At 57.0% G+C, this 68,390-nt stretch overlaps 2 protein-coding genes across 2 annotated transcripts in view; one reads left to right on the top strand and one right to left on the bottom strand.

The window, feature by feature from the left end:
* Positions 1-7,765: 7,765 nt before the first annotated feature.
* ALDH1A2 (aldehyde dehydrogenase 1 family member A2) lies at positions 7,766-40,686 on the top strand. Its single transcript, XM_056865685.1, has 13 exons — positions 7,766-7,882; positions 21,843-21,947; positions 23,172-23,312; positions 26,220-26,349; positions 28,495-28,556; positions 29,049-29,177; positions 29,307-29,420; positions 35,107-35,209; positions 36,686-36,870; positions 37,270-37,434; positions 38,826-38,983; positions 39,736-39,810; positions 40,564-40,686. Exons 1-13 carry the CDS (start codon positions 7,766-7,768, stop codon positions 40,634-40,636), a joined length of 1,557 nt encoding a protein of 518 aa, XP_056721663.1. The 3' UTR covers positions 40,637-40,686.
* A 26,853-nt stretch (positions 40,687-67,539) lies between these two features.
* MYZAP (myocardial zonula adherens protein) overlaps positions 67,540-68,390 on the bottom strand; it is a 43,526-nt gene continuing 42,675 nt past the window's right edge. The window contains exons 14-15 of the mRNA XM_056866021.1: positions 68,209-68,390; positions 67,540-67,680 (exon numbers count right to left, since the gene is read on the bottom strand). The exon at positions 68,209-68,390 is cut by the window's right edge and continues 41 nt beyond it. Coding sequence (XP_056721999.1) covers positions 67,540-67,680; positions 68,209-68,390 — 323 coding nt within the window. The remainder of the gene's footprint in view (positions 67,681-68,208) is intronic.

Raw genomic sequence — 68,390 nt, 5'->3', positions numbered from 1 at the left:
TGGCCAGCAGGCCGCCAGCTGCCGCCCTGGGGGTCCGGGCTGGCAGATCAAGCTGGGTGGAGAGAGGCAGCCCCTCTGGAATCCTGGGCCAGCCGGTCCTACAGGTGCTTTGGGGGAAAGGCTTTTTGGGCTCGGGAGGCCTTTGAACTGGGCCCTGGGCAATGGAGAGGAGGTGAGCTGTGGATGGAGCCCTGGGCAGGGTTGTTCTCAGTTTCTCCCTAACTCTGGCTGCATTTCATAACCCTTCCCCTGCCAGAACAGCCTTCCAAAGCAGCCCCCTGTGGAGCCCCCATGTGGCAGCCTAGCCACACGTGTGCCTGGGACCCAGCCTGCTGTCTCTAGAAATGGCTGCAACTAAACTGTCGCACTCAGCCCTTTGCTCCAGAAAGAAGAAGAAGGAGGAGGAGGAGGAGGAATTTATCTGCCGACTTTCTCTCCCACTTAAGGAAGAATCAAACTAGCTTAGAATCACCTTCCCTCCCCCTCCCCACAACAGACACCCTATGATGTAGGTGGGGCTGAGAGAGCTCAAAGAGAGCTGTGACTAGCCCAAGGTCACCCAGCTGGCTTCGTGTGTAGGAGCAGGGAAACCAACCCGGTGCTCCAAATAAGCCTCCGCCGCTCATGTGGAGGAGTGGGAAATAAAACCCAGTTCTCCAGATCAGAGTCCACCACTCCGAACCACCGCTCTTAGCCACTACACCATGCTGGAGGTGGGATGATGGGGGGCCAGGGCAGCTGGTGCGGGCGGGGCGACCCCTGTGGCAACCCCACTTCCTGGACCTCTTGTCCCCCCCCCCCACTTTCCACAGAGAAATCTGGTGGCTGCAGCTGAGACACGGCGACCGGCTCCTAGCCTGTCTAAGCAGGTTTTATGGTTCAACACCAGGGCTGCGTGTTCATGTGAGATTAAATCCAGGATGACGGGTGCCATCTTCCACACCCACCTGTCATTCAACGGTTGAACATCTCGGCCCAGGAGTTATCCGAATCAGCCACCCTGGGCTGGGAGGAGGCAAGCGTGGAACTGCTCCTATGGCCCGACCAAGGCTGCCTGTCAGAAAGCACCAGTCGAGCGGGCCCCTCCCCAGCATGCGCAGTTGAGCCCCAACCCTGCAAAGAGGCCATTCTGCACTGGTATTTTAAGGGCACTGCTTTACTGTCTGTCGCCCTGGCTCGACAGGGAAAAATCCCTTACAAGACTTAATGGGAAAAGGTTTGTAGCATTTTGTCTCTTCCCAACAGCGTGAGGGCCAGTGTGGTGTAGTGGGTTAAGAGTGGTGGTTTGGACCAGTGGACTCTGATCTGGACGACCCCACTCCTCCAACATGAGCAGCGGAGGCTAATCTGGTGAACTGGATTTCCCCCCCACTCATCAACACAAAGCCAGCTGGGTGGACTTGGGCTAGTCACAGCTCTCTCAGCCCCACCTCCCTCACAGGGTGTCTGTTGTGGGGAGGGGAAGGGAAGGTGGTTGTAAGCCGGTTTGAGTTTCCCTTAAGTGGTAGAGAAAGTGGGCATATAAAAACCAACTCTTCTTCTTCTTCAACAGGGAGGGCATCTTATAGATCCTGCCTGGATTCTACGCAGGCTTTGCAAAGCTGAATGTTGGTTTGTGATTTCCACAGACATTCCAACTTTGATGGGAATGAATCTGCCAGGCATGGACAGGCAGAGAAAACAAAGGTGGGGGGGGGCCTTCCGGGCTTGTGTTTATGAGTCCCAATAAGCGTCCTGCAGAGCAAAGAAAGGGAGCTGGGTATGTTTAGCCTGAAGAGGAGAAGACTGAGAAGGGGATATGATCACCATCTTCAAGGACTTGAAGGGCTGTCATATAGAGGAAGGTGCCGAGTTGTTTTCTGTTGCCCCAGAAGGTCGGATCAGAACCAACGGGTTGAAATTAAATCAAAAGAGTTTCCGTCTAGACATTAGGAAGAAATTTCTGAGTTACAGCGGTTCCTCAGTGGAACAGGCTTCCTCGGGAGGTGGTGGGCTCTCCTTCCCTGGAGGTTTTTAAGCAGAGGTTAGATGGCCATCTGTCAGCAATGCTGATTCTGTGACCATAGGGAGGAAGAGAGGAAGGGCACCTTGGCCATCTTCTGGGCATGGAGTGGGGGAGTCACTGGGTGTGTGTGTCGGGGGGAGGTAGTTGTGAATTTCCTGCATTGGGCAGGGGGTTGGACTAGATGGTGGTCCCTTCCAACTCTATGATTCTATGACCAAGGCTCTTGGCATGGCACTCCTGCCCCAGCTCCTTCCTGGAACCCCGCTCGCTTCCCTTTACAGCTGCTGTTCTCCTGACAGTGCCGCTAAATAAAAGAAAGGCCATTGCTTGGCATGGGGAGAAGGCCAGGCGGTTGGCTGCCGTCCTCCGCACCGCTCAGAGGGCTGCCAGTCTTGGCCAGGGCAGCCAAGTTCTCCCAGGCACCCAGCCAAGAGGCCGGGCAGCTCAACCTGCCCTTTGTCAGGGTGGGTAAGCCTTGGACCGGGGGTCTCTGCCCTGTCCCCTCGCGTTGCTCTCTAGAGGCCCGGAGAGGCTGGCACCTCACCCCAAGCGCCTGGCCAGGCCCCTTGGCACGCCTGACCCAGGCAGGGGCCCAGGCTTGCTCTCCCTCCCCCCTTCAGGATGTGCGTGGAGAGGGGATGGTTCCCTGATGGATGTTTGGGGTGAGCAACCCGGGCGGCTTTGCCTCGCAAGCAAAAAATCTCCGTTCCCTTAACCCCGGCTCCATATTCATTAAGCCATAATGATCCTATTAATTGAATATGTAAGTCGGCCTAATTAGGCCCAAGACTTATTTCTTCAGTTTAAAGGGTAAAAATAAAAAATTTAAGCAGGCGCACGAGATGGAGCGTTTAGCGATGACGGATGGGGCCTGGGGAAGAGCTGTCTCCCGCTCGGAATTGGTTAATGGCATCCGTTCATTAGGCGACGTACATTAGCCGAAAGGTCAGTCCATTGTGGGGCTTGATGTCTTTCTCAGATAGTAAATTTTAAAGGGGGGGGAGGGAAGCGCCCGAAGGTAACTGATGGGGGAGGAGTGGCAGAGGGGGGCCGCCCCCTCCTCCCCTGCAAGCCACAGGTGTGCCGAACCCTCCGCTCTTTGCCAGGATCTTGCCCCAGCGTTTTGGGAAGGACCCCACGCCTCCTCTGTCAAAGCACAGGGCCACTGGGGAGGGGCCGTGGCTCAGTGGTAGAGCCTCCGCTTGGCATGCAGAAGGTCCCAGGTTCAATCCCCGGTATCTCCAGTTAAAGAGACTAGGCAAGTAGGTGATGTGATAAGACACCTCTGCCTGAGACCCTGGAGAGCCACTGCCAGTCCGAGTAGACAATACTGACTTTGATGGACCAAGGGAGGTCTAATTCAGTATAAGGCAGCTTCATATGTTCATATATGGCATGCAGAAGGTCCCAGGTTCAATCCCCGGCATCTCTAGTTAAAGGCACTAGGCAAAGTAGGTGGTGTGAATAGACCTCCGCCTGAGACCTTGGATAGCCGTTGCCGGTTGGAGTAGACAATACTGACTTTGATGGACCATGGGTCTGACTCAGTATAAAGCAGCTTCATGTGCACATGCAACCATCTGGCCTTCAGGGGCTGGCTAGACAGGGGTTTCTGGGACGGAGCTTGCCTCACACAGACTCGAGACTAGGGCCCTGCTTAATTGGATCCCAGGCCTAGCACTACTGGCTGCTGCAGGGTGACGCACCTGGGAAGAGGGGGCCCTGGACAGGGAGCAATCCCCAAATCCTGCCAGTGCTGGGGGGGGGAGTTGTTTGTGGAGCAGCTTTACGCAGACCCGCCCCTGTTTCGGAGGGCGCCTGCCTGCTTGTATCCGGTTCTGCACTTGCACCGAAAGGAGGTGTGGAGAAGCTTCCTTTGGGCAGAGGGAGCCCCGGGCGGGGCCACGCTCCTGGAGGCGAGGCGCCCGGGCTCATTTAGCAGGCCATAAATTGCCGCCGCTCTCCTGCATTGACCTGCTTTCAGATCCTTCGGCTCAGAGGCATTTAAAGGATTGATCCAATTAACCCAGGTGGGGGGTCGGGGGAGAAAACCGCTATAGTGGGTGATTTATTTGGGCACTAAAATTAAAACACAAGTATCTGAGGCGGGACATTTGCTGCCCTTGCGGCAAAGAAAAAGAGGGCCAAGGAATTAAGGAGGAAGGCTTGAGATGGGAGAGGCAGCCAGAATGGCCCTCTGGGGCTGAGTCAAGGGGCCGGCCGGCCCTGCTTCGGATGCCCAAAAGAGGCCAGCCAGGCCTACTTGGAAGCTCTACAGCCAGACACCACAGGGGTGCTGCTCATCCACCCATTTGTGTTCCCATCACTCAAAGGTACGCTGCTTCTGCACCTAGAGGCTCCATTTGTTGCCATGGCTAACTGCCGTCCAAAGACTGGCCCTCCAAAGTCGTCTTGGTCCTCCAGCCTTGGGGCCCCTCCATTCCATCCCTTCATAAGAGCATCAGAAGAGCCCTGCTGGATCGGAGCAGTGAGGGTCCGTCCAGTCCTGCCCCACAAACTGGAGGGCCAACCAAGGGGGCACGGAAGCCGAGGCCTTCCCCTGCTGTTGCCACCTCGGTTTGCTGCCTCTGGATATGGAAGCTCCCTTCAGTCCCACCGGTGCACCTCTCCTCCACGAATGTGGGGCACCCCCCCTTTTGAAGCCGTCCACTTCCTGTTACCCGCCCTGGCCCTGGAGTAGGGTTGCCAGGTCCCTCTTTGCCACCAGGCGGGAGGATTTTGGGGTGGAGCCTGAGGAAGGTGGGGTTTGGGGAGGGGAGAGACCAGTGCCATAGTCTCCAGGTGATCAGATCTCTATGGGCTGGAGATCCGTTGTAATAGCAGATCTCCAGCTAGTACCTGGAGATCGGCAACGCTACCCTGGAGGAAGGAGCGCAGTAGAGGGAGAGGCGGAGAAGGGACCTTCCGGGGGAGGTCTCTGGGGGTCGCGAGAGCAGCGCCTGGCATGCCAAGCCCCCCCCCCCGGATTCCTGGGCAGCTTGCTGGGCAGAAGAGCCGGCCCTTTGGTTTCCGAGGAGCTGCGCTGGCGCGGTCTCCAGCCCAGGCGCGCAGAAGGAGGCCGGGGGTCCCGGGGGCCGGGCGTGCGCCGCCTCCCCCCGAGCAGCAGGGAGGCTCGTGAAGTTTAATGGGCCGGCTGGCACCGCCGCCTCCTGCCGCTCCAGGGCCGGGAACGCGTGCGGGGTTGGCGGCCTTGGCTCCCCGAGCCCCGGGGGAAGGGGCCGGGCTCCCCTCCGCCTCCAGGGCGCGCTCCAGCCGCGCCTCTCCCGCGCCCCAGGCGCAGTTGGCGCGCCCTGGCCAGGAGGCGCTTGGCCAGCAGGTGGCAGCACGCGCCCGGGAGACGCCGGTGCCCAGGGCGGGGCGAGCCCAGGCCGGCGAGTCCCGCGGCCAATCAAGCGGGCCGGGGGCAACTCTGGCTGCCCCCTCTTGCCCACATCGAAAGACAGAGTTGGAAGGGACCACCAGGAGTCATCTAGTCCAACCCCCTGCACAATAGGAGATTCACAACTCCCTCCCACACCCCCAGTGACCCCCCTACTCCATGCCCAGAAGATGGCCAAGGTGCCCTCCCTCTCATCATCTGCCTAAGGTCATAGAATCAGAGTTGGAGGGGACCACCAGGAGTCATCTAGTCCAACCCCCTGCACAATGCAGGGAATTCACAACTACCTCCCCCCCCACACCCCCAGCGACCCCCCTACTCCATGCCCAGAAGACGGCCAAGGTGCCCCCTCCCCTCTCATCATCTGCCTAAGGTCATAGAATCAGAGTTGGAAGGGACCACCAGGAGTCATCTAGTCGAACCCCCTGCACAATAGGAGATTCACAACTCCCTCCCTCCCACACCCCCAGTGACCCCCCTACTCCATGCCCAGAAGATGGCCAAGGTGCCCTCCCTCTCATCATCTGCCTAAGGTCATAGAATCAGAGTTGGAGGGGACCACCAGGAGTCATCTAGTCCAACCCCCTGCACAATAAAAGATTCACAACTCACTCCCTCCCACACCCCCAGTGACCCCCCTACTCCATGCCCAGAAGATGGCCAAGGTGCCCCTCCCTTCTCATCATCTGCCTAAGGTCATAGAATCAGAGTTGGAAGGGACCATCAGGAGTCATCTAGTCCAACCCCCTGCACAATAGGAGATTCACAACTCCCTCCCTCCCACACCCCCAGCGACCCCCCTACTCCATGCCCAGAAGACGGCCAAGGTGCCCCTCCCTTCTCATGAACTGCCTAAGCTCATAGAATCAGCACTGCTGACGGATGGCCATCTCAGAGCCAAAGATTGGGGGGAGGGGAGTGGGGTCTCCTGTGCGTAACTGGGAGCGGGGGAGCCCCAGGAGAAGAGGCCGAATCAGCTGGAAGCAGGTAGAGCCTCCCCTGGTTGCTGGGTGGGGGGGAGAGAGGCGAGGGTGCGCAGCGCCAGGCTGGCAGAGACCATCCGGTGGTGGCCCCCAGGCTCTCTTCGTGGAACGGTGCAGGGTTGCAAAGGAGGGTGCCTTTTGCTCCCTGGGGCGCGATCCAGGAAGGCTGCTGTCCTCCGTGCGTTCACTTTGGGGTCAAGCAGCGCGCGTTGTTTCCAAGCAATGGAGGACACCCCAGGAGGGAGATGCTAGCCGCTAAATGGAGCCTCCCCCTCCAGTGGCAGTCAGCGGTGCGGGGCCAAATGGAGCAGGGCGTCTCTCCCGTGCCAGGCTCCTGCGTGCCAGGGCCTGCCTCTGCTTTGCTTGACATTAGCCTGACCCCGGCTCCTGGTCTGTGTTTTGCGGCAACCTGGTGAGGCAGGGGAACCGGCCGAGAGGGGCGCAGGGCCGCCCCGCCACGTTGGCACCGGGCGAAGTGGCTCTGCCGGGGCTCCTCGGGGGGCGGCCCCTCTGGGCGGCCGGGCCCACGGGGGCAGATTGGTCCTCCAGGCGGAGCCCGGGGAGGCCGCTTCCTCCGCAGGGCCTGGCCCCAGGGATCGCACCCGGCCCGGGTCCGGAGTCCGAGGCCCCTGCTGGGTGCGAAGCCCTTTCCCAGCCCCCTTGCCCGGGCCAGGCGGCGCTGCCGCAGGCGGCGGGCCTTTTCTCCTGGTGGGGCTTGCTGATGCCACTGGACCGCTGGGCCCAGGGCAGTGCCGAGGGGCTGGTCCGGGCCAGGCCTATGGGGGTCCGGGCCAAGGGGCTGGAAGGGGCCCCCGGCTCCTGCATGCGAAGGGCCGACCCCGGAGCCCCAGAGAAGCCGCGAGCCCCCGGGCCGGCCAAGGCAGACCCTCAACCACTGCCTGGCGGGGGGGGGCACGCCCGCCGGCTCCCTCCTTCCCCTTCTGCGCCGTCTGCTGGGGGCCCCGCTCTGAAGGACGGGGCGGCCTTGTGCTCCGGGAGTCTCTCCGTCCGCCGCCCAGCTCTGGCATCCCCGGGCTAGATCTCCCCGGGACGGACGGACGGCCGGACGGCCGGACTCGCCGCTGCCGCGTCTCCTCGGGGGCCCCGGGCGCTCCGATCGCCGGCAGCCCCGAGGGCGGCCAGCGGCTGGCAGGGCGGGGGCGGAGGCGCGGCCGGGCGGGGCGGGGCGGGGGGCGCGGGCGAGCCCCCGGCGGCGTCGGGGCGGGGGGCTGGCCCTGCCTCTGCGGCCCTCCCCCCGCGGCCAATGAGGAGGGAGCGCCCTGCCTTGACACCTGCCTATATACGGGGGACGCCCGCCCAGGCTGCGGCGCTCAAGCGGCCAGCAGCAGCTCGACGGCGGGGCCCACCGGCGCCACCATGGCTTCCAGCCAGCTCGAGCGGCCCGGCGGCCGGCCGGCCGACCCCGCCGCCCTGATGGCCTCCCTGCAGCTCCTGCCCTCGCCCGCCCTCAGCCTGGAGATCAAGCACACCCAGGTGGGTGGGGGGCGTGGGGGGCGTCGCAGGGCACGAGGGTCTCGCTGGCGGGGACGGGGCGTCCAACCAGCGGCACGGCCCCACGCCTGCCGGCCACGCGGGTCAGGATGCTCAGGCGAGGTGCTGCTCAGCGCCCGCTCCCTCCCTCCCTCCCTCCCTCAGCTGCGCCTCGTCGGGGGGGACCCCAAGGCAGCGGGCGCGGACCCGCAGGCGTCGGGAGCGGCGCGATCCGCACGGGCGCGCTGGAGGGGCGGCGTGCTGCGGTCCCGGCGGCGGCGGTGCCCGTCTCTTGCGCTCCTGCCGGCTGGCGCACCGGCTCTGCCCGCCCGCGCCTCTGCGCCTCCGCCGCGGTTCGCCCCTTCCAGGCGCGGGGAAAGGGGATTTTTGTTTTTGGGTCAAATAGACCCAGAACTAAAGAAAAGGGGGAGCCCATTAAAAGCCCCCCACACACACACCAATATCCCTGGCTGCCAACAGAGCGGTCGGCTGTCCGCTTTTGGATTCCGTCTTCCGACCTGATTCCCCTCTTGCGCCTGCTGCTGTTCCCCCGGACCAAATGAAAATCCAATTGCACGTTTTAGCCCCCGCCCCATGGGGAGCCCCAAGTGGACACCTGCGGGCCTTGGAGGGCCGCTCGCTTGCTGCAGGCGGCGGTGGGCACGATCCAGCCCGAGTCTGGCTCCGGGTCCTCCCTTCGCCTTATGGTGGGCGGGAGGCGGTTTGCGCCTTTCCAGCTGGCGAAGTGCCGGATCGGGGCCGCGGGGAGTTGTGTGCATCAGTTCACATCTGTCTTGAGAATTTTTCCCTGCCCCCCCAGCCCTCAGTGGGTCAGCCACACGTGATTCTATCCCCCCCCCCAAGGCGGTGATGTCTCGCTTGACCGAGGGGGGGCGAGGGGGGGAGGCAAATTGTTGTGGCTGCTTTTCAACGCCCCGCAGGCTCTTTTCAAGGGGAAAAGGGATGGAGTTGGGGGCGCAGGGGGGTCCCAAACCGCTCCTGAAAGGGCAATTCTGGGCATCAGCCCTAGGAAAAGACTTGCGGCACCCGCCATCTTCCAGGCTGGGTCTCCCCTTGGGGGGGGGGTCTCTGCCCTCCCCACCTGGGCCAGGCCCGCCGGCTGGCTCCTGGCTGGCTTGGGTCAGACCTTGCCGCGGTGATCCACGCAAAAGTCACCTCCAGATTAGACTACTGTAATTCGCTCTGCCTGGGGCTACCCTTGGAAACGCGTGGGGGTCCGCAGGTGGTCCAGGATTCAGCTGCCAGGTGGGGGCATCCCGGTGGGCTCATGTTGCTCCAATTTTCCGGCAGCTGCCCCTGGCGACCAAGTGGTCTCCGGATCCAATTCAAGGTGTTGGGGGTCCACCTGTCAAGCCCTGAACCACCTGGGACCCTGGTAACCCGGGGGCCGCCTCTCCTCCAGGTGCCTGGCCCCAGTTTGGCCAGGAGCGCTGCCACCAGGCCTTCTCGGCTGTGGCCCCGACGGCACCCCTGCAGCCCGGGCGCGTTTCAGTTTCCTCCGGGCGGGCCAGGCCGAATGGGGGGCCTCAGTTAGACTTTGAAGCGTCATCCACACGTGTGGGGTGTTTAATTCGTGGGGCGGCGCAAGCGACCGATGTTAGTCTTTCAGTGTGAATACTTTGTGTTTGTTAGCTGTTTTATACAGTTTTGAATGCATTCGTGCTATTTTCATGTCGCAAGTGGCCCCGAGACCCTTTGGTGAGGGGCCACGAGCCCAATCTGAGAGAGGCAGCGTGGTGAAATGGTGAAGAGCGGTGGTTTGGAGCGGTGGAGTCTGGTCTGGAGAGCCGGGTTGGTTTCCCCGCTCCTCCACACAAAGCCAGCTGGGTGACCTTGGGCCAGTCACAGCTCTCTCAGCCTCACCTCCCTCACAGGGTGTCTGTTGTGGGGAGGGGAGGGGATTGTAAGCCGCTTCGAGTCTCCCTTAAGCGGCAGAGAAAGTCGGCATAGAAAAACCCAACTCTTCTTTTTCTTCTCAAGAAACGCCAAGAAAAGCCGGGGTGGGGGCTGCCCGGCTCGCTGCCCGCCGCCCGGGAATCCCTTTGCCGGTGGGGGGGACGCGAGTCTCCGCCGGGCTCGCAGCCGGACGGTTGAGGGGAAGCGGACAAGGGGGGGGGAAGCCGCCCGAAGCCCCCCTCCCTCCCTCCCTCCGCCGGCGCGTCCCGAGGAGCGCCTGGCCCGCGGCTCTTGTGATCCGCCTGGGCGCGCCGGGAGAGGAGGCGGGGGGCGGCCGGCGCGACTCTCCTTTTCCTTTCTGCTTCCTGGCTGTTCAGCTTCCAGTTTCGTACAGTCAGGCGGGGCGTTTCAAATCTGCTTGCTCTTGAGCCCAAGCCCACCCTCTGGCACCCGGAGAGCGGCCCGTCTCGCCAACTCGACCCCCTGCCAGCATGCGGACATGGGTAACATGTGGGTAGTTAACTTTTGACGTGCGGGAATGGCTTTGACCATCCCGGGCCCTTGAAGAAGCCCCCCTGTGTCCCAAAGCACACTTGGGTTTTCTTTATATCCAGCAAAGAAACGTAGACATCCATCACACACCCTCATGTTCAATTGACATCAGCCTATGGGGACTTTTACCATTTCCCCAGGAAATTTATTTTATTTATGTATTTATTTATTTACACCCACCTTCCTCCAAAGAGGAGACCCAAAGCAGCTTTGCTCTTTCTCCTCTTCTCCGTTTTATCCCCACAACCACCCTGAGAGGTAAGTCAGGCTGAGAGTCACCCTGCAAACTTCCAGGGAGGAGTGGGGATTTGCACCCGGGACCCTCTAACCACCACACAGCCCCAGGAGGGCCTCCGTAGCGTTGGTCCTGGCCGAGCGTCCTTTTCCTCCTTCAGCACCAGGTCCCCAGGCCCTGGGGCAGCTGTTTCTCCCACTACGCTTCCAACCCCCAATTCCTTAAAAACCTCACAACCGAAAATGTTTGAAGAAGGCTTGAAAGTGGAGCCCACGTGGGAACGGGTCAAAGTGAGCAGGGCCAAGCCTTCTCCCCCGCCCTATTCCAAATGCCACCCTGTAGAGTCGCCATGGCGTGTGGGGCTCATGTTTTATGATCCGAGGCTCATCTCGTGCGCTTCCCTGGCAGCCGTTTCTGGGGGGAAAGGACCCTTGGCCTTCCTCCCCCAGCCTGTCCTGTCCTCCCTACAGGATTTATAGCTAGGAGTTATAGGATGCCCCTGGAATCCTCTCCGTCCGCCCTCTTCCAGGCCGTCTCCTGCTCTCTTTTTTTCTTTATGCTGAGACAATCCAGAACACTTCCCGGCTTCCCTGGGCGGCTTGTAGACACTCCCGGGCCTTTCCTCCTTTGCTTCTTTTTGTAATTAGGGCTGGAATTCTAATAGCGGATGAGATTGTAGTGCCAGGAAAGGGGTAACAGCAAGTGTTTTCTGAATCCTTTGGGGCAGTTGCGTCTGGATTCCTGGGTGCAGTTCTGGTCATCCTGGCTTGGGAAGGGCGGTATTGAGCTAGGAAAGGGAGAGACCAAAATGGTCAAAGGTTTGGAGCAGCTGCCCTCCAAGGAAAGGCTAAGGAAGGTGGGAGGCCATTATTTCTTCACACAACACATAGTTAAACTGTGGAACTCCCTGCCCCAGGATGTGGTGATGGCTGCCAACTAGGAAGACTTTAAGAGGGGGGCGGACATGTTCATAGAGGAGAGGGCTATCCATGGCTACTAGTCCAAATGGCTACTAGTCATGATGCACACCTATTCTCTCCAGGATCAGAGGAGCAGGCCTATTATCTTAGGTGCTGTGGAACACAGACAGGATGGTGCTGCTGAAGTCATCTTGTTTGAGGGCTTCCTAGAGGCCCCTGGTTGGCCACCGTGTGAACAGACCGCTGGACTTGATGGGCCTGGGTCTGATCCAGCAGGGCTTTTTGTATGTTCTTATGACATTCTGGAGGTTCACTGTATCTTAATTTCATTTACTCAGGATGTTTGTATGCTGCCTCGGCAGAGTCCTGGGAGGATCCAAAGGGTGTGAATTATGTTCTTCTCCCTCTCAGAAACTGGCTAGCCTGGTGATCAGGCTGGTTCCTCATGAGGCTGTTTTGCCAGGAACGGCTGTCGCTTTTTCATGTGACTATTTTGGAGGACCCAGAAGACTTCACAGCAGCACTGGCTGCCATCCAGTGTTTCCCATGTTGTCCTCCCATATTTTTTCCAGAGCTGGTTGGGAAGAGTTCTTTTGACTCCAAATGCATTTGCATTGCTAGCCTGTCCAGAGTAGACTAGCAAAGTGACAGTGCTGTAGATGGTTAGGAGGAGGGATGGGTTGGCCTGGTTGCTGATGCCCCCCCCTCCACTCCCTGCCGTTTTAATCATCCCTTCCCTAAGGACTTTGAAACAGTCTGGGGTTGCAGAGAAGAAACACGATCTAGAAATGTTTAATGACAGGGCTGATTATGCTAGTGATGGGGGCGATGTAAGCTTCTCAATGTTTTGTTATCTCTCGAGTTATAGTAAGATATAATAATAATATGAATGAATTGTTGTTAACTTTATGCTGCTCAAGGCCATTGGGTCAAACGAGTAGTTTCACTTAAGCAATAAAGTATTTTTTTTTTGTTATTTTTACTTGCAAGTAGAGATTGTTTTGGTCTTCAGTTAAATAGCATGATTGACAGATCCCTTGAAAAGCAGAATAGCGTTGACTCCCTAATCTGTATCTGTCTGTTACCTAAAGCTGTTTGAAATTGGCCAGAATGCCATAGGAGTATGCAGAATTATGCAAAGCTGCTTGGACTTGATTAGAACGCTGCCCATTTTATGTTCCAAGAAGGGGGTGGAGCTAGGATTTTTGGCAGCTCCCCCCCCCCCACCAGACTTTAAAGATCTACAGAATGCAACGAGAAAGCCCTCATCTGCCAACCCACTGGGGAACACGGCTGGCATAGAAGTGTGGCTTCCTTGGCAAATGCACCACCCACTCTCCCCTTGGCAGATGGGCTGGGCATGGCAGGGTTGGCACAGTACTTTCTTAAGTGCTGTGTGAAACCACAGTGGTACTTCTGCCGTCGCCTGCGATCCTCGTGTGGAAGGGACCTGATTCATCTGGAGCGTGCCCCTTGGAAAACCGGAGTCTGTCTCCTGACTTGGGAGGGTTGATTGACTTCATGGGCTGTGAATGAAGGCTGTTCCCCACCCTGAGGTTCCTCCTGAGTGGGGCACAGTGCCAGCAAAGCCCTTGTGGGGCTTGTTTTTATTAAGATGACCCCTGCAGTCTGATGGGCAACAAACTATGGGGGAGGGCCCCTTCTTGCTCCTTTGGCCTCTTCACATGGCCTCTCCTGGCCACGCTGTCCAGTTCCTCTGGGCAACCCAAAAAGGTGATTTTCTGCTGGCCTGGGCAATCGCTCCTGGCTTTTCCAGGGGGTGCGCTCAGAACCGCATGGTGCTCTCTGGGAAAGGACCGGCCAGAGGCGACTCTCTGCTTCGAAGGGAGCCCTGGTGAGAAGAGCCGCCAGGCGGTCTCTGTGCTCCTCCGCTCCTGCTGTGCAGCTGTGGGCCCTGGGGACGCTCCTTGCAGAGGAGGCTAGCTACAGCCCAAGCTCTGGCCGGGGAAAGGGGGCTGCCTCCTTCAGACGGTTCCCAGGGCAGGCAGGCAGCTGCACCGAGTGGAGGGGTCTCTGTGTCTTCTGAGTCCTTGTGGACACACACTGCATTCTTTCTCAGGGAGGGGGAGGCCAGGCAGGCTTCCTCAGGCAGAGGCTATCTGGGGGCGGTCCTGAACTAGTGTCCGGGCTCAAGCCTCTCTCTGCTAGGGGAGGGGCTGTGGCTCAGTGGTAGAGCATCTGCTTGGCATGTGGAAGGTCCCAGGTTCAATCCTCGGCGGTATCTCCAGTTAAAGGGACCAGGCAGGTAGGTGATGTGAAAGGCCTCTGCCTGAGACCCTGGAGAGCAGCTGCCAGTCCGAGTAGACAATACTGACTTTGATGGACCAAGGGGGGTCTGATTCAGCAGAAGGCGGCTTCATGTGTTCAACCCAGGGATTGGTATTTGTGGCCTTTGAGAGTGTGCCCAGTTCTGTGGTGGTGCAGTCAGCTGTGGTGGGTTTTGGACTGGGGCAGTGGGCTTTTCCACTTGGACGGCATACCCGGCAAGCTGCTTGGAAGCTTGCTGTCCTTCAATTTAGAACTGTGCGGCTGGACCGCTTCTCCAGCTCCCTTCTGGACCCACCCACGGGTGGCTCTTTCAGACAGGTAGGTTTAGGCTACCTGTCTTTCAGACAGGTAGGTTCAGAAGGGGCGGTCTTTCAGACAGGTAGGTTTAGGCTCAGGAGGGCTTTAAAGACCAGATTGAGGCGCTTGGATCGAACTTGGAAATCAACTGGCAGCCGATGCAGCTGTTTCAGAACGGGCCAAGTGTGTTCCTCTCGGCTGGCCCCTGACAATAGCCCAATTACCGCATTCTGGATTAGCTGCAGTTTCTGGGTCGCTGTCAAAGGTAGCTAGATGCTGAGCACATCACGATAACCCAGCAGCGAGGTTCCAGAAGCAGGGCTCTGCATGGTCCAAGAAAGTCCCAGAAAGAAAAGAGTTGGCGAAAAGGCACAGGGGGTGGCAAGCACTCTTGGCCACTGCGCCGACCTGCGTTACCAATGGCAAGGAGCAACCCCAAACTCTTTACCCGCTCTGCCACTGGCAAAGCCACTTTGTCCAAGAGAAGGTGGCCCAGTCCCTTGTGGACGCCAGTCGTCCCACCACTGACTGTAGCCTCTGTCTTATCTGGATTCAGCTTCAACTTGACCTGTGTGAGCCGCTGCCAGGCCTCCTTCACCCGAGGCACAAGGCAGGGGTGGCGTTTCCACCCCTGTCCTGTGTGATGGCTTCCAACTTGACAGATCTGTGGTCTGTTCAGGGCTACCAGACACCTTGGCTGAAGGGAATAATAGAATCATAGAGCTGGAAGGGACCCCCCAGGGTCATCTAGTCCAACCCCCTGCTCTCCTTTAAGTGGCTGCAGTAGGTTGTGGGGTGCCCTCTGTTGGGGGGGAGGGCACAGCCAGAGCAAGGCCGTTGCCACCATGCCCTCCCTCTGGCCTCCCTGGGACTTTTGGTTGGCAGCTGCTGCTGGCGGGCTTTGCTGAATCCTTGGTCTGAGCCAGCAGGAAATGGAGGAGCAAGGGCCGACTGCCCAGTTTGCTGCCTTGGGGAACCGGGCAAGGGGACGGGAGATCCTCTGTCCACAAGTCCTGCACAGTGTATTTTCTCACCTTCCGCCGCCCTTGGTAAGTTTGCTTTATGCCTGTCACCGCAGATGTCATGGGTGGTAAGAGGCAGCTGCTCGTGAGGAGGTAACCTGATCCTGATGGATCCAAAGGTGTCCTCTTTCTGAACCCCTATTAACGCTCTCCCGCTTGGCGCTGGCTGCTGGGGAGGGCGAGAGGCCTGGCGATGCAGGAACGCCAACCTGGGTGCCCCCAGTCCCTGGCGGCTTCGGCCTCTTGCAAATTTTAGGGCAGTTGTGTCCTTCATAGATGGGCTTGCAAATTCCGGAGGAAGACCCTTTTGGCAAAGAAAGTGTGTGGGTGGGTAGGGGGGGCTAATTGAAGCCACATGTGCACAGTTAGCTTCAGAAATGCCCCCTTCTTGGGCCGGAGTGAGTGTTGATAAGAGTTCCTCTTGTTTGTGCAGAAATGCCAAAAGTCATTGAGGCCATTTCATCCTTCCCGCAAGCCCCCTGTGCTGTTTTTACTCGGTTGTTAAGCCTCAGGATACAAAGAGCCGGCGTGGCCCTCCGTCAAGGAGAGCATTCAGAAGGTTAGCAGGGCGCTCGCCCGAGCAAAGCTTCCCAAAGCCACCCGGCTGTTCACTCGGGCCCAGCGGAGCCCTGGCCCTCGGCAGGTCAGCCCCTTGGCTGTTTGTCTCTGACCAAACGGATCTGGAGATCTTCACATCAAAACTGGGTCTTGCTGGGCTGAGATCAAACAGGCAGAAGTCAGGGACTGGGCCAGTGATTTATCATGCCAGGCTGGGCCATCCGTCCAAAGGGGCCGCGCACCACACGGCTGTCAGGCGGCCCATTTCTCATAACGGGCTTCCAGGCCAAAGGGGAGGGGGGCTTTCTCCCCTCCCCTGCTGGATACATCTTGATCAAGAGTGGGCCCTGCTTGAAAGCCTCTTCTCCCCCCCAAAAAAGGACAGAAATTGTGTAGGGAAAGGCAAGAAGGCTGCTTCTCCTGAAATACGAAGGGAGAGGGGCCTAATTCAGTTCAAGGTTATTGAAAACGGCCACGATCCTCTAGGAAATTCTCCTGTGCAAGCCCCACTGAAAAAAATGGGGGCCGGGCAGGAGTCCTCCCAGGGATCAGCTGCGGAGCTTTTCTTAACACGCAAGAGAGGACACTCTAGTAAAGCGTTCTTTTTAAGAAATACCACCCAGTGATGGGGATGCAGAAGAGGTCACAGAGGACCCAGGAGGGCCAGGAACACAGGAACGCATGAAGCTGCCTTCTACTGCATCAGACCCCCTTTAGTCCATCAAAGTCAGTATTGTCTAAGCCCAGCAGCGGCTCTCCAGGGTCTCAGGCAGGGGTCTTTCCCATCACCTACTTGCCTGGTCCCTTTAACTGGAGATGCCAGGGGTTGAACCTGGGATCTTCTGCATGCCCGGCAGATGCTCTACCACTGAGCCACGGCCCCTCCCCTCCTCACAGGATTGTTGTGAGGACAACGTGTCAGTTAGCAGGCAGGCCTTGATGGCCTCCCCTTGGCCAGAGCACATTCCCAGACTGGGATGCGAAGAGTCCTTTTGGAAGGGCTCTGCAGCCAGCTGCAGGGCCTGGCAGGCAGCACGGTCCCCTGGCCAGGAGTGTTTGGGTTTGCCTTGGGGCGGGACCGCAAAGCAGAGGAACACGCTGCGCCTTGGATGGGCCTGGCCTCCCCCCTTCTCCACACTGCAGCTCTTGACAAGCTTCCAAGTGAGAGGAAATGAAGTTCCTGAGATGGGAGAGGAGAGGACATTTCCGGAGGCACAGGTGCCCCGTCTCGGCGATGTTATGAAATATTTACCCGGGGCAGTGGTGCTCTGGGATGCTTTGCGTGCCTGCAAAATTGTCCCCCAAAGTGCCGTTATGCACACAGCTCCGCCAGCCTTGAGAGGGGTGCTGGGGGCCAAACAGCTGGGGTTCCTTCTGCATCTCTGGCATTCGGTGCCTCCGGCCTCCCAACCTGGGCCTTGCGAGAGACCTTGCCGGTATGAAAGAGGGAACCCGGGGATGGGGCCGAAGCCAGAAGCGGCTCCTAAATCAGTGGGGCTGGGAAATGCAGCAGGCCCCTCTCCTAGGGGAAGCTGTTATTATGTGGAAGTTAAAATCCTCTTCCTGTGCTGGGGCGGGGAGGGGAGCAGAAACCTGGAGCAGCCCGAGGACAAGAATGCAGTTTATTAAATCCTTGGGAAAATAATTCCCTCTCTGAGGAGGCTCCTCTTTGTCCAGCGGCCAAAGCGCTCCCTGGTCCGCCTGGGAGCTCACAGAACGTCCTGATGACGCCATCAGGAGGCTAGAAAGACTGAAGGAGGGATGGAAACCATCCCCACCGGTCCCCGTTCCTGGGCAGAACTCCAAACTGCCCAAGCAGCGTTTGGCGTCTGCCCCTCAAATAGGGTTGCCAGGTCCCCCTTCGCCACAGGCTGGAGGCTTTTGGGGCAGAGCCCGAGGAGGGTGGGGCTTGGAGAGGGGAGGGACTTCAACGCCATAGAGTCCAATTGCCAAAGCGGCCATTTTCTCCAGGGGAACTGATCTCTATCAGCTGTAGATCAGTTGGAATAGCAGGAGAACTTCTGCTATTACCTGGAGGTTGGCAACCCTACCTTCGAATTTCTTGCATTGCATTGCTGAGATTCAGGTGAGGTGGCGGCACCTGGAGAAATGCCCGGTGACTGTTGAGGGAGAGGGGTCCATTGTGTTTTTGCAAGTCTGCTCTGTCCAAAGCCACCCTCCTCCACACCCCCAGGAGTGCATTAGAAGGCTTTTGTACCCAAACCGGAACCAGTCAGTCCATGGTAAGAGCAGGACATGAAATGTTGGGTTCTGTGCCGTTGTGTGTGTGTGTACATGTGGGGGTACATAATACCTAATATTTTAACATGGCGATCGCTCCAAGGCTGCCTCTGGCATCTGAAAGGGTTCCTTCGGGCTCCCGAGGTTGGCAACCCTAATCGTGAGGGTAGCGGGGGACTCGGGAGATTCTCCCTGGCTCGGATAAAAAGTTACTTGGGGCTCCAGGCCTGCGGCAAATCCAGCGCAGGGGCCTCTCCAGACAACCAGCTTTCTCCATAGCTGTGATGGATAAACTGAGCTTCCTCGCATGGCTGGAATGGGATGTGGGGCTGCCATCAGGTCGTTCTTCTGGCGTTTCCTGGAGCCGTGGGTGGGTGACCGTGTTTCCCCATTTTTACCCTGTAATCACGGAATGGTATTCATTTGGGAAACCATACGCTCCCCTGCTCTGAGTTCTAGTTTGGGCCCACAACCCTACAAACAAAATGACTTTTAACTGTTCACAGTGCCGCATAGTTAACACATGATGCAGGGGGTAATCTCTCCCCCCCCCAAAAAAAAACCCTTCTCTTGCAAGCCACAAAATGTAACACCGGGGTTGTAACCAAAACAAATGACCTCAGCAACTCTTGGGAAACTGGAGTGGTTAATCAGTTACCTTCTTTGGGGGAAAAAAATACGCTTAAAGCTGAATTAAGTTGTAAAAACCCAGGGTCTGATTTACGGCCCCAGCCAGCCTTAATTAACATTGATTCCAGGGGCCTAGTAAATGTGGAATGCCCTTCATCCCGGGCGGGGAACAATGCCCACTCTGGGTGTCGTCCAATTTGCGGCATGATTTACCCTGAAGCCTGCCAGAATCCACCCCTCCCGGGGTTATCCCTTTTTCCATCTGACCCCGGGGATGAGTTATTTGCCATCCACCGATGGCAAATACTGCTGTCCAATATCCCTCTTGATTTAAAGTCACCTGCGACAAGGGTGGCTATAAATAAGGGGGAAGGAAAGCAGGGCCGAAGCCCCGGCCGGAGGCTCCGCAGGCTTGCCCGGTCCCCTCCACGGGGGTCCCCCCTGGTCCCACCCGGGGCCTGGCATTTTTATGAACCAGGTGTAACACGAGTCGGCCGGAACGGCGGTGCCTCCCTCTCGGACGGGCGGTGGGCAGCCAGCCGGGGAAAGGACGACCTGACACGGGCCTTTCGGGAGGGAGGGGTTTCCACCCGGGTGTTTGGCTTGCGGAGCCGCCAGCTGCTGGGCCTCAAGACTTGAACCCGTGCCAGAAGTTTTGGAAGAGATGCTTTTCTGCGGGCAGGAGTGTCCATACGCCACTTTTACTGCCAATTGGAAGGCGCTCAGTTTACAGTAATGAGCTTTGCTTTAGGCTGTGCTTTGTTTATAGCAAGTGGAACAGGAAGAAATGAACATTAACCAGTCACAGTAGCAGTTCCTGCCGCTGCCTTGAACCTCTCACTCGCACGGCTGTTTTGAAGCGCCATCCCCAGCAGTGGCTGGGTGCCGGATAAAGCCATTAGAGCTGCAGCCCAGCTGGAGTAGACCCAAGCAAGGGGGGGGGACGGCGGTGGCAGCGGCAAGGAGCGTAGCTTGTGCAAGGGGTCCTGAACAGCACTCTCTGAACGGCATCCGTGGAACTCCCTGCCACTGGAAGCTGTCGTGGCTATGAGCATTGGCACCTTTTGGAAAGGATTCACCAGTTAAGGTGCTGGACCCAGCTAACTGCCAGGCCCCTCACTGCGTAAAGCAACAAGCAAGCCCCATGGCTTTGTTCTGGGTCTTTGGGGGGGGAGGTCACCTCGCGTGCTCAGCTGACTGCTGCCAGGAAGCTCTCTCCTTGGTGGGGCGAACTACCCTCATGTCCTGGTGGCACCAGCCATGTCCCTGCCGGCTTGGGTTGCCAACCTCTAGGTACTAGCTGGAGATCTCCTGCTATTACAACTGATCTCCAGCCAATAGAGATCAGTTCGCCTGGAGAAAACGGCCCCTTTGGCAATTGGACTCTATGGCATTGAAGCCCCTCCCCTCCCCAAGCCCTGCCCTTTGCAGGCTCCACTCCAAAAACCTCCTGCTGGTGGCAAAGAGGGGCCTGGCAATCCTAGCTGGTATTCTGCTTGGGTTTCCCCCCAACAAGTCTGTTGAAAGTGCCGAGGTTTTGATTTCGGGTTTCAACGGACCCTTCTCGTTCTTCGATGCCACCTGCTTTGCCCGTCCGCGTCATCTTCTGTTGCCGAGCAGGTTTCTTTAGGCCCCTGGGTGATGTTGAGGTGTCTTGTTAGAAGGGGGGGGTGGCACCACTCAAGATGGCTGGTCGGGCTGCAGATGGGCCTGGCTTTCGGGGGCAGTCTGCCTGGCATCTGTTTCCGTGAGGTTTGTGCCAGCAGACGTCGTCCCACGGCAAGAAGTGTGTGGGGCTGGAGCGTGTGCCGCCAGGATTTTCCACTGCGGGCAATGAGGCGTCTTAGGCCGGCCCTGCGTGGAGGATAAACGCCATCCTCAATTCCACGCTGGGCCGTTCCATCTCAATCGACTCGCTCGCTCCGGGGAGAAGAGCAGCATCGGAGATGATTTCACATTGTCTGGGTGATTCCCATGACAAAACGGTTTATGTTCTGAGATGGGGGTGGCGGCGGGTGCCAATCCCCCCTCCTTTGCCTTCGTTCCAGATAGGTGTGTGAGTTTTAACGTTTCGGGTTTTGCAATTTCCCTTGTGTGGCTGCTAAGAATCCTAATTTCAGTTCCTGGCAATCCACTTAAGGTTTTAAATCCCATTTCTGCTGCTAAAGGGCTGTTGATTTGGAGTGACAGACGCGTCCGAGATTTCCATGCGAAACGGCTGCAGTGGGGGGTGGGGTGGGCGCGGGTGAAATCCTGCCCCAGAGCCTCTCCGCAGCAGGCACCTGCTCTGGGTGGCCGTTGTGGCTTGTGCAACTAAAACCTACCAATAATCCTGGAAACCAACAATAATTTTGTATAAAATACAGAGTTGTGTGCCTAAACACACACCTTTCTATTCCACTCATTCTAAGGGGCTGCTTTGCAAACCAACAGAAGAGTTGAAGTTCTTTCTTTGGAGGGCTTCTTAGTTGCGTGGGGAGGGGCTGTGGCTTAGTGGTGGAGCCTCTGCTTGGCATGCAGAAGGTCCCAGGTTCAATCCCTGGCAGCATCTCCAGTTCAAGGGACCAGGCAAGTGGGTGATGTGAAAGGCCTCTGCCTGAGACCCTGGAGAGCTGCTGCCAGTCTGAGTAGACAGGACTGACTTCGATGGACCGAGGGGGTCTGATTCAGTAGAAGGCAGCTTCATGTGTGTGTGTGTGACCCAGAGTGTACAAAGCAGGGGCTTGGCCACTGCAAACTAAAAATCACCCTGGCCATTTTTTCATGGCAATTAGCAGCGCATTCCAGGCTGAATTGCCCCGCATATTTTTTTGAATTTTGCATGCTGAACTATCATTCTGGCTGCGAAGCTGGTGCATACCTGCCTCACATTACTAAAGAGCCCATTTAACACGATCTTTGGTGTTTGCCTTGAAGAACCCTCCTCAAGGAACAATGCAAAACAACAGAGGCTCATTAGCTGTGCATATGCTAATGGCTATGCAAACAGGAACAAAGGAGCAGGCGAGCGGGGCGGGGAGTGGACAGTGAAAAGGCATTTTTGACGTCACATTTTTAAAAAGAGCTTTGAGCGAGCATCGCCCCTGAAACGTCTTTTGGGATGCTAGAGTTGGTACTTGGCCTTGGAAGGGAATGGGAGAGACAGCCAAGTCCATCCCCCTGGAGAAAGGGTTTCGGACAGGGCTTCTTCACCCAGCCGGCTCCGCCCTGTGGTCTAGCACAGCCAGGCCTCCTCCTCGTAAGGGCCGGGACTGTCCTCTTTGGGGGCAAGCTCCTTGATAGCAACCCCTTCTGTTTTGCAGATTTTTATCAACAACGAGTGGCAAAATTCGGAGAGCGGGAAAGTTTTCCCCGTGTACAACCCGGCCACGGGAGAGCAGATCTGTGAGGTGCAGGAGGCGGACAAGGTAACAGGGCTGGGGTAGGAGCGTCCAGGGAGGCTGGGACAGGGCTTTGTTCCCGGGGGGGGGGGGGAACGGCTTCGTTCTGTCGGTCTATCCAGTGCGTTGTTTGGCAATCCTGCCCCCCCTACAAGGAACTGGGGGCAGTGTATATGTTCTCCCCTTCTCCATTTTATCCTCACAACAATCCTGCGAAGTAGGTTTAGGCGGAGAGGGCCCAAGGGGAGGCTTCATGGCAGTGTGAAGACCTGCAGTCTCTCGGCTCTTGTTCAGATGCTACAACCACAGCGTTATGAGCTGAGCAAGATAAAATTTGAGGGTAGGCAGGCCAATGGGGGTGGTGTCCCTGGAGCGGGGCTGGGGCAGGAGCTGGTCCCAAGGGGCTGGAGGTGCTTCTGCCCCCAGCCACCCCACGGTCTCCCCCTCAGGCCGTTCCGCCTCCGAGCGGCTGCCGGCCGATCCCAGTTTTGCCTTTCAGCCGTGACCGGAAGGAGCCCGCGGATATGGCTGGGCTTAGCTCTGCTTTAACTGCAGAGGGAAGAGGAAGGTGACCTCAAGAAGGGGCAAGAGGGGAACCCCGGTCTCCCTTTCCGTCTCCCAGATGGGGATTGGTAGACAGGAACCAATCAGTCCCACCTAGGGTTGACAGGTTCCTCTTCACCACCGTGGGGCGGGATTTGGGGAAGGGAGGGACTTCAATGCCATAGAGTCCAATTGCCAAAGCCGTTTTCTCCAGGTGAGCTGATCTCTATCGGCGGGAGATCAGTTAGTAATAGCAGGAGATCTCCCGCTAGTACCTGGAGGTGGGCAACCCTAGTCCCACCTTCACCGGCTTTTCAAAGTGGGAACCACGTCTAAATTTACTGCAGTTTTCGGGACTCCCTTGCGAAGTCGCTCCGTGCTTCTTTCCCCCTTCCTGAAACAAAATGCATCTTCTCCGGTAACGTGAAATGTCTGTTTTTAAATCTATGGTTATCCTGAGTGGCAGGCTGTTTTTCTTGGTCATTTTGCAAATCACGCAGAGGCAACCCCAAATGTGCCCTTCCGCCTCCTCTCCCCGCTCCTTCTGACCTTGTGTCTCTCTGGTGAGAGAGGACCGCAACCCACTTAAGGACTTCGGATGGCTCTTTGCCCCTAAGGGGTGTTCCCGATTCCCCTGGCACCGTCCCCTTCCCGGCCGGCCTTTCTGCTGCTGCCCCTGAGTGGTTTGTGTGTTTCCCCCCTTGGCAGCCGGATGCTGACAAAGCCGTGGCGGCTGCCCGCCTGGCCTTCGCGCTGGGCTCGGTGTGGAGGCGGATGGATGCCTCCGAAAGGGGCCGCTTCTTGGACCGGCTGGCGGACCTGGTGGAGAGAGACCGGACCCTCCTGGCTGTGAGTTGTGGGGGGGTAGGGGACCGCCCAGCAGTGTGGGCCCCGTGGTTGGGTCTCTTCCGCTTCCGGTGCCAGTTGTTTTGTGCCTGCCCTCTGGAGAGCCAGGGCAGCTCCTGGGGCACCTCAGCCGCTGGGCCACCAGTAACGGTGGGCCTCCTTCCCTGGCAAGGGCAGCTCTTCAGGGGCTGCTTGGAGGCCCCTCCCAGCCCACGAGTAGGGTTGCCAGGTCCCTCTTCACCACCGGCGGGAGGTTTTGGGGGCAGAGCCTGAGGAGGGTGGGGTTTGGGGAGGGACTTCAATGCCATAGAGTCCAATTGCCAAAGCAGCCATTTTCTCCCGTTGAACTGATCTCTATCAGTTGGAGATCAGTTGAAATAGCAGGAGATCTCCAGCTAGTACCTGGTGGTTGGCAACCCTACCCACGAGGGGCTGGATGAAGCCCAACAAACCTGGGCAAGGGGCCTTGGTGTGGGCAGCGCTTGCCAGGGACCTGGCTGGGCAAGGCTGGGAAGGTGGAGAACAGCCTGAAGGGGCTGGGGGAGGAGGGCAGTGTCGTGTGGGTTTGGGGGGGGGGGAACAGGCAAACAGTGGTTGATGGAGCAGAAGTGGAGAAAGGGCACCTTGGCATCCGTTGCAGCACGACTAGTTCTGAGGGAAGGTGCGCTTGGGCCGGATGCCAGGAGCACACTTCTAGCAAGGCCCTGTGCTCTAGGAATGTTCCCTTGTCTTTCCTTGTTGCGCTCTCAGCTGTTTTGCCTGGGGTGAGCCAGGGGTATGATGGGCCACTGGGTGAGAGATCAGCTGCGGCCCGTGGCATTGGCTGGTCTCTGAGCATGCCACCTTTCATTCTGACTATCGCCATGCTGGACTCCAGCGCACAGAGGGCCCTCGGTTTGCGCCGGACAGGGCCTGTATGTGTGGCCGTGCTCAGCGTGGGGGGTGCCCTGGGTGGGTCACCTGTGAGTCAAGGGGGGGGGATGGTCACTGACCATCCAGTGTCCCAGTCTGCTTCGTGCAAGGCAGCTCCCCTTCTCTCCTGCCCGCTGAGCAGTCCAGGCACGTGTCTTTGCTCACGTGACCGGCACCGACACGGTGGCCCCGTTAATGTTATTTTCCACATGTCAAGTGCTTTGATCTGAGCCAGCAAACATCTTAATTCCAGCTTTGTCAACACTTAAATCATCTCGCCACCAGCGAACACTGTAAACTCGCCACGGGGAGAAGGGAAGGGCTGGGCGAATCGGGCGGGCTGTCTGCCCACGGATGGATTTCTGATCCCGGAGCCAAGTTCTCTTCTGAGCAGGCCTGGCTGCCGGTGGTGGGAGGGAGGCAGGCAGGCGGACAAAGGGGGCTCTTGCTCCCGAGTAGATCAGTGGGGTTTATGGCTCACATCCATTTGTGTGTTATACCTGCTGGCCGAGATGCGTTTTCCCCTCGGAGCAGAGAATAATGCCTCTTAAAAGTGATTTAAGTGATTGCTGGAAATTTTATGGGGCCCCTTAAGAGGATCTTTAAGACTCTCCCCCCCCCCCCACTGAGAACGCAATATCCCTGTGAAGACGGGGCCCGTGGCTCGGAGCCTCTCTGGAGAAGGGTGTGTTTATTGGATGGCAGTAAATAACAGACTGTTAGCCGCAGATAGGCCGGCTCTCAGCAGGGGTCTTGGCAGCCCTTGGGAAGACTCGTTGCAGTCCGGGAGGTGGCCACTCTTTCCTCTCCAGGTTCTGATGAGGAGGGAGAGGGAGTCCGGAGAGCCGGTCCTTAGACGAGCAGGGCCTGCAGAGGGAGGGGGGGTTTCCATCTTGCCAGCTGACCTGGAGGTAGCCACAAAGGTGTCCTCCCAGACGGGGAGACGGATGCTGGGAGCCCCTGGGGGAGGGAAGCCGGTCCCACGGCCGAGCCGCATGCGGCTGCCCTTTACCGTATTTCTGGGAGGCACGGGTGTGAGAGCGCACAGGAGCCCGGGAGTATCCAACACTGTGGCTCAGGTTGCTTGTGCCATTGGGTGGGTCTATATTTGATAGCTCTGCAGGGGTCCTTCTGCTGGTATGGGGAGGGGGAATCCAGGGTGGCTTTTCACTGGCCGGGGCATGCCAAGGAGGGGGGTTCGATCGGGAGGTTCCCCTCCGTGGCCCTGAGCGGTTCTGAAGGGAAGTCATCGGAGAAGGCAATGCCGCCATGGCAAACCATGGCCCAGCCAGCCCAGCTGGGACTGGTCCAACCCATCACCTCTTCGTGGGCCGCGTCATGAGCTCAGTGGTGCGTTCTCTCGAGAGGTGTCAGCTGTAGAGCGGCCGTGGCCTTGCTCCACACATTTTTCTGACAGTCAGAGCGGTTCCTCGGTGGAACAGGCTTCCTCGGGAGGTGGTGGGCTCTCCTTCCCTGGAGGTTTTAAAGAAGAGGTTAGATGGCCATCTGTCAGCAAGGCTGATTCTGTAAGCTTGGGCAGATCACGAGAGGGAGGGCATCTTGGCCGTCTTCTGGGCGTGGTGTAGGGGTCACTGGATGTGTGTGTGAGGGGGTAGTTGTGAATTTCCTGCATTGTGCAGGGGGTTGGACTAGATGACCCTGGTGGTCTCTTCCAGCTCTATGATTCTAAGGTCCATCAAGTCCAGCAGTCTGTTCACACAGACATAAAGGACATAAGAAAAGCCCTGCTGGATCAGACCAAGGTCAAAATCAGCCTAAGGCTTCTGCCAGCAATGATGATTCTGTGACCTTAGGCAGATCATGAGAGGGGGGGCACCTTGGCCATCTTCTGGGCATGGAGTAGGGGGTCACTGGGTGTGTGTGGGGGGGGAGGTAGTTGTGGATTTCCTGCATTGTGCAGGGGTTGGACTAGATGACCCTGGTGGTCCCTTCCAACTATGATTCTATGATTCTATTTTGGTCTCTCCTGCCCCCCAGACCATGGAGTCGCTGAACACCGGGAAGCCCTTCCTGCAGGCTTTCTATGTGGACCTGCAAGGCGTCATCAAGACACTGCGGTACTACGCTGGCTGGGCAGACAAGATCCACGGGGCCACCATTCCTGTGGGTGAGTCACATCCTCCGAAGAGATGAAATCCCGGCTCCCTCCCCCACTGCGTGTTTATCCCATCTTTCCTCCAAGGAGCTCAGGGTGTCAGACAGGCAGGGTTCTCCCTGCCCCACGGGATGACTCCGAGAGATATGTCAACACTGTCCCAATTCAGACATCACGGAGTACACAGGTTGGGTTGCAGGTTCCCCCCAACTGACGCACATGTGGTGCCCGATTCCAACTGGGAGTGTGGGGCGTGCAGGGGAGGAGCTTCCGCCTCCCTTCCCTTTTCCATTTTCCTGATGGGAAACACCCAGGAAGGTGCGATTTGGCCTCTCAGCATATTTGAAAGTGCTTTAGGGGAGGAAGAGCAGCTGGGGGGAGGTAGTTGTTAATTTCCTGCATTGTGCAGGGGGTTGGACTAGATGACCCTGGTGGTACCTTCCAACTCTATGATTCTGTGGTCTCCTAGAGAGGGGAGAAGGCAAGAAGTGATGAGGCGGCCCCAAAGAATGTAGAGAAGGGCCCCAAATCGTGCACATGTCTTTTTTCCCGCCCTTCCTGGAGGGTGGTTGTCTGTGCCGGAGATTTCCCGAGATTTACAGGGCAGCAGTAAAACTTCCAGGGCCGTCTGCTTGGTTTCAGAGTCCTGAGGGCTCCCAGCTTCGCAGAGATCCCTCTTGAGGCCACGGGGGCCCCGTTTTTGTCAAGCTCAGTTATTCGGGTCTCACAAACGCCCCTTTTATAGCGAGCGCTGGGCAGGCGGGCAGCAGATGGACGCGGCGCTCGGCATTCCGGCTTTAATCTCCGTCCCCCGTGAAAGGAGAAGTTGAAACTCCTCGGCCAGAAAGGAAGTCTAATAAACATCTCTATAAAACCCGCGCCTTAATTGCAAATGCCGAATGCTGGCAGAAGGTGTTGAGACAGGGTGACTGCCCAGGGGTCTTGAGCTGGATATCTTTGTGCTGGTGGGGGGGGGGGAATACTCTCTCAGGCAAAGACCGTCTGCCTGGCTTTTGTAGAACTGGGGTCCCGTCACTCCCGCTTTCCCAGATGAGCCACCTGAGTGAGTGTTGGTGCCACCAGGGCTTCCATGCCCTGCCTGGGGGCTTCTCAAGGAGCTTCTGGCAGAGGCTGGATGGCCATCTGTCAGCAATGCTGATTCTATGGCCCCAGGCAGATGATGAGAGGGAGGGAGGGCACCTTGGCCATCTTCTGGGCACGGAGTAGGGGGTCACTGGGTGTGTGTGTGGGAGGTAGTTATGGATTTCCTGCATTGTGCAGGGGGTTGGACTGGATGACCCTGGTGGTCCCTTCCAACTCTATCATTCTCTGATTCTACACCCCAGGCTGCAGAAGCGAACCTCAGCAGCAGGCCAGCCTGGGCCTTGGGCTCACGTCGCTTCCCCCTTGGCATGGAGTAGAGACGGGGTGGGTGGGAAAGCAGCACTCCTGAGAAGGTCTCTCTCTGGTCAGAGTCAGGAAAGCAGGGTGGGGAAGCTGCACAGAAGTTGTGCAACTCGCAGAGCAGTTCCTGACTGGGGCAAAATGTGCACGGGGGTGTGTGTGTCTCCCAGCAGGAGCTCCCCCCCAAAGCCACAAGACATCTGCAGGTGAGGTGTGAGGAAATCATTAAAAGCGCCTGTGAGACCGCTCCGCCTCTCTGTGGTTTTCTGGTCTGGCCTCGGCTGCATCCAATCAACATTCTGCCCCAAATCTGGAAAAGAAGCAATTGGATCATCCCGCTGCTCCAAGGAGAAGGAGCAAGATTATATGCTGTCCGAGGGGGTTGCCTGTTGGGCCTCTGCATGCCACTGCCCTGAGCTGGCCTCCTCCTGATCATTCATAGCATGGGAGGGGAATGGCTGGCTCAGTGACTCCTAATGCAGGGGGGTGAGGCAGAATGACTCCCCCCTCACAAGAGGAGTCTGCCCCTGGTGTCTCTGCATGTGTTACGGCTTCCAGGCATGCCCAAAACAGAGCAGGGATTCATGTCAAAGCACGGGGAGGGGGGCTCTCGGGACAGAAGGAAAGAACAACTCAGGACGCGAAGATGGGCTTGATGCACCCCAGAGACAATGGGGGGCTTCCTGGGTTTCTTTCTTAGCCTTCCCCCACCCCCAGCCTTTGAGAGTCAGCAGGCTTCCTCTCCTCTTTCAGATGGGGACTATTTCACCTTCACCAGACATGAGCCAGTCGGGGTGTGCGGACAGATCATCCCGGTGAGTCACTGTTCTTGTGCCCGGCCTCTGTTTCCACAGGAGCAAGCATGGTGTGGTGGTTAAGAGCAGTGGTTTGGAGCGGTGGACTCTGATCTGGAGAACCGGGTTTGATTCCCCCACTCCTCCACGTGGGCGGCGGAGGCTAATCTGGTGAACCGGGTTGGTTTCCCCACTCCTCCATGTGAAGCCAGCTGGGTGACCTTGGGCTAGTCACAGCTCTCATAGAGCTCTCTCAGCCTCACCTACCTCACAGGGGAGGGGGAGGGAAGGTGATTGGAAGCAGGTTTGATTCTTCCTTAAGTGGTAGAGAAACTCGGCATATAAAAGCCTTCTTCTCCTTTGGGGCATGGAGGGGTGGGCTGGGCGAGGCAAGCCCTGCCACCAAACCCTTCCTCAGAGTGTGGGCAAGCTCTTCCCCTCCCCAGAACCAGCCCCCCTTTTGAGGGGGGGTGCAGCCCTCTGCTCGTGGTGACCCCACCCTCTCTCCTGCAGTGGAATTTCCCGCTCTTGATGTTTGCATGGAAGATCGCACCGGCTCTCTGCTGTGGCAACACTGTGATCATCAAGCCGGCCGAGCAGACCCCGCTCACGGCGCTCTACATGGGCACCCTCATCAAGGAGGTAAGCCTGGCGGAGTGGGGAGGGGTCCCCTCGCCCTTCCGGAAGGGCAGCCCGGGAGCTGCCGTGGCTTGCGTTGTGGTCCCTTCTCACAAAAAGTGACCCTGCCTCTCCTTCACTTTGTTGTGACAGGCTGGGTTTCCGCCAGGAGTGGTCAACATTTTGCCAGGGTTTGGGCCGACCGCAGGCGCGGCGATCGCTTCTCACACGGGCATAGATAAGATTGCGTTCACTGGATCCACCGAGGTAAGCGGATTTTCATAACAGTAGCTTTGGCCTGTAAGGTCAAGAAGACCTTTTACTTGGGAGCAAAGGGTGGCTCCTGGAGATGGAAATGGGTGTCCCAATGGCACTGTCCCATTGCCCCCTCTGGGGAGTGCCCAGGTGGGCAGTGGGGCGCCTCTGTGGATGGCATGCCATGTGCTGGGCCTGTCTGTTTTTGCCCCTGGCACCCTTGAGGTACACCCCCCGGCTGCCCCATTGGCTCCTGCCCAGGCCAGGTGAGCTTTGTTTGGATCAATCAGTTTCCTCCTGCGAGAGGCTGTTCTGGGTCGGAAGGGAAGAGGACGGGCAGGTGGCCTCGGTTTTGGAATTGTCTCTCGTAGCCAAAATAGATTTCGAGCCTCATTCCAGAGGGGCTTTTGTTTTAATAGGCATTTAAATTCAAACACGGTGGATTTTGCCCTGACTCAATACCTGCCTTTAAGAGCCTTACTAATAGGAAGTGAAAAGCATTGCTGAGATGAAAAAAAAAAGGGGGCCAATTCCGTAAGAACCCAAAGTGGGAACAGCTGGAACGTTTTAGTGCCGCGCGAATGTAAACTGTTCCATATTGGTTTTGATTTCCTGTGCTGTGGAATTCCTTGTAGCAGCAACTCAGTGGAGTAACACTTCCCAAACAATCTGGTAAGATCAGCTGTACCCGAGAAGACAGCCGGGTTTGGCTTTCTCAGGATTTAAGAAAACCAGCGTGGAATTGGGCTGTCGTTTTTGGCCTGTATCGGTTTCCACGCCTCTCCCACGTCCCGGTGCCCGGATTTCCTGCTGTCATCGGAGTCCCTCCCCCCCCCACACCCCCAGGTACCAAGACAAGCCTGCAACATGTTCATGGACTGGGAGAGATGCTGTTGGGGTCAGCCTGAGGGATTGGAGAGGCTGGCTGTGATGGAGGGTGTGCCTGCAGCCCTGGGAAAAGCAACCCAGACTGCAGCAAGAGAGCTGAGCGCCGGAGGGCCGGCCCCTCATCTCAGGGATTTCCACTCATGCCGGGTCCCTCCCAGGTCAGCTCAGGCCCAATTTGTATGGGTGAAAGAAGAAGAATGGACAGAAGTGCCAGTTGGAAGCTCTGGTTCTAGCCCCCTATTTCTGGTGTAGCGTACCGAGGAGGGAGGGAGGGACTCCTCAGTCTCGTTGTGCCGTTTATGCTTGGTAAATTAGCAGTGCCTTCGAAGCATTCACTGAAGGAAGCGTGCAGAATCACAACCGCAAACGACTATTGCTAATGGCTAGGCAAACGAAGGAAAGAAGGAGCAGGCAAGTGTGTGGGGTGTGTGTGGAATTTGTTGGACTTTCTCCTCTTGCGTCTGAGTAGTCAATTTAAAGGTCGGGTTTAAAAAAGGAGCTTTGAGCGAGCATCAAAATCGACCCTGCATAAATGGCCGTGGAGTATGTGAGGCCACCAGCTCTGGGTGGCTTCTGGACAGATTCTTGCAAGGGATGGATCAGTTCTCTCAGTGGCTCTTTAGTCCTGTTGATGACAGGGTCTTCTTTCGTTGGCAAGAGAGGCCTGAACCCTCTTGGGAGGGGGCCGTGGCTCAGTGGCAGAGCCTCTGCTGGGCATACAGAAGGTCCCAGGTCCGATCCCCAGTGGCCTCTCCAGTTAAAGGGACCGGGCAAGGAGGTGATGGGAAAGACCCTTTTCTGCCTGAGACCCTGGAGAGCCGCTGCCGGTCTGAGTAGACAATACTGACTTGGATGGACCCTCAAGGGTCTGGTTCAGTAGAAGGCAACGTCATGTGTGTTCATGTGTGTAGGTGGATGTTTGGTCTGATCCCGCTGGGCCCTTCTCATGTGTGGTGAGGAGAAGTCAGAGAAAGGTGCTTGGGGGCAGTGAAGGCCAGGGGTGTATCGGGAGGTGAAGGAGGGCAGATTGGTGGTCCCCAGCTGCCTCTGGCAACAGGCTTGACCACTTTGCCGGAATTTGGAGTGCCCTGGCTGCTTCTGTGCCCCAGAGAGCCATCTTGTTTCCACCTCGGAGGGGGTCCGCATCTCCTCTCCCCCCCCCAGTGTTCTGCAGCACAAGACGCCCTCGCCAGGCCTGAAGCTGCAGCTAAGCTTTGCCGCCAGCGGAGCAGCCGGGAGAAGGTGACGGAGGCTCCGTCCCCTCTGGACGCAGCAACCTGCCCCTGGAAGGCAGATCAGCTCCCTGGAGGACAAGGGCGGGGGCCCTCCACCCCTGCAGTCCAGCGCCCCGAGGCGAGGGCCGGCCCGGCTAAGCTTAGATTAACAAAGCTTTGAGCACAACATTCGTCAGCCGGAGGCTGGGGGAGAGCATCAAAGCAAACTGCGGGAGAGGCCCGGATTGATTCCGGCCAAGCAAATGTTTGTAGCAAACAGCTGCGGGAGGGAGCCCCGCTTCTGCCGCTCGGCGGGATGGATGCCTCGTGCCGGATCCAGGCCTCTTTGCGGCCCCCTCTGGCCTGTGCCAGCTGGGGAGGGGCCAAACTCAGCCCCCTCCCAGACATCTGAAGTCCCTGGGCTTGCCTTGAAAGTTCCCGGAGGAACTCTGCCCCCTCCCCGCCCCACTTCTGGTGAGATCTGAGTGGCGGCTCTTAGCTAGGGCTCTGGCAGCTGTTTCCACAGCCTCTGGAGGGCAGGGGGTAGATGCCGGGCACCAGCAAGCCCTGCCCAGTGCCAGCCCCACTGGAGAGACCCTCCATGCTCCTAAGTAGCTCCCTTCCAGGAGATCTGCCTGGGGATCATGTCCCTGTTACCATGAGTGTGGGGGGGGGATGGGGGGGCAGAAGGGTCTTTTGCCTCGGGCACTGCGTGCCACAGGTCAGCCTTGGTGAGCGGGCCTGGGCCGAGCCATTCCCTTGGTGGCTTCCTAGAGGCCTGGGTGGGCGTGCGCCCCCTCCGCCTGCGTGTGAGCCAGAGAGGGGGGCCCCTGGGCTCCTCTGGCGCTGCCTTGTGCTTGTCTTGGCAAACACGGCAAGCAGCCAAATTGGCCAAGCAGGGAAGAAAAACACCCACAGCAATGAGAAGGGCAGGGGTTTTGAGAACATCAGGAACTAGTGGGCGGGCCTTGGGAGTTGATCGGAGAAGAAGAGTTGGTCTTGATATGCCGACTTTCTCTCCCACTTCAGGGAGACTCATATGGCTGACAATCCCCTTCCCTTCCCCTCCCCACAACAGACGCCCTGTGAGGTGGGTGGGGCTAAGAGAGCTCTAAGAGAACTGTGACTGGCCCAAGGTCACCCAGCTGGCTTCACATGGAGGATCTGGGAAACAAATCCAGTTCACCAGACTAGCCTCCGCCGCTCATGTGGAGGAGTGGGGGAATCAAACCCGCTTCTCCAGATGAGAGTCCACTGCTCCAAACCACCGCTCTTAACCCCTACGCCACGCTGGAGCTCCTCTTCAGGCGGGATGTTAAGGGGGGACATGTGGTTGGAGGCAAAGCCCCCCCACCTGGTCTGTAGTTTGCAAGAGGGAGGGGAGGTGGACTTCATAGATAGAATCATAGTGTTGGAAGGTACCCCCAGGGTCATCTAGCCCAACCCCTGCACAATGCAGGAAATTCACAACTACCTCCCCCCCACACACACACCCAGTGACCCCTACTCCGTGTCCAGAAGATGGCCAAGGTGCCCTCCCTCTCATGAGCTGCCCAAGGTCATAGAATCAGCCTTGCTGACTGATGGCCATCTAGCCTCTGCTTGAACAGGTGTATTGGGGTGAGGTGCCAAACGCAGCTCACATTTGAAAATGTAAAAGCCAGCAGTCGTTCGGCTCTGTCTCCTGCGCTTATCTCAGTCGGGTGGGGGGAGCAGCAATCCTAGCCCCCATTTGCCCGCTGTGTGGAAGCCGCTGGCCTCTGAGCTCACAACGGGCCTCCCCTGGTGGACTGGGCAGCTGAGGCCTTCGGGGCAGCCCTGGTCAGCCTCTCCGGCTGGGCCGTCTCGGTGGGGTGTCGAGTTCCTCTGGGGTGTCTTGTCAGGTTTGACAAGCGCTGTGATCTTTCCTGCGGGTCAAGCTGTGTTTGGACAACAAACAGGCCCCCTTCCCAGAGGCTTGTCGGACGCTGGCGCGAGCCTGAGTTTGACAGCATCATTTGGGAATGCTGCGATACCTGCAAGCTGATAGTTTATTTACATTTCATTCATTTTTTTGTATGTATATTTTAACCCTCTTCCTTTCGGCTGCCAAGGAGGCCCCCAAAGGAGGTTGGGATAATTTAAAGCAGAGTGCTGAAATCCTGGCTTCTGATGAGGCGCCGATGGGCCAGAGGCTCTGGGAAGCAAAGCTCCCTTCCTCGGATGAAGCGGCTCTCCTGGGCCAGTTGGCATGGAAGCCGTGCCCAAGCGTGCCCGTGACTCCACCCCACCTACTAGCCAGCTATTGGTGCCCCTGCTGTGGATCTTGTCATGAACCCCAGGGGTCACTCCCAGGAGGGATCCAAATAGCGTTGCCAGGAGGTTTTTGAGGAGGGTGGGGTTTGGGGAGGGGAGGGATTTCAGTGCCATAGAGTCCAATTGCCCAAGCAGCCATTTTCTCCAGGTGAACTGATCTCTATCGGCTGGAGATCAGTTGAAATTGCAGAGTACCTGGAGGTTGGCAAACCTAGCTCCAAAGGTGTGGAGGTTCTGCAGCAAGAAGGGTTTTGGTCCTGGGGGGGCGGGTGTCCTCAATGCCGCCACCACGCCCTCCTGGCCTTGGGGAGGGGGAGTCCTGGGGCCTCCGTGGGCAGTTCTCCAGGGCCCCTCCTGAGCAGCCGGGGAGCGGAGCCTGCTGGTGCCAGCACTCCTGGCTCCCTTATCTCGGGGGAGGTTGCCGCTGCCACCTCCTCCCCTCCTGCAGGGCTCCCGAGCCAGGCTGCGCCGCCTGTCTGTGGGCAGGGGGTTGGCAGAGCCGGGGGCACCTCTGGAAGGGGCCGTGCAGGCCGGAAGGGCCGATGTTGCCGGTCCAGAGCCAGGAGCCCAGCGGCCTCTTCCCTCTGCAAAGGGGGCCTCGTGCTGGAGGGGGGAGGAGGGAGGCACCTGTCTGTCTAGCTGCCCCTCCCTCCCTCTGCCACGCTGCTCTCCCTTGCCAAGCCCTTTGCTGAGAGTTCACTGCAGTTGTCGGGTGATGTGAAATAGGTTCCTAAGGGCAGACTGAATGGGGGCATGTGGGCAGCTGTGTGTCCACCCTCGGGGGGTGGGGGGGTTCAAGCAACATCAGGTTTTCTCCTCCCCTCCCCAAATCCTCAGTTGGGACTCAAAGGGTCCCGTGAACAGTGGCCTGGGAAGGATTTCCTGGGGATTCTGCACTCTACTTCACTGAATTTGGGGGGAAGCGCCAAAGCCAGAGCTGGCAACCCCAGAGGGGCCGGAGAGGCTCCCTCGTTTTCTCTTTTCTGGCTCGTTGGTTTCTTTGCTCCTTGGCCACCTCCGTGTCGGCATTCCCTTTCTCCGATGGACTTCTAAGGGCATATTGGGGGCCCTGAAAGTGCCGCCCCGCTTGCCGCCCGAGGCAAGGGCTGGAGAGGCCAGCTCAGTTGGGTCTTTGACTCTGCCAGAAAGCTCCCGGTCCAGTCCTGATGCCGTCTCTGCTGGGACTTTGCAGCTGACGTCTCTCTCTCTCTCTCTCTCTCTCTCTCTCTCTGCTGCGCAGAGCCGGCCGGCACTCTGGGCTGGGCGGTGTGTGTGGAAACGGCCTCTCCTTTCCCTTTCAGGTTGGTAAGCTGATCCAAGAAGCAGCAGGAAGGAGTAACTTGAAGAGGGTGACTCTGGAGCTGGGCGGGAAGAGCCCCAACATTATTTTCGCAGACGCAGATTGTAAGTCGGCCCCGGCGCGCCTCTCGCCTTCCGTGCACGCTGTGCTTATGCTTGTGTGCGTGCTTTACAAAGCATCTTTGGGGAAAGCAAAAGCCCCGTCGCAAGCGTTCTCCAGCTAAGCTGTGCGGTCGGAGGCATAAGAGAGCATTGCAGACGCATGTCTGAGCATTGAGGGGATTCCACATGCACATCTCAGTCCTTGCAAGGACTCTGTGAGGCAGAGGACCGTGCCATGGGGGGGAGGATCGTGCAGGTGGGGCCTGAGGCTGCAGAGAGGAGAGCCCCTGGGCTGGAGGCCACCCAGGGGACCTCCCAGGCCCCCACCCCTCATGCCTCCTTGTTCTGATTCCAGAATGCGGAATCAGGCAGTCAAATCAGAGCAGAAATGCAGACGCCTGGTTTCCCCCACTCCCACCCAGCCCCTCCAGACCGAGCGCTGGACAACGATATCAAAAGCCGCTCCAAAGTCCAGGAGAATCCCCGGGGGGCTTGTTCCCTGCCCCTGTCCTGGGGACGGTCCTCTGCTATGGTACCCGAGGCCGTTGTTGACCTCGCCCCAGGCCAGGGTTGGGTGTGGCGTTGTGGTGCCAAATGGCCTTCTGGCTTCTTGTGGGCTTTGCACCCCAAACGCTGCCTTTTTTGTGGAGGCTGTTCCTCGCCCTTCTCTGCTGCGGGGGCCTGTTTCGTGTGACCCACAGCAACAAGCCCAGGATCTGTCCGCAAGGCGTTGCGGGGCCGTCCCGACTCTCTGTGGTCTGTACTTCCCGACTCCTGTTGGCCCTAGTCCCACTTTACGCTCTGAAGTGTGGGGCGAGCAGCAGAGAGGCAGCTGCAAGCCCTGAAGTGTGAACAGCCCCTTCGAGAGCCCTTGGATCGGGCTGATCACATCTCATCCAAAAGGGAGTTTGGAGAAGCAAAGGGTCATTTCTGTCCATTTCCAGCCTTGCCCCGGGGGACACAGCGGTCAGTTTCCCCTCGGTGCGTTCTGACCTGGGGCCTTTTCTCTCTGATATTAGGACGCAGGAGGCTAATTCTCGTCTCCTCTGTCACTCCGCAGCGGGCCGGGTTCTGTGTTGTGCCTGGGGTTTGGCCACCCCGCAAAGTCTGAGCTGGGCTGGCCAAGTATTAATTACTCCATTGTTGGCTCTAATGTGACTCACCTCCTACTGTGTATCTTCTGGCCCTCCGCAGGCCTTGAAATCCTTTTGATCTCGGCCCTGTTCTTACAGGAATCCCTGCGTAAAACGAATGAATCATCCTCTTCCACGGCTGGGGTCCGCTCGGCACATGTGTTGGGATGTTTTGATGTCGTAACCCCCTCCCCTCCCTTCACACGTATGCACGCACAACCAATGTTTTCTGCTTTGAAGTTGCGCAGTGTCCTTTGCAGGCCGCGCCGAGTAACATGCCGGCCGTGGGCAAGCACGCAACAGATGTAGGGCAGGGGGCTCAGCGTGTGGCTTCCCGGTTTTGCAGTGGACGATGCCGTGGAGCAGGCCCACCAAGGGGTCTTCTTCAACCAAGGGCAGTGCTGCACCGCCGGCTCGCGGGTCTACGTGGAGGAGTCGATCTATGAGGAGTTTGTCCGCAGGAGCGTCGAGCGGGCCAAGAGGAGAGCTGTAGGGAGCCCTTTCGACCCAGCCACGGAGCAAGGGCCGCAGGTACAAGCAGGGCTGAGAGGGCTGGCCCTTTCACTGCCTCCCTGGTCACCCACTGCTGTGGAGGGGCTGTGGCTCAGCGGAAGAGCCTTGGCTTGGCGTGCAGAACCTGCTGGCAGCCAGGGATGACTCTCTCCATGGCTGCTCGCCTGGCAACGTGCCCCTCGTGGTGGGCAGAAGACCCTTGTCCTTGGTTGGAGCTGTTGCGGGGGGCGCTGCTTGTTTCCATTCAGCAAATGTCTCCACGAGTCCCTCACCCAGGAGGAACCGGGCAGGGCCAGGGGCAAAGTCTTGGGATGCAAAAGGCCAGGGGAGGGCCTCATCCAGGGCTTTCTTTGGTGCTTCCTCATGGGAGCGGGATTCTACAGGGCATCTGAAGCTGCCTCTTCCCTCCCCCTTTAGATCGATAAGAAGCAGTACAACAAGATCCTGGAACTGATCCAGAGCGGCATTGCCGAAGGGGCCCGGCTGGAGTGTGGGGGCAAAGGCCTGGGCCGGAAGGGCTTCTTCATCGAGCCCACCGTCTTCTCCGACGTGACCGATGACATGCGCATTGCCAAGGAAGAGGTAGCCCCTTGCCCCTCTTCTGACACCCCCCCCTGGCCTTGCAAGATGCTACTGAGGATGGGGGAAGCACTGCTCTTTCTTCCCAAGCAAAACTACTCCCCCAGTCCACACGCTGGTCTCTCTGTCCTCGGCTACCACGTGATGCCCTGGATGGCCCAAGCTGGCCCCATCTGGTCGGATCTCGGAAGCTAAGCAGGGTTGGCCCTGGTTAGTGCTTGGATGGGAGACCACCAAGGAAGTCCATGGTGGTCCTGATGCAGAGGCAGGCACTGGCAAACCACCTCTGTTAGTCCCTTGCTCTGAGAACCCTATAGAGTTGCCATAACTTGGCTGAAACTTGATGGCCCCGTCCACCGCCATGTCCCCAGGTGTCCCTCCCATGGCTCTTCCAACTCCCCGTGCCTTCTCAATGCAGTTGGGGGGGCGCACTTTGCCAAGGGAAAATATCCAGCCCCTTCACCATGTTCTTCATTACTGCCAGGTGACAAAAGAAATAGTCACCGATGCGTTGTGCACATTTGAATAGGGTGTGTGGGGATTGGCAGTGCTGAGAGAAATGTAATCTGCACCTGCTCAGAGGCACGGTCTTCTTTCTCCCCCATTGTCTAGTGCTGAGGCGAGGGAGACCGATCCTGGTGCTTAGCCCTAGCAGACCAGCAGACGAAGGGAGCTTAGACTCTCGAATGCTCATACCCCCCTCCCCCCAAAAAATCTTGTCGGTTTCTGAGGTGCTATATGGGGCTCCAATCTAGCTGCACCAGAATTCTGCCTTTGTTGACATCCAAACTCTTTGCCAGGCCATGCTTCCATTTAAGAAGGGTGTAGACAAGCTGGAACGTGTCCAGAGGAGGGCAACAAAGATGGTGAAGGGTCTGGAGACCAAGTCCTACGAGGAAAGGTTGAAGGAGCTGGGTATGTTTAGCCTGAAGAGGAGAAGACTGAGGGGACAGGATAACCATCTTCAAGTGTACTTACAGGGCTGTCCTAGAGAGGAGGGTACTGAGTTGTTTTCTGTTGCCCCAGAAGGACTCGGACCCGAACCAACGGGTTGAAATTAAATCAAAAGAGTTGATTTAAATTAAATCAAAAGAGTTGATCTAGACATTAGGAACAGGCTTCCTCGGGAGGTGGAGAGCTCTCGTTCCCTGGAGGTTTTGAAGCAGAGGCTAGATGGGCATCTGTCAGCAATGCTGATTTTGTGTCCTTAGGCAGATTGTGAGAGGGAGGGCACCTTGGCCATCTTCTGGGCATGGAGTAGGGGTCACTGGGGGTGTGTGGGGGTGTGAATGGGGGAGGTAGTTGTGAAATTCCTGCATTGTGCAAGGGTTTGGAGTAGATGGTCCTGGTGGTCCCTTCCAACTCTATGATTCTATGATTCATTTCTGTTGCAGATCTTTGGGCCTGTCCAAGAAATTATGCGGTTCAAGACCATAGATGAAGTGATCGAACGGGCGAACAATTCCGACTTCGGACTGGTGGCCGCTGTCTTCACCAACGACCTCAACAAGGCCCTGACCGTCTCTGCGGCGATGCAAGCGGGCACCGTCTGGTAAGGCTGCCGTTTGGGCGGCTTCCAAAATTCTCCTCCTCCAATGCTGCAGTCCTAAGCAGGGATGCCCCCTCCCCAACCCAGTGGTCTTAGAAGGATGCAGCTCTATTTAGGACTGTGCTGCAGATTTCCTCCAGGATTGTGGAGTTCTCCGTCTTGTTTGTGAAGTGGAACCAATGTGCTTGCAATGTTCTGTTGATGTGAATTTCACACAGAACTCACTAGAAATTTGCCACAGATGTCAGTTCAAGGCACACACACATACGCTGGTAAAACATGGCAAAAAAGCAATCTTCATGCAGTCGGGTAGAGGGCTGGATCAAGATTCCTTTTGTGTGGTGTTTTTTCTGCCCCTCAGAAAAGCACATGTGCACATCAGTAAAACACGGAGACATACAAGGAGACATACAACCACAGCTGTTTGCTTCTTTACACTCGTTTTAACCAATGCTCATGTGCACACCTGGTAACGTGGAGGGGGGAACTCGATGCTTGTGAATTCAAGAGAGGACAAGTTGTTGCAGAGAGCGCTTGCTCCTCCTCTGGAATTGCTTTTTGAAAGCCTCCTAATGAAGGAGGAGGAGAAGGCGGCCCCAGAGACGTGCCGGGGCCACCCGCGTGCCTGCTCTTCCCTCCATCGTCCCCTGTGGCAAAGGGATCCTGGCCCTCTGGCTACTGGGGCCAGTGAGCTCACAACCGCTGTGGGTGGGAGGGTAAGGCTTTGACCACCGCTCTCTCTTTCTCTTGGACAGGATCAATTGCTACAACGCCTTAAATGCCCAGAGTCCTTTTGGAGGGTTCAAAATGTCTGGCAACGGGAGAGAAATGTAAGCATGGCGCTGTTGCTCAAATGTTTTTCTGGCAGGCCGTGGGTTGGGAGCCGGGCAACATACAAGGTTTGTTGGTTCTTGTAGGTTATCCGGGCTGTGTAACCATGGTCTTGGTATACAAGGTTTGTGTCTCTACCGGCCTACTGGGCAGAGCCGCTCTTCCTGGAGCCGAGCTGAGGCTGGATTGAAAGGACACACCGGCAAGGCGAAAGCTCTGCCAGGCTGGAGCCGTTTGAACGCGCTGCTATGCTCATGCCGGGCCCCACAGGAGAGGGCTTTTGTTTCATTCAGGCTGTGCAGGGCATGAGGGAGGGAAGCCGACTCTCCTCTTCCCACAAGGAAGTTCGGTGCCGGCCTCAATGATGCGCAAGAGCCGGGTGGGCCCCTCACCCAGCTCCTGTTACTTTCCATGGGGTGTGTGCCGAAGACATTCTTGATGGCTTGTAGTCTGTGGGTCAGATCTTGCTCTCCTGCCACCACCTCCCCCAACCTGCCACTCCCCCTTGTCTCTCTATCCCCCTTGTCTCTCCATCCTGGCAGCCAATTCACCTCTTCCTCTGGCGGCCTCCTGGCTCCCAGTGAAGGGAGCCTCCGTTCCACCTGGGCATGGAGTGGGGTTCACTGGGGGTCGGGGGGGAGAAGGCAGTTGTGAATGTCCTGCATTGTTCAGGGGGTTGGACTAGATGACCCTGGTGGTCCCTTCCAACTCTACGATTCTATGATTCCACCAGCGCTCTGCTTGTTCTCTAGGGGTGAGTGCGGACTGCGGGAATATTCCGAAGTGAAGACGGTGACGATAAAGATTCCTCAAAAGAACTCGTAAGGAGAAAGGCGAGGAGTCCCGGGCAACCGCGTGACCCTTGGGATTCCTTCGTGGGGACGTGCACTCAGGAATTGTAAAGATAATTTTTTAAACCCTACAATTGCAACCGGGCGCAGAATTCACGTGCGCATGGGGTTCACGGCAGTCCAGAATCCATGCGTTTATGCAGGCCAGTGGGAAGCGGCTCCATCCCTGACCCAGCCCGGCGGCTTCCCTCCCCAGGGCCAGCTGATCCAGCACCACCCTTGCCAGAGGAGGAAGGCGGCTCTGGAAGGACCTGCTCCACTGGGAGGGGGTGCCTTTTGCTCTGCGGGAGGACACGCGGGGGGGGGGCAAAGCCCCTGCTGTTTGCAAGCAAAATGTCAGCCCATGGCAGGGAGAGGGGGGGAAAGAACCAGGCACAAATGATGTTCTGATGGGGACACAACAGCATCTCGACACTCTCTGTTCTTTTGTCTTCTAAAGTATGTTTCGAATCGTCTTTGTTGTGTCAAAATGTGCAGACCTGGGACGCGGACTGTGGGGCAGCCATAGCTTCTCTCTGGGACAGCTGGGAAGGAGGTGGGACAGCTGTGGCGTGTGCTGGGACGTGAAGGATGGTCATGTGTGCTCAACTGGGAGCGTGCTCGCTAATATGTGTGCCCAGTGTCCACCCAGGAAGCATCACTGTGTGCAAAACTCAGAGCTCAGGACAATATATCTAAAATGTTATTTCCACCTTCAAGTGGAAAGTTGGCTGGTCAAGGATGAGTAGTTGGGGAGTGCAGGGAATCTGGGGCCAAGACTGGGGGTGGGCTGTTCCTCCCAACCAGGATGTCCCTCCAGCGGTCAACAGAAGGAAGCATCCGCTTGCCACTCTGAGTGGCCCCAGAGCCTTTTGGCTTCTGCCTAGACCCCAAAGGCAAATGGCTCCTGTCCCCCCCTCCCCCACTGCCCATCCCACTAATTGACACCGGGCATGCCCAACCAGGAAGGCCTCCTGGCCAAGACCTCTTGAAATGAGCAGCCCCTTTCCGGGGGTCTTGCGCAAGAGGGCTTCCCATGGTCTGCACCCCACGGATCTGCTCTGTCATGGTGCCTCAATTGCTCCCCTCGCGCCTTCCCTGGTAAAAGAGCCCAGGAGCTCCCCTTCACAGGAGCCCCCTTTCTCTCCAGCCCCAGTCGGCTGAATGCACCCCAGCTGTGTTTGCAAGCAAATTTAATTCCTGAACTTCTGCGACATGAATGTCATGTATTCCTACTGTAGTGTTAATTCAGAAGGGTTGTTTTTTTTAAAAAAGAAAGAAAGAAATGTGTTAAGAAATTCCTTTTCTTATTCTCTCCAGCATTCATTTTGAAAGGAGACCTTTCTTGCTTGCTTTAGTTGTGTACTTTTTAAGGAAACTGGTGCCAGCACTGAGCAATTCGCCCTGTGTATTCTTCTGTATTGTGTGTGTGTGTGTTGTCTCTGTGTGTTGATCCCAACAAATTCCTGTAACAATTAAAGTTGCCATCCCCCCCCCCAAACCTTTGATGCACAGTTCTTGGTGCGATTCATCTCTTTAAAAAAAAAAAAAAAGTTACCCAATGCATGCCACTGACCGTCTTTTGAGTCTGGGAAGGATGTTGTTACCATTTTAATCATGTATATAGCTATAAAACGAGTGGCCAAAAAATAAATAAATCTGGAGTATTTTCTATGCGGCTTTCCATTAAAAAAAACCTTCCAAGTTTGTTAGTCCCTTGTGGTTTTTGGACCCCGAACGGCGCCATGTCCACACAGAGGCAGGAGCCTCTCGCAGTAGCCGTGTTTCCGTTTGCAAAATGAAAGGGAGGAAGAGCTGCGTTGTTTCTTAAAAAATATTGTTTCAGCTGTATTTTCTTTCTTTTAAAAACGAACAAGCCAAACCCCTCCGAGTTGTGGATCCGGGTCAAAGGCAGGGCCGGCCCCCACCCACTGGGGCCGTAGGCATCAGCTATCAGCGAAAGCCCGAAAGCCCCAGGGGCCTGGGCAGACTCTGGCTTCTCAGCAGGAGCCTTGAATCGAGTATTAAGGAGTGATAGTTTTTATTTCCTCTCCAGATGAATCGCATGGTGAAGTTCACACACCCAGGTCGCTTGCAGAAGAGACGCCGCCGGCCCTCCGGAGCCCTACTTGGAAGCATCATTAAAATGCATCTTACTCCCTCCCCGCCTCCACGTAAAGTGACCCTCGGGCACCAATCTGTACTCCCTCTCCTAACATGGTTGTGTTAGGAAGCTGTGGTATTTTTCCCAGCATGGGGAGATGTAGTTGTCTCTCTCTTGGCATCGCCAGGTGGTCGGTCAATGCCCCAAGCGGCATCGATCCAGGGAGCAGCCTGCTGAGCCACCCCTCACACCATGGGGGGGGGGGTCGTTGTTCCATGCATCAGCCCACAGAGCATGCCCACTGCTCTGCCCAGTGTGTACAGATGGAGCCGCACAGAGCCGCCTCCTGATCCTTGAGCGCCTGCAGAAATGCACAAATGGCTCTGGGGCCATAGCTCAGTGGCAGAACCTCTGCTTGGAATGCAGAAGGTCCCAGGTTCAATCCCCGGCATCTCCAGTTAAAAAGGATCAGGCAGAAGGTGATGTGAGACTCAGGTTTCTGCCTGAGACCCTGGAGAGCCACTGCCAGTCTGAGTAGACAATACTGACTTTGATGGACCAAGGGGGGATCTGATTTGGTAGAAGGCAGCTTTGTGTGTTCATGTGTTTGGTTAGGGTGAGGTCCGGTGATGGCCTGCCTGCTTGGGGCATGCTGGCATTGGGGAGGGGCCATGGCTCAGTGCAAGAGCCTTTGCTTAGCGTGCAGAAGGTGCCAGGTTCAATCCCCAGTGGCATCTCCATTTAAAGGGACCAGGCAAGTAGGTGATGGGAAAGACCTCTGCCTGAGACCCTGGAGAGCCGCTGCCAATCTGAGTAGATCATGCTGACATTGATGGACCAAAAAAAGTCCTGATTCAGAGTAAAGTCAGCTTCATGTGTGTGTTCATGTCTGTCCAGCGACTGCTGAAAAGTTTGCATTATCTAAGAGCCCGCCCATTCACTCTTCAGCACTTCAGGGCCACCGAGGGATGCTGGACGGCCTTCCGTTGGGGCCGCGCCTGCCTGCGTCTCCTGCGCTGCGCAAGGGGTTTGATCCAAGGCCCCTCCCAGCTCTGGGATTTCAGGGGGGGAGATCTGTGTGTCCTTTTCGATGGCAGTTCCATTTTGGCTAGACCTCTCCCTCTCCAGCAAAAGAGTGTCTCTTGTGGCAGATTCATTTCATGACAAGCCATAAGCAACATCACAACTGTCTCTCGTTCTTTGTAGCTTTAAAACCTCTTCTCCCCTTGCCCGGATGCAGCAAGATGTGGGTAAAGAGGGGAAGCCCCTCAGAAAAACCTAAGTATAGAAAACTGGGCATGTGGAATCCAAAATAAAAGTCCAACAGGATCCTTATATTATTCCCGTTAATAAACGTTAACCCGATTGTTGCCGCAATCTTAATCCTAAACACTGGAAAGAAATGTTTTCTCTGTGTATTGATGTTTTTTCTGCAGGACGGCTGGAAATTGATCAGAGCAGATTTATTTAAAGATCCCCCAAGCTTAACCCCTTCCACTGCAATCCATCTCTGAGATACATGCTAAACCCCAATGATTGCTATGGGTTAAAGCATGTTTAACTCTTTTTTTTGGGGGGGGGTGTTTGTGTCTCATGTGCAGTGTACGTAACCGGTATAACACGATGCTGTTTGCACACAGAAACCAGGCCAGATACCAATAAAGCCGTCTTTTGGGCATCAATGCCTGTTGGAGGTTCCCATCCTTTCTTTTGCAGGTTCGCCCACACAATAGATCAAATTAAAGACCTTTCTTTTTTTCCCCTTTTTTGCCCCACAGAGTTTATAATTTATATGTAGGCTTGATGGGAGAGAAGCTACCCATGTAGAAGAGGGAGGGAGAAGCCAGTCTAACAACTGTTTGTGTGGGCCAGGGTAGTTGCACACATTTATCTTCTGCTGGAGATGAACACGGAGAGCTTCAGTCTATCTGGAATGTCAGGCCGTCCTGCTTGGCTGGGGCCATGAGAAGAGCCTTGGCTGGAGCCCGTCCAGGGCTTTTCCTTTTGACATTCCTGGCCTCCGATGCTCCTGCCGAATCCTCCTTTGCACCCCTTTGAAGCCGAGCTGTGCGAGGGAGGCATTATTGAACCCATGCATTGGTCTTTGTGCAGGCCCAGGGAAAGGTTCTTGGATGCCGCGGGAGTCCTGCGGTCTGTCGGGGTTGCCTCTGAGGCCCTGGGGAGGCGAGCCGGCCTCGGGTGTTTGGAAATGCACCCAGCTAAGCTGGAGGGGTGATTCGTCTTCCCACAGCGGACACTGGAAAAACAAAGCTGGGAGCCATTTGCTGCCGTCCCACCTCGAAGCGCAGCTGAGCGAGTCAAGAGACTCCTGAGAAAACCTCGGCCGGCCGTGTTTTGAGAGAGGGAGGGAGGGAGGGACCCAGACCCACCCGCATTTTATCCTCGCTGGTAACGGGCCAGCCGGTTTCCAAACAACAACAGGCGCAGGGACGGCTTTTGCCTCTGGGCAGGGGAGCAGCCGGAGCAGGCTCTGAATGGGTCAGGGACCTGGCCGGAGCGCTCAGGGGAGGGTTTGGACGTTCGTTTTACCCCGCCTGTCCATCATTATCCAGCATGGCGTAGTGGTTAAGAGCAGTGGTTTGGAGCAGTGCAGTCTGATCTGGAGATCTGGAGGTTTGATTCCCCACTCCTCCACAGGAGCAGTGGTCGCTAATCTTGGGAACCGGGTTGGTTTCCCCACTCCTCCACACACGAAGCCAGCTGGGTGACCTTGGGCTAGTCACAGAGCTCTCTCAGCCCCACCTACCTCACAGGGTGTCTGTTGTGGGGAGGAGAAGGTGATTGTAAGCCAGTTTGATTCTTCCTTAAGTGGTAGAGAAAGGCAGCATATCAAAACCAACTCTTCTTCTTCCTCCTCCTCCATTTTTACTCTCGCAACAACCCTGTGAAGTAGGTTAGGCTGAGAGTGCAGGGCAGACCCAGCGAGCCTCCATGGCTGAGTGGGGAGTCGAACCTGGGCCTCCCCCCACCCCAGGTGCTTGCCTGGCACTCTAACCACTACCCCACGCTGGCTCTGAGGATGCTCCCCAACTTGAGTGCACAAGCGTTGCCCTTCTGTGGACTGGCACGAGAGCCTGCTGCCAGGGAGGTGCCCGCCCTTGGGGAGCGGCAAGAGGGGGCTTGGGACTTCTCCACGGGCCACGCTTCAGGCTTCAAGCCAAGGGGCAGGAAAAACACACACACACCCCTCGCCCCTTTCCGAAAGAGACGTCATGCCGTCTGACCAGTTCTGCTGCGGGTTCCACCTCTGCTTGGCCTCCGCCAGCACATGTCCTTCCACTCTCCTTTGCCAGCTGCCGGTGCAACCCTTGGCTTGCCGCATGGGTCCAGGTAGCGCCAGCCACCATGCATGAGGTGGTGGTCTTCAAGTCCCCCCCCAGCTGAGCTGCAGCCCCCTGTTCTGGCACCAGGAGGTGGGCAGCAGGGCAGGGTCCTCCTGGAAGCCCCCGCCGGGCTGTGGGGGGTTCTCGGCATCTGGCCGCCTTTGAAAAAGTCTCTCCCCGCGCGCACGGGGTGTTTGGTTGCTGCTCGGCCGCACAGATAAATGGCCAAAGGAAACATAATCCAAACATTATCCACTTCAAAGGCCTAATTGCAACCTTCAGGGGAACTGGGGGGACTTTAAATCTGTCCAATAACCCGGCGAAGACTGTAAAGCGATCCTGGCCTCGGCGGCGGGACTCATGCGGTTCGAGGACAGCCTTTCCCAGGCTCTGAGGCCAGCCCCGCTCCATTTGATGTGCTAATGGGTTGTGTGTGTGTGTGTGTGTGTGTGTGTGTGTGTGATCTCACTTGGCAGCACAAACACTTTGCGAGGGCTCCTTGGGCGCCCTCCCAGTGGACAGAAAGAGGGACGGGCGGGCTGGGGGCAGCTTCCCTGGCAGCCTGAGGGAGCCCCTCCTCTGCCTGCCTTGGAGAAGATGCCAGTTTCTCTGCACAGCCTTGGGAAGAGCGCGCACGCTGAGCCAGGCTCCAAAACAACATGGGACTAGAGCAGCCAGAGGTCCAAAAAGCAGGAGGTGGCAAACAGGGCCGCGCTGGCAGCTCTGTTGTCGAGTAGCATCTGCTGGCGACGGGCGAAAGTAGAGTCTTCAACCTCCGGCCAAGATCAACAAGGGAAGGCTCATTCAAGGGTTGTGGTTTTCCAAGGGTTTCCATCCTGGTGCATTCGGGAGATAGGAAGAGAACGGAGCAGGGCAGAAGCAAGCCGGTCTCTGTCCTGCTGGCTGTTGCCATCTTGAACACATGAAGTTGCCTTCTACTGAATCAGACCCTGCCTCTGGTCCATCACAGTCAGTCTTGTCTACTCAGACCAGCAGCAGCTCTCCAGGGTCTCAGGCTGAGCTCTTTCCCATCACCTAAGGTACCTGCCTGGGCCCTTGAACTGGAGATGCTGGGGATTGAACCTGGGACCGTCTGCATGCCACTGAGCCACAATCCCCCCTCCAACAGAACCAAAAGCCACTAAGCTCTCCATCCAAGCAGGCTGGGGCTGAGGAGGGAAGGGAGCTGCCCAAAGGGGAACCCCAGAGCAGCGAGGGGAGAGGGGGCTCAGCTAGGATGTGGCCCAACTCCCCTGTGACTCACAGCCAGCCCCACCCCTTAATATCCCCCCACCAAATGCACTGAGCCTCTCCCCAGCTGAAACTGGCTCTTCTGGGATGTATCTGTCACCTCCCCTCCCCACACACTCACCCATCAGGCCACCCCTCTGGCAGCAGGGCCCTCTTCCCTATGCCACCTGCCCATGAACTGTCTTCCGCTTGGGGCACATAGAGGGTGAGGAAGACCCCCAAAGGGCAAGTGTCTCCATGGCCAGCGTTTGGGCGCCAGGCGATCCGGGCAAGCTTGACGGGCTTTTTCAGAGCCCTGGCTCAGGAGACACCTCTTTGAACGGAGGGGGGGGGGCGCTTCCCCTGGCCTCAGTGACCAGAAGAGACACACGCGGGCTGGAAAGAATGGCCTCTTTCTTTTTTGAAGCATGAAGTACCGGCTCAAGGAAGACAGAGTCATAAATCTCTGTGACTCCCTTGGCATGAGAGAGAGAGAGAGAAGTTAAAAGGCTATCCTGGGGAATTCCAGCCGAGTCCGGCATGAAACATGCCCCCCCCCAATGGAGGAGGGCCTAAGAGAAAGATGGACGTCTTCCTTGTCTTGACCTGCTGGATAGCTGTGTAGCTGGCATGGCTCAGATCTCCACAGGTGTGGGCAGGCCGGCCTGGCTCAGGATCTTTTAGGAAATATCCTGCCGAAGAAGAAGAAGAAGAAGAAGAAGAGGAGGAGGAGGAGGAGGAGGGTTTTATATGCTAACTTTCTCTACCACTTAAGGGAGACTCAAACCGGCTTACAATCACCTTCCCTTCCCCTCCCTCAACAGACACCCTGTGAGGTAGGTGGGCGGAGAGAGCTCTAACAGAGCTGTGACTAGCCCAAGGTCACTCAGCTGGCTTCATGTGGAGGAGTGGGGAACCCAACCTTTGAGGCTCAGGTGTGGACATCTGGCCAAATAATCCTTGCCATTTTGGCAGGATGTAGATTGTTTAAAAATAAATTAAACCGTGTGATGCAAGAAAGGGCCCAGTCAGGGTCTACAGGTGCCTCTTTCAGCACAACTGGACAGAACCGCCAGCAACGGCAGCTTCTATTTTGCACTCATGTATTTGACATTAAATAGCACAATTTAATGCATATCAGTAAATCAACTTTCAACAGCAAACGTCTTGGGGTGGGGACGCACGGGGGGGGGGGGCACGAAGCCAGGATTTGCCTGGAGCGCGTCCTCACTGGGCCCAGCTGGGAGAAGGCCAAGATTAATTCCACCTCTAGTCGGTCAACTGGCTGGGAACGAGCCCGTTTCCTTTTCCCTCTTACCTCGCCGCCAGAGACTGAGACACAAACGCTCCAGCCGCGAGTCCGGGACACTGCGGGATCTCCGAGCCCACGGGGGGGGGGGGGAGCAGAGTGCCGAAGCCCTGCTGAGGCAGGGTCAGCCCAGCTAAGCCACAGCTGGCAGGTTGACATGAACAGGAGAAGTGGCCACCAGGCCCGGCGCAGAAGCGTGCCTGGATTTCACGCAAGCAAACACACGCAGGCACAGATGCTGGCGAAGCACCTTTGAGCAATCTGGCAACCCACTCCCAAGATGTTCTGTTCTAGCATCACCCCCACCCCACCCCTTCTTTCTCACTCCTGAGAGCGGAGCCAGGAGTGGAGCGCTTGCAGCGGGTCATGGGCACAAGCTCCCAGCTTTGAGAGTGGCCACTCTCTAGAAGGCCCTGACCTGGTAGCCGATCTTGTCAGATCTCAGAAGCTAAGCTGCGCTGGCCCGGTTCAGTCCTTGGATGGGGGACCCTTGAGGAAGTCCAGAGGCAGCGGCAGGCGATGGGAAACCACCTCTGAACGGCTCTTGCCTTGAAACCCCTTGATGGCACTTCCCAACACCACAATCTGCCCCAGGAGGTGGTGGTGGCTGCCTTCTTGGAAGGCTTTAAGAGGGGGGTGGACATGTTCCTGGAGGAGAGGGGTATTCATGGCTACTATTTAAAATGCATACTAGTCATGATGCATCCCTATTCTCTCCAGGATCAGAGGAGCATGCCGAATATATCAGGTGCTGTGGAACACAGGCAGGATGGGGCTGCAGTCGTCTTGTTCGGGGGCTTCCTAGAGGCTCCTGGTTGGCCCCTGTGTGAACAAATGGCTGGTCTTGATGGGCCTGGGTCTGATCCAGCAGGGCTTTCCTTATGTTCTCTCCAGGATCAGAGGAGCAGGCCTGTTATATTAGGTGCTGGGGAACACAGGCAGGATGGTGCTGCTGCAGCCGTCTTGCTTGGGGGCTTCCTAGAGGCACCTGGTTGGCCCCTGTGTGAACAGACTGCTGGTCTTGATGGACTTTGCTCTGATCCAGCAGGGCTTTTCTTATGTTCTTACGTTAATCTCCAGACAACAATAACAACAAGTTTGCCACAGTTTCCCACCCCGCCCCACCTTCACGATATTTGGCAGGAAGACGGTGGGCCAGGCCGCCTGCTTGCCTGCCTTTGCCACGGGCCCTTCATTTCGAGCATCTGAAGTTTGCAGCATGAGGGGCAGCAGCAGCCACTCCCGCCCCACTTTCCAGCCCCCTTCGCTGCTGCTGGAGGAGCCGGGCCCCAAGGCGAAACTGGAGCGCTCGTTGTTGGCATCAGGAAAAAGACTTAACAATATTATTATTATCATTATGCACACAAGCGTGGGTTAATCTGTGTGAGGGGTCTTTTAATACCATTACTAAAAACCTTTAAGAAAGAAGAACTGATTTCCAATGTTTACAACCATGATCAACGAACTGGCTAGCATCCATCACCTGTTTTTTTCCGGTGAACTTCCTTTTTGCCTGATTCTCTTGATGCATGGGGGGGGCGTGAGGGGGGAGAGTTTGCATACTGCATCTTGACCCCCCCCCCACCTGGAAATAGATTCTGGGAAGGATCACAGCAGCTAATATTCTTGCCTCCGGGTGTCAGATCAGCCCAAAGAGGGTCTTCCCCCTGCTCTCCACATTGACATATTTGACATCTGCAATAAAACAGATACAAAGCTCTCCGTATTACATTTTTTTAAAGCCAGGGGTTCTCCCCCCCCCCGCCCAATAAAAATACATCTGTTCGGAAGTGTTAAGATCCTGCTGAAAAACCGCACACAGTTACGGGCAGAAAGCCCACGTCACAGAACAATGGACTGTCCAAACATCCTCCCAAGAAGGACCTTAACATAATCCTTCCCCCAAGGAATGGATCCAAATGGCGCTTTGCTATGGCCTTTGCTAGGGGGTGGGCTGGATATAGGAAGGGTTAGCCCAAAATACATGGTTGCCAACCTCCAGGTGGGAATTCAAACAGCACCTCGTGCCAATACTCAGAATATATTAAAAGCAAAACAGCCCTGATGGCTAAATATAACAGGTAAGTGTTAATGAGGAGAATAAACAGTTGTACAATATTATAAGCAATAGTCTTACAATAAAGAATTCTTTAAGAACAATAATCTCCGAGTGTGGTTATTCGGGTTGTTCAAGTTATTCACAATTACATATCAAAATAGTCAGTGCAATACAATTGACATATACTTAGGGTTGCCAGGTCCCTCTTCGCTACCAGCGGGAGGTTATTGGGGCGGAGCCTGAGAAGGGAGGAGTTTGGGGATGGGAGGGGCTTCAATGCCGTAGAGTCCAATGGCCAAAGTGGCCATTTTCTCCAGGTGAACTGATCTCTATCGACTGGAGATCAGTAGTAATAGCAGGAGATCTCCTGCCACTACCTGGAGGTTGGCAACCCTACATACACTGTGTTCAAATTAAGCATACAAGTCCGTACTCTCATGGGGGTGGGCGTCGGCTGGATATAGGAAGGGAACCCCCCATGCAGAGGAAGGGCTAGCCCAGAATGTAGGGTTGCCAATCTCCAGGAGGGGCCTGGGGATCTCATGGAATTGCAGCTCATCTCCAGAGGACAAGAGAGCAGTCCCTCTGGAGAAAGCGGCAGCTTCCGAGGATGGACTCCATGGCATTATTCCCCCACTAAGACCCTTGCCCTCCCCAGGCCCCACCTCCAAATCTCCAGGAATTTTCCAGCCTGGAGTTGGCAACCCTAGCGGAGCGGTGGAAGCCAAAGCGCTCCCCCGCCCCCGCCGCCTGGGCGCCTTTGGATGGGAAAAGGGCCTGTGCTTTAACTATATGAACACTAGGAGGCGCTGTGCTGCGCGGTGGGGGGGGCGTTGTTCTTCCATTTCTCCAAGTCCAGGTTGGAGGCGCAGTGCATTTTGGGAAGTGTAGTTCAGCTTCGTTGCTCTCCTGCTAGTCTTTTACGTAGCGGACTACAACTTCCAGGATGCAATTGAAAAACCTGGGACTCGTTTCTAAGGCTGCCTCCAAGACATTTCCATTCGGTAGGAAAGTGTGTGCGTCGTGGTGGGTGGGATTATTTGGTGGCAAAGGCGCTCTGCGTAGGCTCAGAGGCTCTCCTGTTTGTATTTGCCGCCTTCTGAAGCCGGGCTCCGCATCCTGTGTGTTGACCAAGTTTTCCTGGGTGTAGCAGCCAGAGACTTTTCCCAGGGCAGTCTGCATTTTCTCAAGAGGAGGAGGGGGGGGGTCCAAAACGGTTCAAAAGGTTGCCTTTCACTGGGCTTTGTGGGAAGGCCTCGGAGAGGTCCTACTATTTTTCTTGCTGGGTTTCCTGGGCCTTTTGTGTTCCCTTTTCCTCCTGAGCTGCCCGTGCTGCAGGAACCGGGGTTACTTTGACTTGCAAAGGCCCTGCAATGTCTGGGCGGAAAGCCAGGAGAGAAATGGAAATAAATAAATACAGCATTTTGTAAAAAGTTGTTCTGCTTGAAAAAGACTATGGGGGTGCAGGAGCAGAACCCCCCACCCCCCCACCCCCGGTAAGCCAGGGAACCTTTCGACCGGGTCTTTTCCATGCCTCTGGTTGGCTAGCAGAAAAGCATAGAAACATAGAGCTGGAAGGGATTCCCCAAGGTCATCTAGTCCAACCCCCTGCACAACACAGGAAATTCGCAGCTACCCTTCCCCAACCCCCAGTGGCCCCTGCTCTTTGCCCAGAGGAAGGCCAAAAACCTCCAGGAGCCTCGGCCCATCTGGCCTGGAAGAAAATTCCTTCCGGACTCAAAGTGGGGATGGGCAATACCCTGGCCATGTGAGAAAAGGGCCACGAGAGCCGAGTACTGATTCATCCCCTTCTGCCCTCCCTCTCGTGATCTGCGTAAGTTCACAGAATCAGCATTGCTGACAGGTGGCCATCTAGCTTCTTTAAAAACCTCCAGGGAAGGAGAGCCCACCACCTCCCGAGGAAGCCTGTTCCACAGAGGAGCCCGCTCCGACTGTCAGAAAATCCTTCCTAATGTCTAGACAGAAAGTCTTCTGATTTAATTTCAACCCGTTGGTTCTGGTCCGACCTTCTGGGGCAACAGAGAAAACCATTCTGCTCCATCCTCTCTATGGCAGCCCTTCGAGTACTTGAAGATGGCTACCACCAGGTCACCTCCTTTGCCCTGGGACAGCCTTGCAGGAGCTAATTTCTGCAAGGGGCTGCTGCGGATTAGGCCGCTTGAAGGAAAGGTCATGACTCTCCCTGTGGCTGGCCCTGACCGCCAGGTACGTGGAGGTAGACTGCCCCACTGCACAGAGGTTCCCGCAGGTTCCTGCAGTCCGTAGGCAAGGAGTCAGCCTCCACGCATGTGTGCAATCCTTTTCCAAAACCCTCCGCCGCATCGCATGCAAACGGCTTCCCGGGGCTTAACGATGCGCTGCGTGACAAAGTGCTTCCTGTCCGTCTGCTGGCAACCTCCCCGCCTCGCAGGGCTGCTGCGAAACAGCCGAATGAAGGCAACGGCGAGGGAAGACATAAAGGGATCCCTGCTTGTCCCTGGATAGGAAAGCAGCAAAGCCGGCTGCCGAGCGGAAACGAGGCCACCTGCTCTCGCAGCCACGCTTGGCCGAGGAAATGGTGTGAACACCGTTGCGAGTGAACTCTGGGGGCCTTGCAGGCAGGCGCCCTCCGGGCCCTTCCTTGCTCCTTTGGACAAGGGGGGAGCGGCTCACGTTTCCTGGCTGCCCTTGTAAAGGGACAGGAAGCCCACAGCCGGCGCGAGGCTCCGTGCGTGCTGGCCAGCGAGTGGATCGGGGCTCTCTTCCCCTCTCCACCTGCCGGGTATCTGGCAGAGGGGCTTCATGGCTGCCTGGAGTTGCTACCCCTCTGTTGTGAGGCTCCAGCGTGTCTGTGTGTCTTGGATGCTCCTGGTCTTGTGCTTGACAACTGCACGTCACACAGGGGAAACCCACCTGATGCTCCAGGTCGGAGCCCACCGCTCCAGACCACCGCACCACGCTGTGCCTGCGCCGGATCTGTCCTCTTGCACTGAGACGGTTGTGAAATTGGAGTCCGGCCTGGATGGGGGACAAGGCCGGCCCCTCTTTCACTCCTAACCGTTTCCAGCTGTTTCTCCGTAATAGAAAGGCAGGTGATGAAAGGCCGGGGCTGGCCCTGAGCCCGTGGGGGCCGAGACCAGGTGGGGACGCGCGCACAGTGTTGCAGCATGCACTCCAGAAGCTGGCGTGGCAAACGGGAGCCCCAGGGAGACACCACCCCTCGGTGGTGCCGGGTGGCCCTTCGCTCTGCTAGTGGGGGGCAGAGAGAGGCGAGGGCAGCTGGCCTGCTGGAGCTCAGACCTGGCTACCCCGGCCGGGCCACGCGGAAGGGCTCCCCAAGTCCTGGCCTATGTGGACAGAAAGGGGTCCCGCTCAGCCAGAGCTCTTCTTTGCAAGGGCAAGAAGAGGCGGGCGTGATGGGGCCTCTTTGGCCCTGGCGCAGGTGGGCACAGTCTGATGTGGAATGGGGGGAGGCGAGGGAGGCCCATGCGGGAGGGAGGGGCCCGTGACAGCCGGATGGACGGACGGACGAGGTGGGCACGCTCTCGGAGCAAGGCGGCTTCAGGCGCAGAGGAATTCCCTGGGAGCCGCAGCTGTCAGCCGGCTGAGGGGGAGGCCAGAGGATGAAGCGGAGACGCTGCGCAGATGTGAGGGGAGGGAAGGAGAGCAATAATATTTTTCAAAGGCTGTCAGGGGGCAAAATCCCCAGCTGGACTGGATTAGCAGTTCCTTCTTTCCTCCCTTTGGAGAACTTGAACTTGCTGGGAGCCGTGAGCAAAATCATTCCCATTTTCTTTTTTAAAAAATCAGAAGAGCCCCTGAGAGAGAGCAGGTGGGCACACCTTGGCAGCAACCGCTGTGCGACGTGAATGGCTGTCAGCCTTGGCAGCAAAGCAGAACCTCCACATCCAGCAGCAGTCTACCCTGGAGCGCTTGTTGCTTTGGGGCAAAGGATGGGAGTTTGGAACGAGGATGCTGGTGAACTCGGTGGCCCCTTTGGTCCGTGCCAGGCAGATATTTCTGACATTGAACATATATATGAACACATGAAGCTGCCTTCTACTGAATCAGACCCTTGAGGGTCCATCAAAGTCAGTATTGTCCACTCAGACCGGCAGCGGCTCTCCAGGGTCTCAGGCAGAAAAGGGTCTTTCCCATCACCCACTTGCCTGGTCCCTTTGATTGAACCTGGGCCCTTCCGCATGCCGAGCAAAGGCTCCCCCACTGAGCCACCGCCCCTCCCCATTCCTAGGAAGGGGCATCAACTGGCCACCCGGGTGAGGGGAGGAAAGAGACTCATGTCAGCAGAGAAACGAAACTCTGCAAGGAGGTTTGTAAGCCAGGCCAGCTTCGAGGGAGGTTTTTCTTGCAGGGACGTGAAATCGGTCCTTTGGGCGGCCGGGGTTTCTCTGCCCAGCCTCCCTTTAAAAAGGCTGCTTGAAGGCCTAAGCCGCAGGTTGCCATCCTATGAAGAAAGGGGGGGGGGTCTGCTCCACAGCACCCTTGTGCATAGACAGCACTGTCATTTCTCTGGGAGCAAGAAGTGGGCAGGACGGTTGGGGAAGAGCAGCTTTTCTTGCTTCAAAAGCCCCTTTTCAGCAGCTGCCGCTCAGTGCAGCCCTTCCTGGCAAGAGAGGGGCCCTCTGACCTTTCCTTTCTGCCCCGAAGAGTGACGTGTAAGAGACACAGAGGAATGTGGCAACTCATTTGTCTGCCTTCTGGGAGGGGAGTGAGGATTGCCAAGGTGCGGGGGCCGCGGGGGCGAAGCCGGCTGAGACGGGCCCTTCTGGCCAGGGAAGCCCCTTCCAGCCCCCTCCGGCTTCTCCCTGCCAAGCTGGGCCTCTGGGCCCCTCTGGTTGAACCCAGGAACACACGAAGCTGCCTTATGCTGAACCAGACTCTTGGTCCAGCAGAGTCACTCTTGTCTGCCCAGACTGGCAGCGGCTCTCCAGGGTCTCAGGCAAAGAAGGGTCTTTCGCACCACCCACTTGCCCGGTCCCTTGAACTGGAGATGCCGCCAGGGATTGAACCTGGGACCTTCTGCATGCCAAGCAGAGGCTCCGCCACTGAGCCACAGCCCCTCCCCTCGAGTGAGGGGGTGAACGCTGCAAGTAGGAGGGACCTTTGCTACACCCCCCCAGGCAGGAAACGCTCTTGGTAGCCTGTGAAGGGCTGAGGGTTGCCAACCTCCAGGCGGGGCCTGGAGTTCTCTTAAAACTACAGCTGATCTCCAAACTACAGAGATCAGTTCCCCTGGAGAAAATGGCCGCTTTGGAGGGTGGACTCATTGGCCCCTCCCACCCCAAACCGCGCCCTCGCCAATCTCCCCCCTCCCAAATCTCCAGGAATTTCCCAACCTGGAGTTGGAAACTCTAGAAGGGGGAAGTGATATGAGACCCAAAGAACCGGAGGGGCCGAGGAACCCCCCAGCTCTTCGTTGTTCCAGAGGGTGAGGAACAGGGCCTTCTCTGCGCTTGCTCCCACCACCAGACCTCCCCCCCTTGCTTTTCTGGAAGGGAGGGGCCACTTCCCTCTGGAGGCTAATGTGGTTGAGGAGCCCTGTTTCCAATCTCTGCTTTATGCTGGCTCTTGATGCTGTCTTTTAAATCTGCGTAGCTTGAGGTTTTTGGCGTGGACTTCGCCAGCGTCTGCCTTGATGAACGGCTTTGGGTGCCGGTTGGGAATCTTGCTGGTGGTGAGAAGGAGCCCCATGAAAGAAAGGGTAGCTCTGGTGCTTCAGGAGGGTTTCAGAGAGGAGCCGCGCTGGTCTGCACTAGAACTGGAGGCGAGTCCTTAGAGACCGACATGATTGGTGGTGGTGGTGGTGGTGGTGGTGGTGGTGGTGGGTGTACGGGCTTTCAAGGGTCAAAGCTCCCTTCGTCAGATATGGTCAGAACAGAGACCCCTGAGCCCTTACGTCCCAGTCTGAAGGTGGGAGGGGTGTGGCAAAGAAGGAACTCGGGACGCAGAGGTATGATGTAAAGAGTAACCGGCTCGATCACAGCAGCGGGGAAGAAAATGAGCATCTGTAATGAGGCGAGTGAGATTTTGAGTCCAGTAGCATCTTAGAGACCAGCAAGATTTTTGTGGCAGGCGCTTTCCACCCTGTAGGGAGATAAGACTTCTGTGTCCCTATTCCAGGGGGGTAAATGTGTCTCTCTTGTTCTGAAGGTGCTATAGGACTCCAATCCAGCTGTCAGCTTCAAGGTGACCCTCCCGTCATGCCCAGAGCGGTTTGCTGCCCATTTGGCCGGGCTGGCCGGGCAGGGTCCCCCCTCGGCCAGGCGCTCCGCTCTGTCCCTGTGTCAAAAGGGAGCTCTCAGGCGGCGGGGGGAGCGGGAGGCCCAGCCTTTCACACCCCAGAGGCGAATGCTTCACACCTGGCAGGAGAGTCTTCTGCTGGCGGTGGTGCTGGGAAGCCGCCCGGCTGGCCTCCCGGGTCCCGGGCAAGGCCTTTTGCTTTCTGAACGAGGGGCAAAGGCAGGGGCAGGGGAGAGGGGCTCACGGCCCCCTGGACTTGGCTGCCCTGCGGAGTGATGGCAGAGTTCACCCAGAAGCCACGGGGTGGCTTTCTGCCCCCTCCCAAAGTTGGCCTTGGAGGGTTCAGCAGACCAACACGGCTCCTCCTCTCTGAAACCGCCTCTTATTTGGAATCTGTACCCCTGTTAGGGTGACAGGAAGCCCTTTGTACATGATCCGTAGGCAGAGAGAGAGTGTGGAAATCTCAGGAGGTAGTTGTGAATTTCCTGCATTGTGCAGGGGGTTGGACTAGATGACCCTGGTGGTCCCTTCCCACTCTGTGATTCTATGAATTTATACAAATCTAGGGCAAGTTAAGCACCTTGAAGCCCCTTCTGTTCATTGCCTGCGAGCTTGTCCCAGAGATGAGTGATGGATTCCCTTTTCCCTCCCGGCAAACCAGGCTGAAGGTGGAGCCGGGCCTCCACACAAGAGACTGTAGCCATGTGCTTGTCTGAGGAGGCTCGGTGGGCTGTGCAGTGATGAGGGCTCTGGGAAGACCCAGGTTCAAATTTCCACTCTGCCATGAGGCTCTCTCTCAGCCTCCTGGGGAAGATGGAGAGGATGGGGGGTGGGGGGGCTCGAAAGGGAAGATAGAACGGAGAGGAGCTTGAAGCAAATAATAAATGGATTATGGATTTGTTTACTTCATTTATACCCTGCCTCTCTCCCCATCGGTACATGATTTGCATGCATTTGCATAATGATGGGGGAAAGGGGCCTTGTCCTAATATGCGGCATCCCTCATAAGGGAATCCCTTCCTTCCGGTGTGCGTGGATGAGGGAGTCGCTCTTCCGAGGCCCCCTGCAGAGTTATGCCGGGGTAGGGCGGCATAAAAAGGCAAATTAAATCAATCAATCAATCAATAAGCGCCGGGGTTCGGAAATGAGTTTTTCCAAGCCTCCTCTCTGATTAATCCGGCCTTCAGACCTTGCTGGGCAGCGGGGCTTCCCTTCCTGCCTCCCCCACCCCCTTTCACACGCCTCTCTTCCCGGGGTGCCCGTCCCAGTCAGGGACTGCCTTGGTTGGTACCGGGCAAGAACCGTTCTGTGGGCCTCCCCGCCGAGGAGTTTCTCACGTCTGACTCCAGAGGTTGGTTGTTCTGGAAAACAGGAAAGGCGCCGGGAGGGGGCTGGCCGGGGGGGGGGGGATGAAGTTGCTCCCTCCCATGGCTTTTGCTGTGCAGTGATAAATGATTCCTGGTCCCACATGGGTTAGAGGGCACCAAACTTCAAATAACTGCAACATCCCACAAGAAGGCTTTCTTTGCTCCCCCCATTTACACTCCAAAGAGGGCGAGCGCAGCCCTCCGGAGCCGGGCCTTCTTGTTCCGCTGTAAATCCGGGCGGAATGGCTTGCAGGTGTCGGCACGAGGAACTCTGCCTTGGCAGCTGGATTCCTCATTTGCGAGCGGAGGAGCAGAGCCGGCCGGCCAGCTTCGGGACAACTGCCAGTACTCCTCTGGGTAGAGACTGAGCCACAGAGCCAGCTGGGGGAAGGAGAAGGAGTTGGTTTTTCTATGCCGATTTTCTCTACCACTTAAGGGAGACTCAAACCGGCTTAGAACCACCTTCCCTTCCCCCCGCCCCACAACAGACACCCTGTGAGGTAGGTGGGGCTGAGAGAGCTCTGACAGAGCTGTGAGTAGCCCAAGGTCACCCAGCTGGCTTTGTGTGCAGGAGCAGGGAAACCAACCCGGTGCTCCAGATAAGCCTCTGCCGCTCATGTGGAGGAGTGGGAAATCAAACCCAGTTCTCCAGATCAGAGGCCACTGCTCCAAACCACCGCTCTTAACCACTACACCACGCTGGCTCTCAGAGAACAGCTGGTGAGGTGGCCTGTCCCCCCCCACATACCTGCCTTATTGATTTATAGTGATTTCCCACCCCCACCCCCCATCACCACCGATGCAACGGTACGTCTTGCATTGTCCCAAACACGCCGGACCCACAAGAAAGCAGCCGGGCACTAGAAGTGTGGGCCGGTTTGTCTCTGGGGCTGCCTGCCCTGCTTTAGCTCCCAGCTACTGCTGGGGTTGGGTGTGTGTGTGTGTGTGTGTGTGTCTGACCCTCGGGTGTCAACGGTGTCAGCAACTCAGCAGCAGCATTCGGCCCCTGAACACGCAAGCCAAAGGCAGGACGAGGTTCTTCTTTGGTGCATCCTTCCGTCTGGATTCTTTCGAGATTGGAACCGGGGCCGCTCAAAGTACCCAAATAAGGGGGGCGGAGGAAAGGGGTGAGAGGGGCAGCACAGCAAAGCAGCGCTTGAGAGCCAAGCCGTGCTCGGCCTCCACAAGCACCCTAGAGAAAGGGCCCCGTGCCCAGAGAAGGGGCTGGATGTGGGGCTGAAGCCGTCTCCAGGGCCTCCTGCTCAAATGTGTCCCCCTGACGGAAACAGCCGGCCCTGCCCCAAGGTCCCAAACGGGTGAGAGGGCGTGTGGTCCACTGGTGAGAGTGGGCTGGGAGGCCAGGCGACCTTGGGCCGTTCTCAGTCTGACCCTACCTCACAAGGTTGTTGTGAAGATTAGTTGCAGAATGGGAAAAGCCCAAACACCATCACCCTGAGTGGTGGGACGAAGAAACACATTTTCAAAGGTTAATTTGCCTTTCTAACAGCTTTGTGAGGAGACGACGACCCCCCCTCGTTTGCAGATGAGGCCAGAAGACAGCTGGTTTGGTGACACCCCCCCCCAGCCCAGTGTAGCCACCGAGCACCAACTGAGCAAAATGGGGCCCTTGTGGGTCCCACATGGAAATGCGCCCAGGCTGCTCCTCCTATCCGTGGGGCTGGCTGGGCCTTTGTGCCGGGGGTCTCACTGCCTGAAGGAGCAAGGTTGCTGAGCAGCTCCGGTACTTGGTTGCAAACGTCCTGCTTCGCCTTTCGCCGTGCTTCCCTGCACCCTAAGAAGTAACCTCCTCACGGTCACTTAAAAAAGAAAGTCAGGTGGTCTCAGAGGTGAGGCCCAATGTGAGAGACGCACGGGCCCTTGTGGGGGGGGGGGAGGAAAGGAAGCCCCGCCAGACATCCTTCTGCACTCCAGCAAAACGGCATCTTGTGGATTGCAGATAATCAGTTCAAGAGGAGCTGGAATCCAGGCCAAGGATGTTTAAGACACACCTGCGTCTGACTCGGACAGACCTTGCCAAGCGCTACGGGCCCAGCGCAACCCCAGATTAATGCACACGGCCGAGGGTCTTCCCTTGTACATGACGGATGAGGCGTGCATTTCCTAACTGTGGCTCTCAGCAGGAACTGGAAGCGCCAAGCAGGGGTCGGCCGAGCCTCTGCAGCTTGAACAGGAAAAAAATGTCCTGTGATCCTAAGCGACCCACTACGTGAACGGATCTTGTTTCCCAGAAAGCCTTTCTGAAATCCGGTTGGAAAAGGCCCGGCCCAGGCTGGAATGCCCGAGAGCCTGGCTGGCACCCATTGGGGGCAGTTTTTGGAAAGCTTTGGGAAACCCCAGCGGCCAGAATTGCATCCCGTTGCCCATAAAAGGGGGGGGGTGGCTGGCAAGGACTTTGCTATCATTCGCAGGGCAAAGAGGAGAGAGCAGAGCCTCCGGCATGGGGTCTGAGCCCGAGGCCCTGCCCGGTTGCAGGGGGGTGGGGGGCATCTGAAGGGCAAAGGGGTTTCATTATGGATGCCGTGCGTGCCAGGCAAGGTGGCACCCTTGGGCAGCCTTTGGGCATGCTGAGGCACCAGGCTTGGACAGTCTCCCGCCTGCCAAAGCCCCCTTGACCGACCCAGCTCTGCCCCAGTTTTTCCTTGGGTCACATGGCTGTCCAGGGTGCCCTTTTGAAAGGGACACACAAACCCCCGTTCCCCCTCCTCCCCTGCTCAGCCCACATTGGGCTGGACGGGCATTTCTCGATATGTCCCTTGTCTCGATAGAGCATCATTTTGTCTCCTGCATTTTGTCTTCGTAACAACCACCCTGTGAGGCAGGCAAGGCTGAGAGCATGTATGTGATTGGCTCAACATCCCCCAGCAAACTTCCCTGGCAGGGTAGGGATTCGAACTTGGGCCTCCCGGCTCCTAGTCCGACACGCCAGCTGCTGGGCTGCACCGAGTCTGGCCTGGGCCGCTCTTTGGGGGTGTTTTTTTTTGGGGGGGGGGCTCTTCAAAGGGTTTTCCTTCCAGAAGCTTCAGTGCAGGCAGAAGAGTGACTGGCGCAAACGGGAGGTGTGAAGCCTTGAATGCCCCCCACCCCCAGGCAGGCTGGGTGCCCCTCGGCCCTTTCCCAAGGCCACAGGATGGCAAAAGGGCCAGACGCTGCTGGCACCTTCTCCGCCCCCCCCCCCAAACACACCTCATCCATCACCCGAGTGACGGGGGTGGGTGGGGTGGGGGGGATGTTTTTTTCACCTCATGGTTTGGGTCTCTTTTTAAGAAACACTCAAGTGTGACACTTATTTTGTGATATTGGAGCAATGCAGCAAATGGCCAGGAGGCGTCAAACTGGTTTGCCTCTCCCCGTCTGTCCAGCCATCCATCATCCTGGAGGGGAATCCTGGGCCTGAGGGGGGGGGGGGCTGCAAGGTTGCCCTCCTCCGCTGCAGAGCTGGAGGGGGGGGGGCGACTGCCGAGGTCCGGGTGCAGGTGGTGGACCGCAGGAGCCCTCTCTTCCTGGCCCAATCCTGAGCAGAGGGGCTACAGCAACAGCCCTATGAGGAGCAGTTAAAACACTTAGGGATGTTTGGCTTGGAAAGAAGGCGGCTGAGGGGAGCCATGGTAGAGGTATGCATGGTTTGGAGAGAGTGGACAGGGAGAAGTTTTTCTCCCTCTCCCATAATACTAGAACGCGGGGTCACCTGCTGAAGCTGGAGGGAGAGTCAAAACTGATAAAAGGAGGTATTTCTTTACACAACGCTTCGTTAAATTGTGAAACTCCCTGCCCCAGGATGTGGTGATGGCTGCCAACTTGGGAGGCTTGAAGAGGGGAGTGGACATGTATTCATGGAAGAGAGGAGTATTCATGGCTACTAGTTAAAATGGATACTAGTCATGATTCTCTCAAGGATCAGAGGAGCATGCTGAATATATTAGGAGCTGTGGAACGCAGGCAGAATAAATGCTGCTGCAGTGGTCTTGCTTGGGGGCTTCCTGGAGGCGCCTGGTTGGCCCCTGTGGGAACAGACCGCTGGACTTGATGGGCCTGGGTCTGATCCAGCAGGGCTTTTCTTATGTTCTTATGTTCAGAAGGATTAGGGGTTTTTTTTGCCAGGACTCTCCGCCCTCACAATGTGGCCTGGCAAGAGCTGGGGAGTCCCAGCCCAGCGGGTCCTTCCCCTGCCGTTTGCAGCATGGACACCCTCCCGCAAGGGCCTCTGGATCCTCTGGTCCAAAAACATGCAGGGCCTCGAAGGTCGAAGTCGGCACTTGGGAGTTGGGCTGGGGGGGGGGGCAAGATTGGGGACAGCCGGTCTCTTGGGGATTCCCCGGGATGAGCCTGGCTGCTGGACTGGAGCTTCCGGCCCCTGAGCCAGCAGGCCCACCACTTCTGACTGGCGGGGGCTCCGCAGCACCAAAAGCCCCCCCCCCACTGGCTGCTTCCTGAGCGCCTCCCGCAGGAACCTGGAACTGTTGCGGGATATGCAGGGCTCCGGCAGGCAGCTGCACAAACCGTGACTCTCTTTGCCTGGTGCATAAAGGTCCCAATCCACTCAAGTAGCTGAGCGGCCACACGGCCTCAAAACAGGGCTGGCTGCGGAGCGAAAAGATGTTTCTTTCCAAGTGGAGTTATCCCAAAACCACAAGAAGGATGGAAATGAATTCCACCAGGCACCTTAAAATCTTCAAGCAATTATATAAACACAGCTGCGTAAATGTTAGCTTTTTTTATTTAAGAAAAAAAAGGGGGTGTTTAAACAATTAGCACGTGTCCCTGCTACATAAATGGCTTTCTGGCCTTCGTGGGGATTGTTTTAGAGGGGAAAGACCTGCTGGAATGGTGGGGGGGGGGAGAGGCCATTCCACGGCGGAGCCCTTTGCTTTTGGTCAGACTTCTCCCCAGAGCTTCTAAGCAGGTGACGGAGACGCTGCTCCGCTTTCTTGGCACCCAACGCCTTGTTGTTCGGGATGCCACACATCAAAAGCAGCAAAGCAGGCCGTGCTTTAATCCCCCCCCCCAGGGGGCCTCTAATCCGCACCCAGGCCGAGGAGAGTAGGGTGGAAGCGCCAGTGTGCTTCCACACAGCTTATGGGATTTTACAAACTGCCCAACGGCATTATTTTGGGGATAGATCCATTCTCCCACCCCCACACCCCGGCACTCCTTTTACATTGTGATTGGCCTAATTATGTGTTGACATTTTACTGGTAAAAAAAATTCCACCAACACTGACCCTCAAGGGAACCTTCCTTCAAATCTGTCGCAGGGATCCAGTCTTTGCTTTTCATTCCAGTCTGGGGTGAGAGCAAAGAGGTCCCGCAAAGGGGTCCCAGGACACACCCAGGAGGCTGCCCTCCACTGAGCGAGACCCCCTCCCCGCTCCACCCAGGACAGCCTTGTCATAAGGACATAAGATAGGCCCTGCTGGGTCAGACCCAGGCCCATCAAGTCCAGCAGTCTGTTCTCACAGTGGCCAACCAGGTGCCTCTAGGAAGCCCCCAAACAAGATGGCTGCAGCAGCACCATCCTGCCTGTGTTCCACGGCACCTCATATATTTGGCATGCTCCTCTGATCCTGGAGATAATAGGTTTGCATCATGACTAGTATCCATTTTGACTAGTAGCCATGAATACCCCTCTTCTCCATGAACATGTCCTCTTCCCCTCTTAAAGCCTTCCAAGTTGGCAGCCATCACCACATCCTGGGGCAGGGAGTTTCACCACTGTCTACTCATGGGACCGTTCCAGGGCCTCAGGCAGAGGCCTTTCCCATCACCTGCTGCCCAGATCCTGCCCAGAGACCAGGGAGCCAAGTGGAGAGACTCTGCCACCGAGCCACGGCCCCACCAAGGCCTTCTTCAAAAGCACCCAGCTTCGCATGTGTGTCATTAGCCGGGAGGAGGCTTCCCCTCTGGGACCATGTTAGCCACGGCCGCTATGAGCCAAAGGCTGCCCTTTCCTAGGCGAGGCGGCTGAAGAGGGACCCAGGAAGAACTGCGGGGGGGGGGGATTGACAAAGCAGCCCAGGAGGCCCCACAATCCCTTGACCAGCACCCTTTCGGCCTTCTCCGCCCTGGACTTTTCCAAGGGTTGATTAGTCAGCTGGACAAGAGTATCACATTTTTATTGATGGATAAAACCCCATAAGTCACCGAGAATGTTGCTGAATTTCTTGCCATCGTTATAAAGACAGACAGAGAGAGAGAGAGAGAGAGAGAGAGAGAGAGAATGAGAATGCTGGTATAGGACAAGAATGGTGACCATAGAAATGTATCCGTGAATTTGTTACTAAAGGGTCCAGATGGCTTTATTAGTTTTGAAATATGAGAAGATCTTTTTAATGTCAGTTATATACTGATTTTAACCGATTGTCAGTTTATGATGGAACATGATTTTTCCTTTAAGGTGCCTGTGCAAACGCATCCGGCAACGTGGCCATTATGATGCCAATAAAGGTTCATGTATGTGTGTGTGTGTGATTAGTCAGATGAGGGGGGAACATTTCTATTCCCAGGAGGTGACTGACCATGAGAAAGGAGTCTACCCTGGGTGCTGCATGACTTCAGACGGCCCAGACGGAGGCTGGGTAAACTTCCACCAACGTGGAGAGCCCATGCGGATGAGCTGAGCTGGCCGCCCGTGTTCTCGGCAAGCAGTGCATCCCTGTGTTTCTGCTGCCCTCTGCTGGCTGCCTGGCCAACCAGCAGGCCAATCAGCCCAGTGGGTGGGGTGGGGGGCCGTGCCTGTATTATTTTGTGGGGGCTGCCCCACTGGGCACAGCTGCATGGTGGACCGTGAGTGCCAGGAAGGGCCCTGCCACTTGCCCAAAGATACCAGTGGTGAGCCTAGCCTTTCTTTCGCTGCTCCAGGTTCCCTTCCCTGGCATTTGGGTGTCCCCTGCCCCCGCCCCCTAAAAACTAGACAAAGGCTTCCATCCTCAGCTGCTGCCACTGATTCCTGGCCCCTGCAGGAAAGAGGCAGAGGCCGGGAATTCACACCCCACTCTGTGGGGCAAAGCAAATGCTCCTACTCTGTGCCAGTCCCCTCTACACTCACCATGGCGGTGGGGGGCATTTGGGGAGGCCTAGAGGGCTGAAAGGCCAGCTTTTGAGTTCACCAGAACTCTTTTCCAGAGGGCATGTTAAGCAAAGTGAAATAAAAACCGGTGGGGGAGGGGGGAGGAAGAGAACATAAGAGGAGAGGTGCCCCCTGGCTGGCTTTTCCCCAGCCAAGCCGAACCATGCCTATACCTTTTACAGCTGCCCCCACCAAAAGACAAACCCCTGTGGCCCAGAAGTTTTTGTTTGAAGGGCAGTGCCCCCCCACAGCACAGTTCCTGCCTTGACCCAGCCTCTTGCCTTGATGGACCACCAGGGAAGCCCCCCCCCCCCGGCTGTTGGTTTGCGGGGTGAACAAAAGTCAATCTGATCCAACTAACACGAGAGTTTAGCTGGAAAGAAAAAGAACAGAGGATCAAATTCAATAAGCTTCAGGAGAGGCTTTGTGGATAAATAATTAACTCTGATGTCTTTCTAAAAATGAGAATAATTGAAAACAGGGATGTTAACTTGATTCATGGGGGCTCCCCTGCAATGTTTCTTCTTGTAAGCCCAAAGGATCTGCCTGGGCTCTGGCATGGGGGGTGGGAGGGTGGCCCCACGGCCTCCAGATGTTGGGCCCAGTTCCCCCCCCCCACTCTGGAGTGCGCTGGTGGGGTTATCAGGGAGCAGGGCAACCGCGCTCCTTGGGCTGATCTTCTCATCGCTCTGGAATCTTTGATGTTTTCTTTCACTAACATTCCTGGCCTCTTCCCTTGCAGCCATGACAGATTGGGGGGGGGACTGAGAAAAGTGACTATTGATCATGGGGGTCTCATTAGAACCTTGCTATTGTGTGGGGGCTGGCTGTGGCAGGGGTAAAACAATCCAAAGGGTTTGGCAATGGGAAATACAGACCCGTGGGTGCGTTCAGAAGCGGGACCCAAGAACGTACCTCTGTGAGCCGTCACCTGAATGTAACAGCCGGCTGTAAGAAAAAGCCAAGGAGGACAAAGTGACCCAGGGCGGCAGGAGAGGCTGGCAGGGAGAGGGGACAGGGGATACGCCGCAGACCTCCGCTGGTCGCCTCCCCGCACCTCCCCTGCTCCAGCCAAAGGAACCTCTTTTGTTTCCCCCATGGAGGACTAAAATGCCAGAGCAACCCAGAGGGCTTTGCTGGACTTGGGTCCTGCTTTCCTTGAGCCGGGGGCCGGCAGCAGAAGGCCCAGGGCCGAGTCCCGCCTGCCCACATCGGCCTTCTCCCTTGTGCAAGGTTTGGCTTACCGTTTCACCTGCAAGAAAATCCCAGGGGCTCCCTGCCCTTCTCAGGTAAATGCAAGTGCTGCCTCACACAAACATGCTGGCGAGCAAAGCATCCCTGGTCATCCACCTCTCAGGAAGCACAGTCAACCACACGCACACACCAGGCCCAGATCTATGTCAGCCTCACTTGGCGCGGGGGTCCCTATACCTGGCACCTATACCTATACCTGCAGCCGTGTTGGCCTGCAGTAGAACGGCTACATTCAAGCCCAGGGGCCCCTCAGAGACTGACAAGGTATTTGGGGTATGAGCTTTGGAGGGTCAAAGATCCCTTCATTGGGTGTGAGCTCGGACTCTCCAAAGCTCATTCCCCCAAATGTCTTGCTGGCCTCTAAGGTGCCCCTGGACACCCATCTTACTATACCCGGCAGCTACTGAGGCTGGAGGCCGAACACTGCCGAGAGGGCCAGATGGTTCCATCTGCTGGCCAGACACTCTCTGCAACACCATGAAGCTGGCGGGCCCTGGCTCGGGAGATGCCTCTCCTGGAAGAAAGTGCAGCAATCCCTCTGCAAGCCGGCCTTTTATTCCAGGGACCGTGCTTGGAAATACAGCAGAAAAATAGAGAAACATGACTTCAAAACCCGGCAGTAAAAAAGACTGTTCAGCAGCCAATGCCACACCTTTGTTTGCAAGCGGATCCCCACTCCACCGCTGCTCCTGTAGAGTTGGGTCACCATGGCTGGAAAGCGGCTGTGGCCCAGCAGGCTGAGATGGGCCATTTTCATGCCCTCCGAGAGCCAGGGAACAGCAAAATATCATGCAAACCTCAGCGGTGCTCTGCCTGAGCCCTCAGCCATCTCTCGGCCATCCCTGGCGGATATTGACACTCAGAAAGCCGCAGATCTGGGCTCGGATTCAGTCTTCGGCTGAGCTGTAGCCATCTTCATCCTTTGCCTCTCGGTAACTGCCTCCCGCTTCCCCTTCTGGCTCGTAGGGAACCATCTTAATGCCAAGCTTTTGGGCCAGCTTCTGGGCGGCAAGTTTGGCCTGCATTTCCTGCAACAAAGAGGGGAGCCACTTTCTTGGGATGAGAAAGCACGGCGGTTTGCTCCCCAGCACCCAGCAGGCAAGAAGCCAAAGCAAGCCAAGATGCACGTTGATTGCTACACCCCAGTGGCTCCTAAAAGGGCTTTGCAGACTGCTTAAAACGTTGCACTAAGATCTGGGCAATCCGGGTGCAAACCCCCACTCCGCCCTAAAGCAGTCGCCCATCCTCAGCCTCACCTCCCTTGCAGGGTTGTTGTGGGGTTGCAATAAGGAAGGGAGACAACACACCCAAGCACCCAAGAAGAGTGGGATGGAATGTACAGCCAGGACAGAGACAGGGATGTCTTGCTACCACCTGTGAAAGATACTCCCCCAAATGGAGGCAGGGCTCATTTAAGCTCAGGGGCCACTTGGCCAAGCCTATGCCAGGGCAGGTATGGACTTCAAAAAGATGGCCAGAGGAATCCCTGCCTCCAGCCCTGTGGTCCACAGTATGAGAGCTGATCCTGTGCGAAGCCTCCGCACTGTCAGGCTTACCTCGTAAGCTGCTTTTTGCTGGACCTGAATGGCTATCGACTCCTGGAAGGAGAGGAGCTGGGCAGGGGTGTGGTGCAGGAGGGGCAGCCGGGCAGCTGTGATGTCATCCAGGTGGAGCTTCTCTCTGCGGCGTCTTTCTTCGGCAGAAATGGAGGAGAGGGCACCTCTAGGGGATGGCACTT

Source organism: Euleptes europaea, chromosome 20, assembly GCF_029931775.1.
Source record: "Euleptes europaea isolate rEulEur1 chromosome 20, rEulEur1.hap1, whole genome shotgun sequence".
Lineage (NCBI taxonomy): Eukaryota > Metazoa > Chordata > Lepidosauria > Squamata > Sphaerodactylidae > Euleptes > Euleptes europaea.
This window is presented reverse-complemented; position numbering and strand designations above follow the sequence as displayed.

Coding starts and splice junctions, on each gene's coding strand:
- ALDH1A2 (XM_056865685.1), top strand. CDS start 7,766: ATGGCTTCCAGCCAGCTCGAGCGGCCCGGCGGCCGGCCGGCCGACCCC. Junction 7,883..21,842: donor TGGAGATCAAGCACACCCAG/GTGGGTGGGGGG, acceptor TCTGTTTTGCAG/ATTTTTATCAACAACGAGTG. Junction 39,811..40,563: donor TCTGGCAACGGGAGAGAAAT/GTAAGCATGGCG, acceptor CTTGTTCTCTAG/GGGTGAGTGCGGACTGCGGG.